General features: G+C 40.4%; 2 protein-coding genes across 2 annotated transcripts in view; both read left to right on the top strand.

The window, feature by feature from the left end:
• The first annotated feature begins 3853 nt into the window (after positions 1–3853).
• LOC124116259 lies at positions 3854–28513 on the top strand. Its single transcript, XM_048399106.1, has 10 exons — positions 3854–3871; positions 6425–6519; positions 14329–14823; positions 17273–17578; positions 19935–20149; positions 20187–20289; positions 20331–21072; positions 21126–21148; positions 21234–27893; positions 28375–28513. Coding segments are annotated over exons 1-10 (8658 nt in total). The 3' UTR covers positions 28376–28513.
• A 33998-nt stretch (positions 28514–62511) lies between these two features.
• The window catches only part of LOC125381677 (metacaspase-2-like), a 13943-nt gene continuing 12706 nt past the window's right edge, over positions 62512–63748 (top strand). The window contains exons 1-2 of the mRNA XM_048399105.1: positions 62512–62519; positions 63015–63748. The exon at positions 63015–63748 is cut by the window's right edge and continues 566 nt beyond it. Coding sequence (XP_048255062.1) covers positions 62512–62519; positions 63015–63748 — 742 coding nt within the window. The remainder of the gene's footprint in view (positions 62520–63014) is intronic.

Below are 63748 nucleotides of genomic sequence, written 5' to 3'. Positions count from 1 at the left end.
TATTTAATAAGTATCTCAATTTGTAGATAAAAACTATATGGAGTCTCCAAACAAAACCCAGGACAAATCTATTTCCTATTCATAAGCGCATACGTAACTTGCAACATATCAAAATTTATAACGATACATGCAGAAATGATCGAGTTGTGGCCCAAAATGACATTTTCAGTGTGGTTGCCATATATTCAAATTGATTGGAATTGATTGAGCACTTGTAGAGACACCAAAGCTGCTATCAACACCCCAAAGCATCAGCTGAATAATGTCTATTTCCATTCCTTGTCAATTGACAATGAACTATCGGTTTTGTTGACAATCTACATTAATTTCAAGGTTCACCAGTGGCTTAGGGTGCAACACATATTGCATCAACAAACCTTCTTAAACAATATATAAAACTAAAATTGAATTATTAAAGACATAGGTCCATTTGGAGCAGTATGGCTTCATGTTGATTTTGGTTTGAATTTTGTATAGCCATGTGCCGATCTTACTGGCGTCCCATTGGGCTTGTCATTTTGGGTCGAAGGAGACTTTTGAATTTGCGTTTAAACTCCAGTTTGTTGAAGGGAATAGGTTGTATCCCCGCAATGTCTAAAGCTAAGTTCGCCAGTGTGTCTGCTTTCGCTTCTCCTGCTTCCCTTGATTCGATAGATTTGTATATCCGTATAGAATATTATTGACTGTTTACTCTAGAGTTTCTGTCGCTGATGACTTGTAGTGGACTTTGTCTCCGGTAGTTCCGGTAAGAGTTTCAATTGAGGTGAATTGTCTCGATGTCAGCAGTGAATACGGACTGACCGTCCGGCAGGCGGACCGAATGTGCTTGGCGTTTGAAGATATTGATAAGGATCCCGTAACCAGCAGTGTTGTTGATAGGGTTCTTGGATCCATCAGTGTATACATGGGCCAAGCGGCCCCAGGTATTTTCAATTTTAGTAATAGTTACTGATCGTAGTACAGTTGGGTTTTCTTTCAGTGACTTCTGATGTTAAAGCATTGTCAACTGTGGGATGGTGTAACCCTTTGTAGTGACTTTCTGGTGGCTGAAAGTCATCATGATTGTGACTTCCGGTGAGTTCACGTGCTAATATCCCCGATGGCTTTAGTGAGGGATTTTTCCGAGCTGGGCCTTCATCTAGGGTGTTTTCGTCTTGCCATATTCTTTTCATCAAAGGGTTTGCTGTTCGTTCCCAGTTTGGACATCATCATTTGAGATTTAATGGTGTGTTTCAATTTCGTGGAAGGGAGCAGGCGGGTGAGATAATGATAAAAATATGAAAAGATAATATATTTGTAAACACATTTCCCATAAAATGTAAACAACGATTAACTCAATTAATACATAAAAATTAAGAAAGGGGAAAAAATAAAATATATTTTGAAATGTAAGTACCATCTAAAAAAAAATATGACCCGTGAAGATCTGGGGTAGAATAGGTTTTCAGCATCCCATGCTTGCCGTAAAAGGCGACTATGCTTGCCGTAAGAGGCGACTAACGGGATCGGGCGGCCATGCTCGCTGACTTGGTTAATACATGTCATCGTATCCCAATTGCATGGAATCGATGCTATTGACGTCAATCACTGGATTGTCTCGTCCAGACTTGATTATTTACAGACCGCCGTCATAGAGCAGGAATATGTCTGAGTGCGGCGTTAAACAACAAATATACAAACAAACAAACAAACAACAAGAAAGAAATAAGAAATATCTAATAGTGATGGGTAATATCTATCAGTTATTTTGTTCGGGCTTAGGAATAAAGAACAGGGGAGTAAACTTATAATTAAGTTCAGGGGCGAGGTGAAACGTCTGCATGGTGGCAGTTTTTGTTATAGATAACGGATATATATACGGGTGTCGTTGGCCTTGACATATATTTGGCTGGCTGGATAACTGAACGACATGTTATGGTTTGGGCTGCTTTGTGTAGTTGAAGAAGAAGGTCCGCGCCGTGAATTTCGATCCCTGTCCGAAATGAGAAAAAGTTCATTATAGGTGATGATTTGGAAAAATATATTTGTTTGGGATGGTCTAAATTTTGCTTAACAGTAAGGCATTTTTAATATAATTGGTGATAGCTGTAAAAACTGCCAGAGGGCTGATTGAAATTGATTATGAGAAAGAATGTTCTGACAGCGAGAGTATAAAGGACTGGAGTTAAACATGTGATGAAGGTCCTCAAAACTGTTGCATAAATCAGTTACCATTCGAGCGACTGTTTAGTTTGAACATATATGCGTTTATATTTGTGGCGCCACTATGGTTTCTGGTAATGGTATCTAATTGGATCGAGGTTGAAAAGTGAAGTTTGTTTAGTGGTTGTTGTCCTTTTTTTTAAGACTGTTTGAAGTGTATGTACGTTTAATGTTTGGTCAAATGTTAGGTGTACATGTGCTGGATTGGGGGTGTATTTGAGGTGATTTTTTATAATGTTTGGAAATACTTTTAGGTGATTGGTGGAGCTGCTAGTTTTGGAAAAAAAATGGGCAGCAATAGCATTAGCGTTTTCTTTGTTTGTGAATAGATTCAAATTGTTGGGTGAAATACATGATTTTGAATTTCCATTTTGTATGGCTTTAATATTTTTCCACAAAGTCTTAGTATTGTGTTTGCCAATGTTTAGAGTGCTACAAAAAGATTGCCAGTGTTTCTTTTTTGCTGCCTTATGATTTCTTTAGTTTTATTTCTTATTTTTTTATTACTTAGCCCATTGTAATTTGGAACGGTCGCTCTTTGATTGATTCAGAGCCTTTGGTCTTTGTTTTCGAACATTAATAATTTCTATGCTCCGCCAAGGTACTGGGTTTTGTGGACGGTATGTTTTAGATTGTGGGATGCACTTCGAAGCTTATTTCGTGTATGAAATTAGTGGAATTTGTGTTACAATTGTCTGTATCTATATTCCGCATGCTTGTTGTGTCTATGTTGTTACAGAGTTTTGTAAACAACTACAAATCTTCTTGTTCAAAGTTGTATTTCATTTGCTGGGAATATAGTATTAATTAAGGTTCCGAAGAAGATGGGGGATCTTGTGCTATGTTGAAAGGACATTTGATGGGACAATGGTCGCTTGCCCAGGTGTCGCTATGGACATCCAAGCATATTTTGTCATATATATAGGTAGTTATTATGGAAAGATCAACTGCTGTTTGTTTTTTCTATTTGTATTTGTACATAACTATTATTAGGGCGGAGCCACATTTACTGGCTTGTATATATTATCAATGTAGCACTTGGCATTATATTTTAATGACTATTTTATGCACTTGGTGTCTTATAGGCCCGTACTCCGGGTGTTGTACACCTTCTATGATATTAAATGTACAACACGTGACACTTTTTATAAAATATTGTTCGTCTTCTTCTTCTTTCTTCTTCTTCTTCTTCTTCATTGTTTTACATACATTTCCGTGTCCCACACAACAAGTGATGTGGATTAAGGTGTCCCTTAAGAAGGATGTTTAGAGTTGAATATTTTGAGAGAATATCCAAGTCAGCTATTGTGAATGGTTTAGTTTTAGCATGATATACATTTGCTATTGTTAATTTTGTTTTGTTGCTTGTATTTATAGCCAGGGATTCTAGATTTGGGGTGGGTATATCGACTATATTGTAAGTTGGGGACTTTTTACAAATATACCCATCTCTCCATGAGGCGCCCCCGGGGTATTTGGGGGCGTTGTCTTCCTGCCGAATGAAATCGAAGTTTGGTATTTTGAAGGCACTATTAGGTGATATTCTAGTTTCTTTAACAGCAATAATAAGTGCTTGAAGTTTGAGAGGGCAATGAGTAGCTTAAAATCATGTCCGTTTGAAAAAGACTATTGCTATCACTGTTAAATCACCATGGGTAGAAGCAGGATGGTAGGAGAGTTAATGTCATGGTGAAGGGGCTGAATTTGGACTGAGTTTCAGATGATATTGATTTAGGTTAGTTGGTTGAGGTTAATTTTGAAGTTGTCAGTAGGCTTGGAAACGAGAGCAAGAATATGGATGTTTCTTATTTAGCAGTGGGGTTTTATTAGGATGACAGCTGATAGAAATTCTATGATATGGTTTGGGTTATGGTTTATAATTAGTTCTATTAACGAAGGTGCTGTTTTGAATGTTTGACTTTATTGTGCAGGGAAACGTTTCCTTGATGTTGATGTTGTGTGGGTTGCATAGCGTGGTTTTCTTGTGTTTTGTTTGGACGGTATTTGGGATACCTGATTTGAAAGGCAATGGGGCCTGGTTTTTATTTGGTGGGGGAGAGGGGTTGGTGCCGGAAGTAGGCCTTTTTGTGTGTTTTTTTATTTTGCTTTCGTTTGTTAATTGGGGGTGGCGAGCTGAGTTTGTAGTCGGAGCTGGTGTTGTTTGTGAAATGGATGGTGTATAACTGTATTACTGACCACATGTTTGTGTGTAGGTAGGTAGGGGGTGGAGAAGAGCTGTTTGCATTTGGGCTGGGGTTGGCGCCTGGGGGAGGAGTAGGGTGTTCATTTATGGTGCTTGTTGTTGAGTTGAATGTTTGGCTTGTGTATGAGTCCTCAGGTTTTTCATTGAATGGGGCGATTGTAGCTAGTTTTGGTAAGTCAGCTTTCAGTGATGTGTTTGTTCAGTCTAAAGATTTGTTTTTTGTTTGAAGGGACATGCATTTTGTATAACTGTGTTACCTTCGCAGTTATCGCAGAATATCCATTACCTCACTTAACACAGATATGAACCTACTGTCACATAAGGTAGATACTCAAACTTAGAAGCTAGAAGAACAATTTTCTCCTCTTGGAAGTACAAACACAGAATTAGAGCAACTAGTACATTCTCAATGTGAACGAATCCAGAACTTTGAATCAGCTTTTGACAAGTCCGAGCCTCACTCACTGTGAAATAACCTTGAAGTTCTCTCTTTTTGGCATCCCTGGAGACTCTAGAGACACCATCGCAAAGAGCGCATAATTAGGTGAGGTGGGGGGAAATGGGGTTTAACGTCGCGTCCAAGATTATTGCACTTATATAGCGACGTGCATGCACGTGTATGTGTTTGTGTGGCTGCTTGTACTAGTCCGGACTGATGCCGATTTATAGTGCTAGCACTCTGAGATACCATGCCGCAGTTCAACATGAATACCTCACTCAGACACAGTATACTGACTCCGAGCCGACTAGTCCTTGTTTTAGCCCCTTAATGCCGAGCACCAGACAGGGTAACAACAAGTACCATCTTTTAACGTCTTTTGGTATGACGCGGCCGGGGATCGAACCCCGGACCTTCCGCTCTCTGGGCGGACGCTCCACCACTAGACCACGGAGGCGGTAAAGAGCGCATTGGAACATTCAAGAAGGATACATGAATATGAGCAATACAAACGCTATCCAGTTTGATACGGTTCGCAGATTGAAATCAAGACACACCCCAGCTCCAATAAAAGTAAACTTTATATGTAAGGACGACAAGAACGATAAATATGAAACGGCTCGTATTGTACTGAAGGATACTGATACAAGCTTCAGGGTTTCAAAGACTATACAATCTATCAGTAACACGATACATAAACGTGGCCGATGTAGCGGTGGGGTGGCTGTACAAATAAAAAGAGAAGTATCCCATTTATTTAAACGCTCTGTCTGCTTAATCTCAAAGGTTTGTTTGGTTCCTAGGAAAACAGTGATGTTACTTTTTATATATATATCTTCGGAAACCAAGGTGATATGGAAGATCTGGAGTCAATGCTTTTTGAAACATAAAATGGCTATCCAGGCTGTATCATCTTGCTGAGTGGCGATATGAACGCCTGAACTGGTTCAGAAGCAGATTTAATTGAGGATGACTAAATTGATCATATCCCACTGGATGAAGTTATGTGTGAGGTCAGTGACACTCCTCTACCCAGTCGAGTAGATAAGGATCATAGTGTGAACACTTACGGTAAACAGTTGCATTAGGCCTGCTAGACATTTAACTTCAATATCGTTAATGGAAGATTGTCTGATGGATCGGGTGATTTTACTTTCAGCGGATCAAATGGTTTTAGTACTCCGGATTCTATGTGTGCTTCACCGACCTTGTATACACTATAGCAAGAACTTCAAGATTGAATCACGTACAGCGTTAGACCATCTTCCTCCTGTTATTGCACTACCACTGAACAACGGAATCCCAGATAATCGAAATGCTGAGTATGTTGATAGTTCTGTGTATATGGACCGAGAGAAATACATATGGCAAGACAGACATATATATAACTAAAATGAAATTGTCATATTAGATTTTATCATCAGACAGCTTGATAACTTGACAGATGTAGTCAAAGTCGATGTTGATACTGCTGTTCAGAATATAATTGACAAATGTAATTACGGTGGAAACGCAGAAACAAACATAATAGGTTTCGTTTACATCAGAACTAGATTGATGATAAATTATTTTACACAAAGAGAGAAAAATATAATCTCTTAACTTCTCTCAGAAACCTGCCAACAAAGAACATTTTAAAAACTATAAAAATTGTAGAAACAAATTTAACAACTGTGTTCTAAAAAATAAAGAAAATGAAAGGAAGATATCGGACATAACACAGCAAAGGCATCAAGGAATAATGATTATGGAGGTTTAAATTTATTTAAACAACATTACAGTAAAAGATCGGTGACAAATAATAATACTCCTATTGTGTGGCAGGAGTACAATTTAAACATCTCCTTAATCCTACAAGAAATGATGAAGATGATGACACATTTTCAATGCATATTGACGGAGTTTCTACATGATCATAGCCAAGATTCGAGTGATTCGTATTCGAACCCTCATGACAATTATCAAATGGGGGATGAAATTAAAGAAGCTATTAAGAATTTTAAAATTAATCAATCTCCTGAATATACCTTCAGAATGTTTCAAAACTAAAAAAAACTTCAAACACCATACTTGAATATATTGTTCAATGCAACTCAATGAAACGATGTTCAATGCAAATAGGTTACTATCCAAAAGCATGGCCATCAGCCTCAAGCCAAAGGCCAATTTACAAGAAAGGTGATACAGAGGATCCCAATAATTACAGCGGGTCTCGTTTCTTAATAAAATGATTATGATTGTTGATACATCCTTAAAAACAAGGCACCTTTGTGCGAAACCCAAATATTATTGGGAAATGTCAAGGTTGTTTTCAGAAAGGACCACTTAACAATTGATAGTACTTTTTGTTTAACAAGCTCTGGTACAAAAACAAGAAGCTAGAAGACAAGGGAGATTTTTCTGTTGATTTAAAAAAGGCATTCGATATAATTGACAGAAGAAAGATGTTTTGTGCTCTTCTTATAAATGGTATGCTGGTTAAATTCTTTACAGTAATACAAAGTATATGTAAGCAGGTTACGTTTGTTTGTTTGTTGTTTTACGCCGCCGCACTCAGCAATATTCCAGCTATTGTTGTACTTCAAAATGGATTTACATTGTCTGAATATTTCTTTAGCAAAGCTGGTGTACGCCAAGGTTGTACTTTAGCCCAATTCTGGTGACACATTTTACTCGAATGTTTGTTGATGGTATATATGTATCCGATGAAGTGTATGACATTATTGATGATCTATTTGCAGATGAACCGATTCTTACTGCAGATTCTACAATAACATTACAGAAGAGATAAGACTGTTTAGCACCAATACTGTATTAAGTGGGGAAAGAAAACAAATGAAGATAAAACACAGGTAATGGTAGTTAGGAACGGGAATATTTATCAAAATATGAGAAGAGATCATATAACGGAAGGGAAATGGAAGTTGTTAACGCATATTAATATCTGGGATCAATGATAACACCAATAATGGTTTAGACTAATTATAAGGAATGTAGTACTCTTTCATCAGAAAGCTCTCATTCCAATCAAAAATTAATACGTAAACACAATGTAACTGCCAATAATTCTTTCGAAGTATTTGATCAGAAAATTCAATTGTACCGATTTTGACTTACGGGTGTGAGATATAAAAAGGCATTCCTTAAATGTCGAAGTGGTTATAATGCATTTGGCATTCAGAAACGTAGACATGTTTATGTACTGTACATGATAAGGATATGCTCTGTTTTAGAAGTTTGGAACATGTGCCATTAAACTGTCCCCAAACTAATTATATACGTTCTTCGTGTTTTTCCTCTAATACTATTTACTGTCATGTCATAAGATCCACTTGTGTATCAAATAACAAGAAAACAATATTTATGTTTGCTAAATTAGTGTATATTATGTCCGAGATCCATGGCAATTTTAAAACATTAAGTTATAACCAGCGCATATGTGTACATTATATTATATAAGTAAATGCATGTGCTGTTTGGGTAAGTTGGCCTAAAGAACAATAAAAGATTGCCATTGTCATTTGCAATGGCATTGCACAGAAGTCTAAATTGAAGTGCGATGGGGTCGCCTAGTAAGTTAAAACGTTCGCTATTCCCGCCGGGGTTTAATGCGTACAATGTGTGAACCCATTTCTGGTGTCCCCCGCCTGATACTGCTAAAATACTGCTTAAAGCGGCGTAAACCAATACTCACTCACAGTTCACACATGGTACGAATTGCCATGTCAATGCCTAAACTGGAAAGTGTCCCATGTTGCTGCACAAAGCCCTTTTTCATCATTGCGTTTTTTTCCTGACCTGTACCTAATCAGTACACCCATATTGATCTTGTCAAATTTTACCTTTATGAACATATCATCACCTGAACAGTATTCATGTTGTGATAGTCGTTCTATTCCGTAGGTACAAGCAGCTGGCTGAAGTTCCCTTGGCCAGGAACATCCTGAAAAAACAAGGACTTCTGCAAAAACAAAGGAGTGTTTTTACAAAGGTGGGCATAAGCAAAAGGCAACACATATGATTAGTGGTCAGGTGGGTATTTTCTGGCTTACCAAGGTATATAACCCTTGCTTGATAATAGGTTGTGTAAGAGGACATCTTATCCGCCATCATGAAGCCAACATTGCTCTTTCTGCTGATTGCTTTGAGTCTGTGTGTTTACACACATGGTTTCTCTTTGGGTTGTGGTACGTACAATATGGTAACCTATGGCGGACATGGTACTGTGCTTTGTATTTGGTGAATGAAAGAATAATTTTCTGTTATATTTTGTAACTGAGTGGGTCTACTTTCAATTCCTTCGCGTTTTGGAATAATTATGATGGACAAAATTATGTGTCGTTGTATTTGGAAATTATCTTCATACAAATCAGGCATCGATATAATCACATCTTGACAAAATAGTTTGGAGAAAACGTTCAACAATAAGTATTCATGACCAAATGACCCCCGTTGTAGTTCAGGGACGTGGCTCAAAACCCATTCAAAGACGTCTTCGCGAAGTTTTGAATTCATATGGTCATAGGCAAAATGACGTCATTGTGTAATTGGCAGTTAGAATGTTGGAGATTACACTGACATAAGTTTTAATGTGAAGTTTACACGATATACGGCTTTTGATTTGACGAGAGGTCGGTCACATGAGCGAGACATTGAAGGAAACAGTTTGACGAACGAAACAATTTGACGTTTATACGTTTTTCACGAGTCTGTATTCTTGAAATGACGAAAACACTGACGGACTACTTCCACATTCCTGGAGAAAACCTTGGGAATTCCTTACCATGAACACATACAGAAGTTTCTGATAATGTAGACCCTGAAACATGAACTCAGAGTTTTAGAATACATTGAAAAACACCTGAGACTTAATGATCGTTCACGAATATCCTCGCTACAACTCATCCTTGAGAACAAAACAAATAAATGCACATCCAAACTGTAGTAGTATCGACTCGATCCGTGTTTAAACTGACAGTGACAGTCAATAGCGACTTATGAATTTACCTTAGTATCTATTTGACACACTTTTGTAATCACCTTTCAATGATCGGCCAATTGATCAATGATGTAACACATGTAACCACAACAGGTTCATGAAAAACTTCGGAAATCTTTCCCGTCACGTACATTGTGTCGGCCATTTTGACGTCTTGTACTTGATGTAAATGTATTTCGACGCGCTGTCATTGTGACTGACTTACTGAGGTAGTTCCTCACAGACCTTTTATTAGGAACAAACTACAACAGATGTTTATATTAAGCAAGTTCAACAAACATACGCTCACGTTATCTCTCTTTTTGAGGAATTATTTTATTCCGCGATACAACGTATGGTCGCATGGCTATCAATGTAAACATGAACTAGATGACTAGAACCCTAGAATGGTTTCAGAGAATGCATCTATTTATTAGGCTGCAAAGATTTAAATGCACACACGTGCAATATGTCTTCATTTAATTATCCTTCTTGTATTTGTACGAATCTCATAAATATCATCTTCATTTGTTCTTACTATGTCTAAACTTTTTTTGCACCAAAAGCTATCATATTAACTGCTAAATTTATTGTCCATCGTGATGTTCGTCGTTGATGTCATAAATATAATTCCTTTGTGGAGAGCATTTACATATGTTAGGGCTGGCATGTTTGACGATGCACTTCCACAAATGTTAACTTATATTATGCTTATGTAAATTTACTTACGCATGTGTTCCATTGACGCACTTTTGTTTAAACCATGTATTTATTACTTGCATAGCTGCATCCTACTTCATTCCAAGTTTGAACGTGTACTGCGAAAATCAGCCGTCCAGCAATGACGGACTCACCAGAGAGAAGAGAGCAGATCTTCCATGCAAATCCACAGCGGACCATCAGTCTTGCTGCAGTTATTGTGAGTATCCTCTTCCGTGTACATACAGGGAAACCTCTTTAGACCGGACCCTTTTGGAGGAGCACTAAATAGTATGTTCTATCATAAAGAATACCAACAAACACAACTGGACACCCATTGAACTCGGCTCTTTAATAAGAGTCAGTTGTCAAGCATGGATTCAGTTGTCAAGCATGGATAACAATAACTACTTCACATGGCGAGGGGTTTAATGACGCCTTATGCATTGATGATAATCGAAGGTTGCGTATGCCCTAAGGAATACCGCGTCAATGCTGTTTGCTTACCCTTTCTATGAACACCTGGTATCATCATTGATTTTCAGTGATCCATTCACATTGTTTTCACTTCTCTCTTGTTTCGGCAGATAATCGAGGCTGATTACTCCTTGGCGTTGACGTATATATATATATATATATATATATGTATATATATATATATATATATATATATATATATATATGCATATATATATATGCAAATATATATATATATGCATATATATAAATATCCATATATATATATGCATACATATATATGCATATTATATATATGCATATATATATATATATATATATATATATATATGTATGTGTGTATGTATGTGACAATAATGTTATCTAAGACGAAAGACATCAACTGCATGTTGTCTTAAAGTTATGTTGCATACTCGAACAAAGTAAACTACATGAATACTCATTATGAAAAACTCTGTACTACCTGGGTCTAAATGTTAATTTTGAGACATAGGAGAAAGGGAAAACGAAGCTTAGAACTGAAGTAACGACGCACCTTCTTTAAACCCGTTTCTCGACAACTGCATTGTAACCTTTAACTGTCACAATTGAAAACACAGGATGATCCTGTTTTCAGATGACACGTGTGTTGTGAATGGTGTTTCCAGTACGTTATGCACCGACTGTGAGGCGTCCACATACAGCTCCGTTGACTGCTCTTGCACTGCGTCGGCAACGACCACGACTCCAACTCCTGTTGACTGCCCATCGTGCTGCGTGTGGGATCAAAGTGAGTGCAAAGATGAATGATAACAGACTGCGATAGTGTCTGTTTTACTGCATCGTACTTGGAGGAAATATTTGAGATCAGTTGTGAGGTATTTACAGCATCTTATCATAGTTTCTAAAGGTAAATGAATGATGATTCTAGCGTACAGAAAATACATGGTGAATGACCTTATTCTATGACATTGAAATCAAATTCCAAGAAATGGAAATATCCGTCATTAATGATGCTTACATTTTGCTAAATATTTTCATGATTGGGATTATTTAAGATGCATGATTAAAGACGAACACTATAAATCGGGGGTTGCCAATTTTGTTATGCAAAGTATCATACAACCGATGCAGGACAAAATTTGGTGGTTAGCACGATTGTTATACAAGCACAGAAATGAGTGCGTGTCCTTCCAGGCATGCCAGAAACCTATCGAGGGTTAGAATACCAGAGTTACTACGATTGAGTCTCTAGGTTTGCGAGGACCGTACCCACGATCGTGGGTTTAACCAAGTGGTTCACTGCAAACGCCTGCATCACTTCGGGCTCCCCTTCCACATCAAGCTGACACGCCGTAAATAAATTGCATTCTGTTCAAATAGGCGTTAAACCAAACTCACTAACTCACTGGAAACGAAAGTAAGAATAACTGTACGTATTGTCGGTATGTATGCAAGAAAGATTCACAACAATTTATCCTATTCAGGTGGCGCCTTGTTTCTATTTTCTGTATCTGGTGATCCTCGTTATACCGCGTGTCAGGATCTGCTTACGTCGTCATGCAACTGTAGCGATCCCGATGCACCCGTTACCTCTCAGACGACTTCGGCGACAACAACGACAACTACCACGACACTCCCAAAGATATGCAAAGTTGATGAGGAAGCTGATATATGCTGCAGAAGAGGTAACATGACTCTTGTACCAGACTAAAACAGTAATTGTCGCCCTTGAAAAAATATCGTTCACGCTGTATTGAATGCAAACGGATCCACTGGTCGGGAACAAATAAAACCCCATTTGATCAGATGCTGATATCTGGATACCTTCGGTATATGTAACAACATGGCACATATGCGGACCTCGCTTACGAAATGTAGTATGGGTAAACCTAAATTGATGGGCATAAAGATCTTCTCATTGAGTCTGACTTTCTCAAAGAAAACAAAGACGAATGTCATTGTCAACATAAATGTATCAATCAGGTAATCATCTGATAGTGTCATACTAAGCAACTGAATCGATCCGACACAGTGAGTCACGTAAAATGTGTCCTGAACAGACACTGGGTCATACAAAGTTCTTTTTCACCCTGACATGGAAAAAGACGTTTGTTGTAAAACATAAATTGTTCCTGTTAACGTTGTTTCCGGATGACTCATAACGTGTGTGTTCACCACCTGCTGGAATGTACGCTACTTCACGTCGTCATACTGATGCTAGCCGCAACCTGAAGATGTCATACAGAACGCTTCGGCATTCTTCTAGAAGAGCATGTTCTAGTTGATTTCTCTTGACTGTTGTCCGTATCCCATCAGGCTGTTCAAGGGATCCCACAGTTGTTCAATTGGATTAATATCCGGTGAACGTGCAGGCCCTGGCAGAGCCCGCACATTGTCGTTGTTTAATTCTCCTGGACAACTCGTGCTGTATGGGACTTTGCGTTACCGGGTTGCATAATTTTCCGTGACTGTTCCCTGGTGCCATACACGTAAATATGCCAGTGCAACTAACTGACTGGAGAGCTTCATCTCTATATCCTAGAGCGCCCAGGTTGCCCTTTATGATAGATAACCAGGCACAGATTCTGGTCATCGCAAACGACACCCCATACCGTCACACTGTCTTCACCATATTGGTGGATCTATCAGTGAGAAGTTCCTTTTCCCCGCAAGTTTAGCTGTGGTTGTATTTGAAATGAAAAGTAGGGTCATCGGGGGTCATTTAAACTTAAATCAATGTGCGGTTACTGCTTCAGCTTGACAATCAAACATGATTTGTAGTGATTGCAACATTCCAGCAATATTACGGGGTGAGACACCAGAATAGGCATATCACGTGTTACCCATATGGGGAGTCGAACCCGGCTTGCATTTATGAACTTGGCACTGCATTTACATTTGGCCCCGGAGTGTATAAACACATGCAATGCATCTTCTAGCGAAAGTAAACAATATTCCTTCAGTTATTTGATTCGATTAATGTTCTGTATTGTCCTATTTCTTTGTTTAGCATCGTATTGTGAGGCAAACCAAAACGACGCATCGTGCACAGACTGCCTGACCAACGTGTTACCAAGCACAAACTGTTCTTGCACGTATTATATACCACCTCAGATGCCTCCCATATGTCTTATCTACCCTCGTGAGTTAACGTCTTTGTCATATTCAGCCATAACCTAATGAAATGAGATTAAAAAGGTAGCTGTTTAATTAATATTAACAATATAAACGTTAACTGATGTATAATCTATAAACACAAAGTTTACATCATTACGTAAATGTCATAATGATTTTTTTATAAACAACAACGGGGTTGAAATAATGTCGGTGCTCGTTATTTTCTTGCAGAGTACAGGTGTGTCATACCGATGTGTTCGCCGTGGTGTGTAACGACATCTCAAACTACTACTGCTACTACTGCTACGACATCTGCCACAACATCACTGACAACATCAGCAACGACTTCTGCTACAACGTCAATGACAACATCAGCAACGACTTCTGCTACAACGTCAATGACAACGTCGGCAACGACTTCTGCTACAACGTCACTGACAACATCAGCAACGACTTCTGCTACACCGTCAATGACAACGTCGGCAACGACTTCTGCTACAACGTCACTGACAACATCAGCAACGACTTCTGCTACAACGTCAATGACAACTTCGGCAACGACTTCTGCTACAACGTCAATGACAACATCAGCGACAACTTCTGCTACAACGTCAATGACAACATCAGCAACGACTTCTGCTACAATGTCAATGACAACATCTGCAACAACACCAATACCAAAGTTATGCAAAGACACAGAGGAAGCAGCTACTTGTTGTCAAAGAGGTATGGCTCTTTACAGTACGCATAGTAGCTGAAAAGATATTTAAAGTCAAATCATAAATGGGCTTTACACGTGTAATCTATTGGGGAGTCGAGCCCGGATAACATCCAATAACATTAAAATCAGATCCTAGTTTTTGCTACCGATAACAAAGATCTGAGGACATCCCTTTACGGGTCACGTCAAAATGACCTTTCGCGAACTTTGACCGACCAATGAAATGACTGACAAGAAATCGACATTAGCCAATCAGAAGGCAGCTTTCTCGAGCTTTACGACACTAGTTTCAAACTGGCGACTACCTTCGAAACATATTTTGACGTATTCTCGATTATTATTTTTTTTAAACTGATCAAAAGATGATTCTGGAATGGCTTATAGTTGGTCTAGATTGTATGGATACAATCATAAAACCCGTAACTGTCGTTCGGAATACCCTCTGTTAAATATTTCGAGGTTGCATAATTAGAAAACACATTCCGACTGTCACTTTCTTGATCTGGTAAGCGACGCTCTGATTGGTTCGATGAAAGATCGTTCTGACGTGACCAGAAATGGAATGTCCTCAAATGTTTGTTTAGCGGTAGCGAGAACTAAGATCTGATTTTAATGAGATTGGGTTAACATCATGACATGCTTGAACCTTTAGAATACCAGACTACCATTTCTTTCCTTTCATCCACCGCCATATTTTGTATGGTACTTGTACTTGTCCGGATTAATGTCGGTTTTATAGTGCTGAGCCACTGAGATACCATGCCGCATTTTAACATGAATATCACACTCAGACACAGTATACTAAGACCGAGCCAGCGGTCCCTGTTTCACCCCCTTAATGCCGGGCGCCAGACAGGGTAACAACAAGTACCATCTCTTAATGTCCTTTGGTATGACGCGGCCGGGGGATCGAAACCCAGACCTTCAGCTCTCCGAGCAAACGCTTTGTCAACTGGACGAAGGGGGCTGTCTCAACTTTTGTTTGTTTGTTGTTGTTTTACGCCGCACTCAGCATTATTCCATCTATATGACGGCCATCTGTCATCTGTAGATAATCGAGTCTGGACCAGACAATCCACTGATTGATACCATGAGCATCGATCGATCCACGCAATTGGGATCGATGACATGCTTTAATCAAGTCAGCGAGCCTGACCACCCGATCCCGTTAGTCGCCTTTTACGACAAGCCTAGTCGCCTTATTACGGCAAGCATGGTTTGCTGAAGACCTATTCTACCCCGGATCTTCTCGGGTCGTCTCACCTTTAGTACTCATTTTGGACAAAAGCTCTTCTCCATGCAAACATGGCGTATTTCACCAGGTGAGCTCCAGTCCTGTTGAAGTGAGTCATTGAACTGGGTTCAACATCGCGTTTAGCAGTATTATCTATACAAAATGGCCACATGTAATCGTAACACTGCCTTTGTGAAGTGAAGATTCCGGGGTAGAATAGGTCTTCAGCAACCCATGCTTGCCGTAAAAGGCGACTATGCTTGTCGTAAGAGGCGACTAACGGGATCGGGTAGTCAGGCTTGCTGACTTGGTTGATGCATGTCATTGATCCCAATTGCGTGGATCGATGCTAATGATCATGATATCAATCACTGGATTGTCTGGTCCAGATCGATTATTTACAGACCGCCGTCATATAGCGGGAATATTGCTGAGTGCGGCGTTAAACAACAAACCAACCAACCAACCTCGATTTTTCTTTCGGTTTCGGACAGAACACAAAATGCAACATTTTTTTCCAGCGAATGGTAAACAACATTCCTTTCAGTTATTTGATTCGATTAATGTTTTGTATTTGTTTTATTTCTTTATTTAGCATCGTATTGTGAGGCAAACCAAAACGACGCATCGTGCACAGACTGCCTGACCAACGTGTTACCAAGCACAAACTGTTCTTGCACGTATTATATACCACCTCAGATGCCTCCCATATGTCTTATCTACCCTCGTGAGTTAACGTATTTATCGTTTTCAACCTCAAATAAAATAAATGAATTTTCTTAAACGTAGCTGTGTAGTTAACCCTGACATTGTTTTACGAATATTCTTTAAACGCAAAGGTCGCATTTTAAGTGATCGGTCATTTATATAATCGTAATATTATGCTGGATAGAGAGTTAGTATGGTTTTACGCCACTTTTAGAAATATTCCAGCGATATCACGGCGATGGACACCAGAAATGGGCTCCACACATTGTACCCATGTCGGGAATCGAACCCGGGTCTTCGGCGTGACGATAAATATCTGAATACACGGTACATTGGCATCTGTTGATGATAAATTAATCATAAATTCATGACAGTAAAATAAATGTGCTGTCGACAGAGTATCCGTACTAGTGTCCGGTTTGACAAATTCCACAGAACATATTTCTTATAAACCTCAGTACATGTTATAACATGAACCCAGTTATTGATGCTTGTCCGTCCTTTTATCGCAGAGTACAGATGTGCCATACCGATGTGTTCGCCGTGGTGTGTAACGACATCTCAAACTACTACTACATCAACATCTGTCACAACGTCATTGACAACATCAGCAACTACTTCTGCTACAACATCAATGACAACATCAGCAACGACTTCTCCTACAACGTCAATGACAACATCAGCAACGACTTCTCCTACAACGTCAATGACAACATCAGCAACGACTTCTGCTACAACGTCAATGACTACATCAGCAACAACACCAATACCAAAGATATGCAAAGACACAGAGGAAGCGGATATTTGTTGTCAAAGAGGTATGGCTGATTCAAGTATGAGCAGTTGCTGAAAACAGATGATCACATGATGACGTCACCCCGGGAAAGTAGTCCTTTCACCAACCTCTTAAAGATGGGGGGTACGGGTCGACCAGTCGTCAAAGGCGCCGCAACTCACTGTGCAGAGTTGCGTCCCTTAGGCATGCCAGAAACCTGGGTTTGAATCCCGGTTTGTTCCGATTATGTTCCTAGGGTTGTCAGCATCATACCCCTGCTCGGGGGTTTCATCCAAGTGGTAAGCGTCTGAGACCTGCATCACTTCGGACTGACACAACGTGATGTAACTTTGATATAGTTTAAAGCGGCTTTAACCCAACTCACCTACTCACGCATATAGGTGAGTTGAAGGAAAGTGGATTAGGTTAAAACAGGCTTAATTCTACGAGAGACGATGTCAGCGTCCTTCACATTGCCATGACGTCATCCTTCTTATAAAGGTTCCTTTATGTCCTCACTATGGTGTCGAGTTGAAAAAAAGCCGAGTATATTAAATGATTTTTTCTTTCAGAACCATACTGCGTGGCAAACTACCCTGCTGATTCTTCATGTGGTCCATGTATGGAAGACATCCTACCCAGCACAAATTGCTCTTGTACATCCTACACACCTCCTACGAACACAGTGCCGCCGATTTGCAAGCTTCCTGGTACGTTCTATGAAAGACAGTGATGAAACATTCCATGCATAGAATCAGGAAGTAATGTGGTGGTCGAGATATACAGTTATGGAATATGTTAATGAAGTCATCGTGATAAAGGATTGTTATTTCAGGTACACGACTACTTACATATGCCTTTTGTCAGAATTTTGGCACGACCGTTAAATCCGCATTTTCCGCGTTAAATCCAAAAACGTATCGCGGTAATTCCACTTAAGCGGTTGGTCTCCGGAAATGTATCCCAAAAAGAGGTATCATCTTGTGAGCAGTAGTGTATTGACACGGTTCTTGATTATCAGTGACATAGAATGATCCGTCCACTATCCCTGTTTGAATTTTCCCAATTGTCAACTTTCCCGTTGTATCGAGCAATAATCCAGAAACTCCAGCCCTGATGTCTACAGGTCACAGTTTTTAAGCATTCTCTTTCTTCTTCATAAAAGAAAACCTGATCAGCATTCGGCACCCAAGGCCATAATAAAGCTTTCAAAAAGCACTATCATAGACAAAAGGAGGACATTTTCAAATGTGACTCACCATTGGCCATAATAATATCCGATGCAATTTCCCCATTTCGACTTGTACCATTATGTTGCCTTTGCATGTGTTTGTAACGGGCGCCATCGGAGAGACAGCATTATGCTTAATTTTTCGCGAACACCTGGCATCATCACTATTTGATAGTGATTCATAACAAAAACATGCTTCAAAATTGAATCAGAGGTTTCTGATGATTATGGAAAGGATATTGTAACTTTATTTCTTGAGTATTAAACAACGGATATTAAAAGGCGGACAATGTAATATGAACCACGGAAATGAAGAACACATTTCAACACAGTCCCTTGGCGTTTGGCATGACCCTGTTTTTCTGTGCAATGGTTTCGAAATAATGTTAACAATTGAGAGATGAAATCGTAATGTCTTCTGATTATGGAAAGGGGTTGTCTCTTTTATTTTGATAGTTCGTGCTTTCTATTTGAACAGGTTTGTGTTCTCTCCCGTTTTGTGTACCATTCTGTGAGGCAACAACACAAGCGCCGAGTGAGTAATAGCACAGGTTGTTTCCTAAACTGTAACAGCAGTGTAAGTACAAGTATTTATTTTCCGAAATAACATAAGACCGCATCAAGGAAAACACAAATGCTTGCAATTTACCAATGAGAGTGATTTTGAGCAGAGACTTCAGAACTCTTTCCTGTACTGGTGATCAACTGAAGATGGAGCCATGGAATTTGTATAAGATATTTATTGGAAGTTTAGGTAAATTCCAATTCTGCACAACATTTTGTGTTCTTAATTTACGAGGGCGGTGGGGTAGTCTTGTGGTTAAAGCGACGATGTGGTACATTGGTACATTGATACAATGTGTGAAGCCTATTTCTGATGTCCCCCGCCGTGATATTGCTGGAATATTGCTGAAGGCGGCGTAAAACGCTATCCACTTACTTTATATACGCTGCATGGTGAGACGTACTGTTGTTTGAAAGGAACGTGAATGTGTTGCTTCCTTTATACAATTCAAGTCGCAACACACGCATCACGCACCCCTAGCGCGTCTAGGTCGGTGGTATCTTCGGTGTTAACAGTTTATATATTGGTAAGTGTGACCAGCCATTAAGTCCAATCCGTCTTAAACACTATTTATTTTATATCAATGTATATCAACTACATCAGCTACAACGTCAGCTACTACATCAGCAACTACATCTGCTACAACTTCGGCCACAACGTCAGCTACTACGTCTGCAACAACATCGGCTACAACTTCAGCCACTACATCAGCTACAACGTCAGCTACTATATCAGCAACTACATCTCCTACTTCAACGGCCACTACCTCACCTACAACTTCGGCTACCACATCAGCGACAACATCTGCCACAACGTCTGTCACAACTTCATTCACAACATCAGCAACTTCTTCAGCCATGACATCTGATAGTACATCAGCTACAACGTCAGCAACAACGTCAGTTACTACATCAGCAACTACATCTGCTACTACATCGGCCACGACATTAGCTAGAACGTCTGCTACGACGTCTGCCACAACATCTGCGACAACATCAGCAACGACATCAGCTACAACTTCGGCTACCACATCAGTGACAACATCTGCTACAACGACTGTCACAACTTCAGCCACAACATCTGCGACAACATCCGCTACTACATCAGCAACAACATCCGCTACTACATCAGCAACAACGTCTGCTACTACATCGGCTACTACCTCAGCTACAACGTCTGCAACGACGTCTGCCACAACATCTGCGACAACTTCAGCCACGACATCTCCTACTACATCAGCAACAACGTCAGCTACTACATCAGCAACTACATCTGCCTCTACATCGGCCACGACATCATCTACAACGTCTGCTACGACGTCTGCAACAACATCCGCGACAACATCAGCAACGACATCAGCTACAACGTCTGCATCGACGTCCGCCACAACATCTGCGACAACTTCAGCCACAACATCTCCTACTACATCGGCTACAACGTCCGCTACTACATCAGCGACAACATCAGCAACTACTTCTGCTACTACTTCGGCCACTACCTCAGCTACAACATCAGCAACTACGTCTGCAACAACATCTGCGACAACTTCGGCGACAACATCCGCTACTACATCAGCTACAACGTCTGCAACAACAACCACAACAACAACGTCAGCAACTACATCTGCTACTACATCAGCAACTACATCTGCTACCACATCGGCCACGACCTCAGCTACAACATCTGCGACAACTTCAGCCACGACATCTCCTACTACATCAGCTACAACGTCAGCTACAACGTCAGCTACTACATCAGCAACTACATCTGCCTCTACATCGGCCACGACATCAGCTAAAACGTCTGCCACGACGTCTGCAACAACATCCGCGACAACATCAGCAACGACATCAGCTACAACGTCTGCATCGACGTCCGCCACAACATCTGCGACAACTTCAGCCACAACATCTCCTACTACATCAGCTACAACGTCAGCTACAACGTCAGCTACTACATCAGCAACTACATCTGCTACTACATCGGCCACGACATCAGCTACAACGTCTGCTACGACGTCTGCAACAACATCTGCGACAACTTCCGCAACAACATCAGCCACAACATCTGCCACAACTTCAGCCACGACATCTGCTACAACATCAGCAACTACTTCAGCTACTACATCAGCAACTACATCAGCAACTACATCAGCAACTACGTCTGCCACAACATCTGCGACAACTTCGGCCACAACATCTGCTACTACATCAGCAACAACGTCTGCTACTACATCGGCTACTACCTCAGCTACAACGTCTGCAACGACGTCTGCCACAACATCTGCGACAACTTCAGCCACGACATCTGCTACTACATCAGCAACAACATCAGCTACTACATCAGCTACTACATCAGCAACTACATCAGCAACTACATCTGCTACTACATCGGCCACTACCTCAGCTACAACATCGGCAACAACATCAGCAACTACGTCTGCAACAACGTCTGCGACAACTTCGGCTACAACGTCCGCTACTACATCAGCGACTACGTCTGCTACTACATCGGCCACTACATCAGCTACAACATCGGCTACAACGTCCGCTACTACATCTGCTACAACTTCGGCCACTACCTCAGCTACAACGTCTGCTACGACGTCTGCAACAACATCTGCGACAACTTCGGCCACAACATCCGCCACTACATCAGCAACAACGTCTGCAACAACATCAGCCACAACGTCAGCTACTACATCAGCAACTACATCTGCTACTACATCGGCCACGACATCAGCTACAACGTCTGCTACGACGTCTGCAACAACATCTGCGACAACATCAGCAACGACATCTGCTACAACGTCTGCAACAACATCTGCGACAACTTCGGCCACAACATCCGCTACTACATCAGCAACAACGTCTGCAACAACATCAGCCACAACGTCAGCTACTACATCAGCAACTACATCTGCTACTACATCGGCCACTACCTCAGCTACAACATCAGCAACAACATCAGCAACTACGTCTGCAACAACGTCTGCGACAACTTCGGCTACAACGTCCGCTACTACATCAGCGACAACATCAGCAACTACATCTGCTACAACTTCGGCTACCACATCAGTGACAACATCTGCTACAACGTCTGCAACAACATCTGCGACAACTTCGGCCACAACATCCGCTACTACATCAGCAACAACGTCTGCAACAACATCAGCCACAACGTCAGCTACTACATCAGCAACTACATCTGCTACTACATCGGCCACTACCTCAGCTACAACATCAGCAACAACATCAGCAACTACGTCTGCAACAACGTCTGCGACAACTTCGGCTACAACGTCCGCTACTACATCAGCGACAACATCAGCAACTACATCTGCTACAACTTCGGCCACTACCTCAGCTACAACGTCTGCTACGACGTCTGCAACAACATCTGCGACAACTTCGGCCACAACATCCGCTACTACATCAGCAACTACATCTGCTACTACATCGGCCACTACCTCAGCTACAACATCAGCAACAACATCAGCAACTACGTCTGCCACAACATCTGCGACAACTTCGGCGACAACATCTGCTACTACATCAGTAACTACAACTGCTACTACATCGGCCACTATCTCAGCTACAACGTCTGCAACGACGTCTGCCACAACATCTGCGACAACTTCAGCCACGACATCTCCTACTACATCAGCTACAACGTCAGCTACTACATCAGCAACTACATCTGCTACTACATCGGCCACGACATCAGCTACAACGTCTGCTACGACGTCTGCAACAACATCTGCGACAACTTCCGCAACAACATCAGCCACAACATCTGCCACAACTTCAGCCACGACATCTGCTACAACATCAGCAACTACTTCAGCTACTACATCAGCTACTACATCAGCAACTACATCAGCAACTACGTCTGCCACAACATCTGCGACAACTTCGGCCACAACATCCGCTACTACATCAGCAACAACGTCTGCTACTACATCGGCTACTACCTCAGCTACAACGTCTGCAACGACGTCTGCCACAACATCTGCGACAACTTCAGCCACGACATCTGCTACTACATCAGCTACAACGTCAGCTACTACATCAGCAACTACATCTGCTACTACATCGGCCACGACATCAGCTACAACGTCTGCTACGACGTCTGCAACAACATCTGCGACAACTTCCGAAACAACATCAGCCACAACATCTGCCACAACTTCAGCCACGACATCTGCTACAACATCAGCAACTACTTCAGCTACTACATCAGCAACTACGTCTGCCACAACATCTGCGACAACTTCGGCCACAACATCCGCTACTACATCAGCAACAACGTCTGCTACTACATCGGCTACTACCTCAGCTACAACGTCTGCATCGACGTCTGCCACAACATCTGCGACAACTTCAGCCACGACATCTGCTACTACATCAGCTACAACGTCAGCTACTACTTCAGCTACTACATCAGCAACTACATCAGCAACTACATCAGCAACTACGTCTGCCACAACATCTGCGACAACTTCGGCCACAACATCCGCTACTACTTCAGCAACAACGTCTGCTACTACTTCGGCTACTACCTCAGCTACAACGTCTGCAACGACGTCTGCCACAACATCTGCGACAACTTCAGCCACGACATCTGCTACTACATCAGCTACGACATCAGCTACTACATCAGCAACTACATCTGCTACTACATCGGCCACGACATCAGCTACAACGTCTGCTACGACGTCTGCAACAACATCTGCGACAACTTCAGCCACGACATCTGCTACAACATCACCAACTACTTCAGCTACTACATCAGCTACTACATCAGCAACTACATCAGCAACTACGTCTGCGACAACATCTGCGACAACTTCGGCGACAACATCCGCCACTACATCAGCAACAACATCTGCAACAACAACCACAACAACAACGTCAGCAACTACATCTGCTACTACATCAGCAACTACATCTGCTACCACATCGCCCACTACCTCAGCTACAACATCTGCGACAACTTCAGCCACGACATCTGCTACTTCATCAGCTACAACGTCAGCTACAACGTCAGCCACAACATCAGCTACTACATCAGCAACTACATCTGCTACTACATCGGCCACGACATCAGCTACAACGTCTGCTACGACGTCTGCAACAACATCTGCGACAACATCAGCAACGACATCAGCTACAACTTCGGCTACCACATCAGTGACAACATCTGCTACAACGTCTGCAACAACATCTGCGACAACTTCGGCCACAACATCCGCTACTACATCAGCAACAACGTCTGCAACAACATCAGCCACAACGTCAGCTACTACATCAGCAACTACATCTGCTACTACATCGGCCACTACCTCAGCTACAACATCAGCAACAACATCAGCAACTACGTCTGCAACAACGTCTGCGACAACTTCGGCTACAACGTCCGCTACTACATCAGCGACAACATCAGCAACTACATCTGCTACAACTTCGGCCACTACCTCAGCTACAACGTCTGCTACGACGTCTGCAACAACATCTGCGACAACTTCGGCCACAACATCCGCTACTACATCAGCAACAACGTCAGCTACTACATCAGCAACTACATCTGCTACTACATCGGCCACTACCTCAGCTACAACATCAGCAACAACATCAGCAACTACGTCTGCAACGACGTCTGCGACAACATCTGCTACTACATCAGCAACTACATCTGCTACTACATCGGCCACTACCTCAGCTACAACGTCTGCAACGACGTCTGCCACAACATCTGCGACAACTTCAGCCACGACATCTGCTACAACATCAGCAACTACTTCAGCTTCTACATCAGCTACTACATCAGCAACTACATCAGCAACTACGTCTGCCACAACATCTGCGACAACTTCGGCCACAACATCCGCTACTACATCAGCAACAACGTCTGCAACAACGTCAGCTACTACATCAGCAACTACGTCTGCTACTACATCGGCCACTACATCAGCTACAACATCGGCTACAACGTCCGCTACTACATCAGCGACTACTTCGGCCACTACCTCAGCTACAACGTCTGCTACGACGTCTGCAACAACATCTGCGACAACATCAGCCACAACGTCTGCTACTACATCGGCCACTACCTCAGCTACAACATCAGCAACAACATCAGCAACTACGTCTGCAACAACATCTGCGACAACTTCGGCGACAACATCTGCTACTACATCAGCAACTACATCTGCTACTACATCGGCCACTACCTCAGCTACAACGTCTGCAACGACGTCTGCCACAACATCTGCGACAACTTCAGCCACGACATCTCCTACTACATCAGCTACAACGTCAGCTACTACATCAGCAACTACATCTGCTACTACATCGGCCACGACATCAGCTACAACGTCTGCTACGACGTCTGCAACAACATCTGCGACAACTTCCGCAACAACATCAGCCACAACATCTGCCACAACTTCAGCCACGACATCTGCTACAACATCAGCAACTACTTCAGCTACTACATCAGCTACTACATCAGCAACTACATCAGCAACTACGTCTGCCACAACATCTGCGACAACTTCGGCCACAACATCCGCTACTACATCAGCAACAACGTCTGCTACTACATCGGCTACTACCTCAGCTACAACGTCTGCAACGACGTCTGCCACAACATCTGCGACAACTTCAGCCACGACATCTGCTACTACATCAGCTACAACGTCAGCTACTACATCAGCAACTACATCTGCTACTACATCGGCCACGACATCAGCTACAACGTCTGCTACGACGTCTGCAACAACATCTGCGACAACTTCAGCCACGACATCTGCTACAACATCACAAACTACTTCAGCTACTACATCAACAACTACATCAGCAACTACATCAGCAACTACGTCTGCAACAACATCTGCGACAACTTCGGCCACAACATCCGCTACTACTTCAGCAACAACGTCTGCTACTACATCGGCTACTACCTCAGCTACAACGTCTGCTACGACGTCTGCAACAACATCTGCGACAACTTCAGCCACGACATCTGCTACCATATCACCAACTACTTCAGCTACTACATCAGCAACTACATCAGCAACTACATCAGCAACTACGTCTGCCACAACATCTGCGACAACTTCGGCCACAACATCCGCTACTACTTCAGCAACAACGTCTGCTACTACATCGGCTACTACCTCAGCTACAACGTCTGCGACAACTTCAGCCACGACATCTGCTACTACATCAGCTACAACGTCAGCTACAACGTCAGCCACAACATCAGCTACTACATCAGCAACTACATCTGCTACTACATCGGCCACGACATCAGCTACAACGTCTGCTACGACGTCTGCAACAACATCTGCGACAACATCAGCAACGACATCAGCTACAACTTCGGCTACCACATCAGTGACAACATCTGCTACAACGTCTGCAACAACATCTGCGACAACTTCGGCAACAACATCCGCTACTACATCAGCAACAACGTCTGCAACAACATCAGCCACAACGTCAGCTACTACATCAGCAACTACATCTGCTACTACATCGGCCACTTCCTCAGCTACAACATCAGCAACAACATCAGCAACTACGTCTGCAACAACGTCTGCGACAACTTCGGCTACAACGTCCGCTACTACATCAGCGACAACATCAGCAACAACATCTGCGACAACTTCGGCCACAACATCCGCTACTACATCAGCAACAACGTCAGCTACTACATCAGCAACTACATCTGCTACTACATCGGCCACTACCTCAGCTACAACATCAGCAACAACATCAGCAACTACGTCTGCAACGACGTCTGCGACAACATCGGCTACTACATCAGCAACTACATCTGCTACTACATCGGCCACTACCTCAGCTACAACGTCTGCAACGACGTCTGCCACAACATCTGCGACAACTTCAGCCACGACATCTCCTACTACATCAGCTACAACGTCAGATACTACATCAGCAACTACATCTGCTACTACATCGGCTACGACGTCTGCTACGACGTCTGCAACAACATCTGCGACAACTTCCGCAACAACATCAGCCACAACATCTGCCACAACTTCAGCCACGACATCTGCTACAACATCAGCAACTCCTTCAGCTACTACATCAGCTACTACATCAGCAACTACATCAGCAACTACGTCTGCCACAATATCTGCGACAACTTCGGCCACAACATCCGCTACTACATCAGCAACAACGTCTGCAACAACGTCAGCTACTACATCAGCAACTACGTCTGCTACTACATCGGCCACTACATCAGCTACAACATCGGCTACAACGTCCGCTACAACATCAGCGACTACTTCGGTCACTACCTCAGCTACAACGTCTGCTACGACGTCTGCAACAACATCTGCGACAACTTCGGCAACAACATCAGTTACAACTTCGGCTACTTCATCAGCTACTACTTCAGCTACAACATCTGCCACAACTTCAGCCACGACATCTGCTACAACATCAGCAACTACCTCTGCAACAACTTCAGCCACCACATCTTCCTTAAAATCTGTTACGACATCCGCCACGACTCCAAACGATCCTAGTGAGTAATTTTGTACTGACAAATTATTTGGATTTTTTTTCTTGGTAACCTATTAATAAGCGGTTATTCTCTTGCGTTGACGTTTCATACAGTAAACCACATTTATAACGAGCACGCTTATAACGAACTGACGGATAAAACGAAGTTTTTGCTGTATATATGTTGTACATATGCTTATGAAGAACTACTGTTATAACGAATTAAACTTAGTGGTCCCTTTGCGTTCGTTATAACCGTAGTTTACTGTAAGTGCAAATGTTCAATTCACATATAGGACGTAAGGATAAATCATAAGGGTGAATAACTTCTTTATTACAATTAGGAGCGACGTGTCGATGTAGGTTCTAACACCGTTATTAAGCAAGGGATGTACAGAGTAGAGATGACAAGCATTTGTACAGGAACTTAACACATTATTGAATTTAAAGATGAGGTGTGTTGGAACAATATGACGATTTTATTATTTGTGTGATATCCGCAGAATGCCTCTACACGTTGCTTAATTCAATGGGGAGAAAGCGCTTGGTTGGCGGAACCAACACAGGCCTTTGTCAGTATCCCGGACTTGTGTTGTTCAGCGGGGTTGCGTTCCCCTCAACATTCTGCTCTGGCATCCTCCTCAATGAGTACACAATAGCGACATCAAAAGATTGCGCTGACAATTATCTTAATCCGTAAGTATAAGTCAGAGGTTATCTTCACTGGAAGAAATGTTTACCTGAAATGTTTACCTGAATTTGCATTTGAATGTTGGTAAATATCGCCTTCACAAGCATAAACAACTGTAATAAATATGACATATTTACAAGCATAAACAATCGTTCTCAATATGACATAAATATTCATAAACCACCGTTCTAAATATGACATGTTTGAATGCTTGATCAATCATTATTAATTTGACAGTTTTACATGCATAAATGATCGTTATAAATATGACATATTTGCATGCATAAACAATCGTTCTAAATATGACATAAACATGCATAAACAAATGTTCTAAGTATGACATGTTGGCATGCAAAAACAATATTGTAAATATGACCTTATGAGCTAAGCAATGGAAGTTAATGTGACTATATATGATAGCCATGTCCAGTGAAGCAAAAAGCTGACTAAGCTGTGTGTTTTGCTTTAGTAAAGGTACGACTTCTGAATTAAGGTCGGATGATTATCTGTTGTGCGAGATCAGACTGTAGAAGACTAACCTTTTGAATAAATACACACAATGCATTAGAAAGTTAAATTGAGCATGTAATTAGGGTTAATAGCCCTTGCTTACAATGAACGCATGTAGTCGTTTGAAGGATAAAAAGAAACGTTCTGCACCAATGTAATGCAATGACAACTCTGAAGGCAGGAACAGAGAAGGTTTGCAATGAAAAATGTTAAAGAAACACTTTTAGAAATATACATGTACATATACATATACGTGTCAATATACATGTAGATAGTGCGATCTCGTTACTGCAGGGCAGTAGATTCTGCTGGTGAGACATCCTAAGGTTGTTTTTAAATACTGTGGTGAAAGATACTAATAAGGACATTTTTATTCCTATTCCATTATAATTACACACGTTTGGCTAACAGGTGATGTAATCAAATTTACAAAATATGCATTTACAAAAAGCTGACACGCCGTGACATAACTGGAATACTGTTCAAAGCGGCGTTAAACCTAACTCACTCACTCACTCACTCACTCATACATGTTGGGGAAATACTAAGAGATCATGAGACAATTAGCGAGCTATCTTTGTATCAGTAACTCAGTTCACTTGTATGTAAATCTGTACAGCTCTGTCAATGTTACATACCTTTAAGTAAATGTATGTCTAAAAGTAAAGTTTGTAATGTTGATGTTTCTATCAATGTTACATACCTTTAAATAAATGTATGTCTAAAAGTAAAGTTTGTAATGTTGATGTTTCTATCAATGTTACATACCTTTAAATAAATGTATGTCTAAAAGTAAAGTTTGTAATGTTGATGTTTCTATCAATATTACATACCTTTAAATAAATGTATGTCTAAAAGTAAAGTTTGTAATGTTGATGTTTCTATCAATGTTACATACCTTTAAATAAATGTATGTCTAAAAGTAAAGTTTGTAATGTTGATGTTTCTATCAATGTTACATACCTTTAAATAAATGTATGTCTAAAAGTAAAGTTTGTAATGTTGATGTTTTCTCCCAGTGCTGGCCATGTTTTTAGTCGTAAAGAGGAATTGTAGGAGTAGAATCTATATAGGACAAAGTACGGCTCTGGGGTTATGCTCTGGATTGTAGAACCAGGGGATGGAAGGCGACGGAAAGTTTCACGCAAAGACTTTTTCCTCTCAAGAGTAATTAATGAAATGCGGGATCGAATCCCAGACGTGGATTTCATTTATGTTTAATTACACGTGTCAACGTTTGAGAAGAGAAGCCCAGGTCCGAGTTGGTTACAAATTTTGGCGAATCACTTGAGGATGGTGCTGGCAAACAACGAATAAAACGATTCTTGGAGTTATACTTCCTGGCACACCTGAGGCACTCTTCAAAGCGAATCCAGTTGTCTAAGGCACCTCAATTCGCTGTGCAGAGTTGCATTCCTTGGGCATACAAGAAACGTTAAATACCAGTCAATTGTCTAGGTCTGTCAGCACAATACCCGGGCTCGTGCGTTTCCCCAAAGTGGTGAACGGCTTCACTTCGGGCTTTCCTCCCACATTAAGCTGACACGCCCTGATACAACTGGAATACTGTTCAAACTCAATCACTAGCTCACCCAGGTGCCTTTTTTTACCCTCTTTATTCACAAGTTCCCTCTATGCACAGCAGAACGCACAACACAACATAGAAAAAAGCATAGAAAATACCAAAGCAAGGTGCTTATTGTTAATCTCTGAATTCTGGTTTACCATATTCTGAAGCTAATCGCTTCTACTGACAAAATACTGATACTGATCCAGTGACGAACACTTAATTGTTTGATTTTGCTCTTTTTCTAGAATCATGTTGTATGATAGCGTTAAGGCGGTTGTTGGAGAACACGACACCACTGTGGACAACGAGGCAGACCAACAGGATTTCATAATTCCCCAGTATCGTCAGTTCTTGCCTGTAGGAAATGGAGGTAAGTCACATGTAGATAGTTGATCAGAAGCGTATGTCTCTTGTGGTATTTAATCATAATAAGCATAATAAATAATATAGGTGTTAAGCTTCCTTCATCCAATTTAAAGGGGGCACGAGTGGCCCTGTCGTCTAAGGCGCCGCGATTCGCTGTGCAGAGTTGCGTCCCCAGGGCACGCCAGAAACCTATGATTGTGGGCTCGAATCCCGGTTCGCCCCGATTATGTTTCTATAAACGTCTAAGACCTGCTTCACTTCGGGCTTTCCTCCCACATTAAGCTGACACGCCGTGATATAACTGGAATATTGTTAAAAGCGGCGTTAAACCCAACTCACTCACTCATCCAATTTAAAAAAGAGAATCTGAATTATCTCCATTGTCATTGCCTGAATTAGTATAATGGTCTTCTTTCACAAAGTGGTTCAGCATTAAGGAAGCACTCGGAACGTGTTTATGGGTCTTCTTGGCCCTTGGTTTGTAGCACACAACTTACCTTGATTGTTTGTCCAGATGTATATACGTTGACCTTGACGGATCCGGTCACTCAAGGCCCAGTATGTCGTCTACCTGCCTGCGTTCCCAATAACAAGATGACCATCGATGAATCGTCTTGTAAACTGGTCGGTTTCGGTGTTGATGAAACAGGAAGTAAGAACATCTCATTTCATCTTCTCAAGAACAAATTATCAAAGCACAATGATCACATGTACATACATGTAAACGCAAAAGTAACTGCTCATGAATGTTCCTGTTTATCATATTGAGGTTGATAGAAGCACATAAATGAAAACACCTCACTTATATAAAGCCACAGCCATTAAAATTCAAATTCTGCCAAGCACTTCGTGCGTTTTGTGCACAAGTAATGTGAAGAACTTAGTTATACCTACCTTTGAGCTATTGACAGGAAACAGTGATGTACCTGTGCATGATGACATACGTCTTACCAAAATAATTTAGACCAACACAAATGGACAAAGTGTAATCAAGTCAATCTTTTGTGTGCAAGGTGCAAGTCAAGTTGCAAAAGAAGGGCCGATAACCCTGGACCCTACATGCAGTGGTGAGACACTGTGCTCCACAGGAACAGCTGCTGAGGCGGTCAGTTGCCAGGTGAGGCTTAGTCATTCCTCCAATATCATGCAACATGTTTCGACAAAACATACCTGTATCTTAAAAGATCCTTGAATACATGACACTTTGTATGGATAGCTACTTCTTTTATTCTTCGTCACGACATTTCAGAGCTACTACTTGCTCCTTCATCAGGTGAATGTTGAGTAAGATATGATATATCTGCACAACACAAGGCGGGATGAATGTACAAAGATAACAATATATGTATATCCTCATTATATCAGCATTCACCTAATGAAGGAGCTAGAGGTGCTCTGACAAAGAATAAAAGAAGTTGCTATCCATAACAAGTGTCATGTATTCATGTTCTTCAAACTTCTAAATGCTAGCCAAAGACTTCATTAAAGGTACTTGCTCTTCATGTCACCTGTTGAACTTTGTTCTTTATGCCATCAATTGACCCTTGTTCTGCAAGCCACCAACTAACCCCTTGTTCTGGTAGTCACCAACTGACTGTCATTCGGTAAACAACCAACTGACCCTTGTTCTTAATGCCATCAACTGACCCTTCATCTTTATGTAACGAACAGACATCCAACGTTTATGTCACCAATTAACATACTGACTTTCATGCCACCAACTGATTCCTTGTTCTTCATATCACCGGTTGACCCGTATACTTCAAGCGACCAACTGACTTCTTCTGTTCTCCGTGATACCAATTAACGTCTTGACTTTCATGCTATCAACCGACGTTTTGTTGTTGGCACAGTTGATGCTTTGTTCGTCATGCAACCAACTGAAGCCTTGTTGTTAACAAAACAACTGGCGCCTTGTTTTTAATGCCAACAAGTGACCCGTTGTTTCCCATGCCGCAGTTGACATCTTTTCTTTCATGCCACCAACTGACAACTTATTCTTTACATTACCTATTTATGTCTCTTTATGCCACAATTGACGTATTGTCATGCGTTGGTAGATATATATACTTTGGAACAGTATGTAGGTATGTATGCTAGTTATGAAATAACGCATTCAAACGACATGCTTACGTAAGCGTTACTTGTGGATAAAAATATAATGCAATATTCTTAATGTATGCTTTTTTCAGACGGACTCGGGTGGTGCTCTGGTCTGCCTGGAAGCCTACACAGGCGAGTATGTTACCGTTGGACTGGTCAACTCGGTCACAGACTGTTCCACTCAGACGTCAGGGGTTACAAGTTTCGTGAGCTTCATGACCGATTCCACTTATAATTCAATCGTCGTGGCAGAATCTCCTGGAGTCTAAGCAAAACCATATCTCGCATTGAAATATGTAACATGTATTAATCGCTTGAAATCAGGATACAATGTGAAATAAACAGATAACTACATGCAGAGGGTGTTGGTTCCAATCTGTCACAAGAAGATGTTATGTTATGTTATTTCCAGCCATAAAATCAAAATCACAATATGCATTGTAAATACAGATCCGTTCAGTCAAAATGTACATCAGATGAAACAAAGATCACCAGTACACGATAGTAGTCAAATGCGATACAAGTGTCAAATGTTACAATTGAAGGTCATTTTATATATAACAAAACTCTAATTACAAAATAAATATCAATAAAATATATATCAATGACTAACCCTGATGTGACACAATCGGGTAGCAATTAAGGAAAGACGCCACATGAAATACGAAGGACAATGTGTATTAAAGAACGACAGTACACAAAAGGCTTAAGGATGACTTTCATGCAACTCCAGCCCTTGGTGTCTACAGTTCACAACTTTTGAGGTACAATCAAGCAAACTCTTTCTACCAAGATTTCAAAGAGCGTCATGGTCAGACGTTGTAGGCCTCAGTAAAGCTTTCAAACAGTTTCATGGTAGACACGTGTTCCCATGGGTTTTTTTTCAGGTGAACAATTGAATTGCCTTTGCATGTGTTTGTGACAGGTGCCACCGGTGGGGCAAGATACGCTCACCTTTACGCGAACACCTGGTATTAACACTTATTGATAGTGATTCATAAACACATGCTAATGATATAGTCGGAATCGTACAAGCGACTCTGTGTTTGGCTGAGATTTCTTATGAATATGGAAAGGGTTTTGTCTCACAATAAAGAAACCCAGGTGGCGCTAAAAAAATTCCATCATTCCGATGTGTATCGGATTATTCCGCTGGGTATATGATACATACATGCAAACGGTAAAAGTATTTTATCGTCTACGATGACGAAAGTCGCGCTGAAAGTCGCAACATGGGTATGACGTCACCCAGTGGAGATTCTGGGTAGGATACTTCTGTCGTATTAACCGTGGGACCGTGTGTTTACAAAGACCTGGCTGACTGTGTGTCATCGAACACGTATAATGTGCGTCGTCACTGATGCTATCGACCACTGGTTTGGATGGTACAGTGCACGTTCGATCGTGATAATACTTGTCACAGCCATATGGTCTATAAGATAAAAATACTATTAATTTTCAGGTATTATCAAATTTATATTTTAGGGAAGTAACTTTTCTCCACTTGTAAAACTGAAAAACGCATTTCAGATTATCTCCCCTTCATCGTAGAATTGAGTGTTAATGGTGTGGACAATTGATTTATCCAAAGAGTACTATCCTGAAGTATTCCCATCCCAAGCAGCTGGATGTAGCACAACAACACCTGTTTTATACATGGAGGATGTTTCTTGGCAAAATAAAGTAGGCTATGGATATCGATATCATAGTGAATGCAGGTGGTGTCACTCACAATGTGATTTTCAAGAATATTGCCTACCTCAGCATGTTTACTTCGACGTTTATTTTCATGCTCGGAAGTTAACCAAACATCTGGCGATGATACTTATCGAACACAATTTTCTGATGGGAAAATAAAATATTTTGCTAAAAGTAAACGAATAACAGACTTTATACATACGATTTACAGCACCGTTTTTGAAGTCAAAGATATCGTCATTTGAACACAGAATAAATATATTCAGATGAATGTACAGCAGATAGTACATTTCGTATGACTGCATAGAGAATTATTTTGCATTCGCAACTATTGCCCACTGCATGCAATGAGCAGATAATTGTTTGCACATTGCGTGTATTGGGCAAGCTATATTGCCCATTGCACGCGTTGGGCTGTTGCACAGATTGGGTGTAACACAATTATGTACCACACAGAGGTTCAGAAGCTCACCTTTACTGGGTGATGTAAAACTTGATTCAGGTTGTGCCATGCTAGCTTCAGATTTGTCTTTTGATAGATTATAGTGAGCTATTACTTTCACATTTGATGGTCCTTCGTTTAATTTTAGTGAATGACGTCACTAAAACTTGTTGACAAGGTCCTTTTCTACTAAACCTTAAAATATTGTAAATGTACCGAGGAGAGTTGGTTGTCGTGTCATATTATCTAAAATGGTTTACATTTTAATATATAGTAACTAAAACTTTACAAAAATCAAAACAAAATGCTTTGTTGATAAAAATGTGAAATCATGTTATTGACATGAAATTATGTTTCTTGTCTTTGTCAAAACAAAAATCAAAACTGGAAAATCACATTTACATAATATCCTCCAAACATGATGGAATCTTATTTATTACCCATATTGGCTAAAATGTGCAGTTTAATATCTTTTTAGTATTTGGACAGTGTGCAATCAGTGATTCTCGTAGCTGATTGGTCAGTTAAACAGAGATAAATGTTCAGTGTATAACGGGACAATTTTCCCCCGTTGCATTCTTTCACAAATCAACGGCTTTCATTCACATGTTTCACGTGCTACAATCTCCCTGCCTCGAGATTTTTAAGACAAGAAACATAATTTCATGTCAATAACATGATTTCACATTTTAATCAACAAAGCATTTACTTCACATGACTTTCATTTTACAATAAACACCGAAACGACGTCTGCGTTGTTTGTAAACAAACATGACTGATCATTGGAACCTGTCTAAGTGAATGACCTCGTTAAAGTGGACGGAGATCTGACTGACAGGAAGTGTTATTCGTATAATTCAACCTCTGAACACATTTAATGTCTTTGTTGTTAAAACTGCATGTGGCCAGATTGAAGTTCCAAGATTCAGATTGCGAGTGTTGCCAGAAACACCACTAAGTCTGTGCTAGAGGAGTGTCCGCATCCAAAAACCGGACTTAGTACAGACAGGTTTGCCTTCGATAAGATCGATAAGATCTAACTGCCAATAAAAATGAAAACACAATGAAAAAGACTAGCCTAAACATGACATGGATTTAGTTCACAAATTTATACAGGAAAGCTTAATGACACAAAAAAGTGGAACTAAACATTGTACTTTGCAAATGTTTCATTTCGCCACGCAGATCAGATGGTTCAGAATTCGGACCGTCTACTTTGAAGGGGATCACGGGTAGCATATAGAACGTTACCTTAACGACATGATTACCAACACCTGCTTGCGAAATCTGTGCACTTGGCACCTTAGGAGGTTTTAAAATCAAAACAAAAATCATTAATTAACTTACCCTAGCGACCTGATCCTGTGTCCGATATTGAATTAGCTAGGCCCTAAATAAACTCCTTGAATGCGGACAGCGTGGCACCAAGTCTCCAGATGCTGTGTGAGTCTTTCAACAGCTAGTCGACCATTAATGAATCACATCAAAATATCAACAAACTCCTGTCATGTACTAGGCTATGTCCACTCCACAGGTGTGTTTGACAAGTCCTTCTAAAATCCCAGATGCACATGTTTCCCATCAGTCTCACTTGTCTAAAATCACTAACAATATTCATACAACTTGTTGTCCGGATTAAACTGTGACATCATATTTACATACCATCCTCCACACATGATGGAATCATATTTACATAATAGCCTCAATAGAGGGCGCCACCTGGTTGCAAGATGAAAACACAAATAGACTAACAGCTCCATCTTAAATCTTTAAATCAAAACAAAGTAAATATCTACCTGTCAGTCCTACCAGTCCATAACTTGGACTACGGCAAGAGACAGCATTATGGGTTGTGACCAAACAACATATAGAAGCAACACTGGGTGCTTTAAAAGGACTTTTGTCGCATTCATGTATGGAATTATGTAGCGAGCCATGCTGCACGTGCCTAGTGGGACACGTGGATTCACGAGAGCGTCCGTGTTGCGCTTTTGGTACAGTTGTGTAATGATATTAAGAGTAACCCAGGCCCCGGACCAAACAACAGAGGGAAACAAGGTACACGAGACTGAATCGTATAAAGATGCCCTCGATGCCGTAACTAAGGTGATAACCAAAACTATGAACATTAAATATAAAGAGTTTGCAGTGCTTAATGTATGACTACCGTCCAAGGCATCCGGTCCCAAACCAGTGCTCGTCACATTTGCCCAACCTATCCACAAGTCGAGAGTAATGATGGGGTCAAAACATTTGAAGAGCCAAACGATCAATGTGTCACGTGATTTTTATCGATGAAGCCATTCCAGATAGTCCAAAATTGACTCTAGTTAGACGATTCAAACTACGACCACCCTCCAGTGAAAATGTGCATCACCCGTGGTGTACGAGGGGCGTTGATTAAGTTTGGCAACTTGGGCATTTGTGTTTACACAAACAATGTCAACTTGTGGCAGGTGTGACACAAGTCATAACATCAGGTTGACACGTGTCATAACAAGTTCCAGACACAACAATAAGTTAGACGTTCCTTACCAAGGACGGATGCAAAGCAAAAGAAATCCATGTTCGTGGTATTAAAAGCTAAAAGCATGAAGGACAAATGGAATGAGTGTATTGAGGTGATTAAAGGCCAAGGCCCACGTGATGAATATCCGGGGATTAGTGGTGTCTGTTGGAACATTATAGGATTAAATTTGTATACCTCCGTTTTGTGACTTTATCTACAAAAATAATATTACAGGTATAGTAGAGACCTGGGCTGATAAAAAATGACGTATTCTATTTGCCTGGATATACAGTTTCGGAACACTCGAAGCCAAAGTGAAAACGTCATCAGAAATTCCGGAGGACTACTTTTATTAGTAAAAGACCCTTTTCTGATTTATGTACTGTCATAAATATAGAATCTGAGAATATACTGTAGCTTAAGGTCCTAAGTCCTGAAAGCATTAGTGATGAAATATGTAACCTGGTCTTATACAGTTTTACTGTTCTCCACCAAACTCAAGTGCCTTCTCAGTGGAACCTTTTTTGACATTCTAGAAAATGATATTGTAATATTTAGGTCAGATTACCAATATTGTCATGTTGGTTGTCATGGGTGACCTCAAAGCTAGAACTGGTTCTCACCCTGATTATATTGTAAATGATGATTCCACACATCTGCCCATCGATGATGATGTTAGTTATGTGGAAGATAGTAACCTCTTGCCTTGGTCTTCACAGGATAGCGTTATTAACAAAATAGGCCATGCCCTAATAGACTTCTTCAAAATAATGGATGAACTGGTAAAGATGCAGGGATTGGTGCTTTTACCTGCTATGCGAACAACGGCCAAAATGTGGTGGAATATATTCTAGCAGTTTTTTTCATCATTCTCAGTTGTGAACCAAGTAGAATCAAGACATGTACCTGTAATATTATCATTAAATTTTACAATAATAAATGAGAAACGTGAAGAAAATGCTCTAAAACCAAATCCTCAACCACATTGGAAAGAAGAACAGAAAGCAAATATTAATCATATCTGGAATATTTTAGCAGTTTGTAAAATTAGTGAATTCTTAGATAATCTTGCAAATTGTACTACAAGAGGTGGAACCTCATTTTTAAATGGTATGACAACCTGTGCTGAAGGCTGTAGAGCTTCTGAGTTCAGCTTATGTAGAAGCGATGTTAGAAGGGGCGGTAACTCGTGTTGAATGTGTTGAAGCACGATCTGATGCACGTAGAATTTGCAAAAAATGTTTGTAACAGACTAACATTGGTATGCTCTTGAACATGTTATAGCTAATAAGCAAGCAGATTCTAGAAAGGCTTTCCACACTTCCGACAAAATCTTTATTGCTAATACTTTATTAGATAAATATCTGTCTCAAAAACGTGGCAGGATGTATGGTGCCTTTAGAGATTTGGTGCGTTCGACTCTGTGTATAGGAATGGCTTACTCTTTAAATTGTGGAAAGGAGGTGTTAATGGTCGATTGTTTAGATTAATCCGTAATATATATAGATCTGTAAAGTCCTGTATTTCTCTAGAAGGTGGATATACAAAGTTCTTCAGGTGCTACTCGGGTGTTAGACAGGGATGCCAACTGTCGCCTTTTAGTGCTTATGTTTTATCTATGAAATTGTGGAATGTTTGAATTGTGAGGGAGCTCTAAGTCCTTTCGATTTTTTTTTTATTGTTTGCAGATGACATAATTGTGTTAGATGCAACAGCTATTGGCCTACAAGAAAACGTCTTGACCAATTTTCTTTATATTGTGGTAAATGGAAATTGACTTAATATTCAAGAAAGCAAATTCATTGTATTCAGGAATGGAGGCAAACTTAGATATTGTGAAGACTTTAGGATTGGAGATTCTGTCAATGACATACTCCCTGGTTATAAATACCTAGGTGTGCATTTATCATCCTCGGCTCTTGGTATCCTGCTCAAAAGACTTTGGAACAAAAGGCATGGAAAGAAGTTCGAAAATTCTTCTCTACAATCCCAGCTAGTATCTGGGTTTTTTTCACATATTTTTTATAAACGTATTGCCAATTGTAAATGACGGAGCAGAAGTTTGGGGATTTCATCCTTCCCTCGATATTGAAAATGTACACGATCATTTCTGTAAACTTGTTCTGAGCCTGAAGAGGAATAATAATTTAACTCTGTCAAGGAAAATCTTAATTATGACCATCTAACCAACTGTATGGTGTAGCCTTCTATGAAACAAGTTGAAACAACACTTGTTGGGTTAAGCTGTTCTAGTCATAATTTAGAAACTGAATTCGACTTTTGTCTCGAGTGCCCATTTGATGGAACATGTACTTCCAAAATATTATTACACATGTCCAACTCTTAATATACTAAACAATTATATAGCTGCAACTTCTAAGTTCTGAGAAGATTTGCAAAGTACATGTATGTGTTTCTTGCTCTCAAGAAAAGGAACAATTTTCTTAAAGATGTGCCAGTTCTGTAGTAATATGCCAGTGTGAGACTGATTGTTGCCAGAATGTGTAACATGTGTTGGGACCTACAGGGCGTTCGTAGGTTATGATCGGCCTTAGTAACCTTTTGTGGATCTGTTTTAGGATGTTGATCACTGCCTGTGGGCGCCTTATGGATTGGTCCCCTGATGTTATAGTCAGCGCTCTGTACAGGTGAACTGATAAAACCACTGTACCTTGGATAAACGGAATAAACTCATTTCATTCATTCATTCATAATGTCATCCACACATGATGAAATCACATGTACATAATACACTCCACACATGATGAAATCACATGTACATTATACACTCCACACATGATGAAATCATACTTACAAAAATATCCCCACACATAATAAAAACAATTACATAATACTATCCATATATGATGAAAGAACATTTACATAACACCATCCACGCAAGATGAAATCACATCTACGTAATAGCCTCCATAAATGATGAAATTACATTTACAAAATATACTTCACACGTGATAAAATCAGATTCACATGATATCTTCCACACACATGATGAAATAGTTGTTATAATATACTTGTTTACCATATGGAACACGTTAAATACTTTATTGACAGAAAGAATAAGAAACGTGACAATGTTAAACTAGCTTTTGTGATCCTTCAGTGAATTTCGATAGAGATACAGATACACATATTTGACTGTCGGAGTGTTGCATGGGTTGGTTTCGAGAAGGCGATGTGGTGGCCGACCAGGTTAACGTTGTCTCATATTACAATTCCACTCCCACAACCCGGTGGGGATTCTGTGTTAGAAGAATTCTCCAATACTCCAGACCGTATTTAAGAACCGACTAGTATTTAGATCGGGTGATTACATGTGACCTGGCTCATTTGGTGTAATGGTACAGACCTTTGTTGTCGCTGATGCTATCGGCCACTGGTTTGTCTGGTAAAGCTATTTATTGATGGTGATCATACTTCTCAATACCATGTTGTCAATATCATCAAATTTGCTATTATTTTGAGTTATTACAATATTTATGTTGATGACAATTACGGTTCCCCTCTGGTGCAGCTGAAACACTGAAAGACAAGCCTGGAATTTAACATGGAACGTTGTGGGTGAGTCTTTGGCGCCTCTTTAAACAATACTCCAGCTACATCACACCGACCCTAGCCCTCTAAGTGACGGGGGAATGCCTTAACCACCAGGCTACCCCACCATCTCAATATGCATCGTATTGTCGACATGGATTGTCCCCCCTCCACCGTAGGACTGAGTGTTAATGGTGTGAAAAATTGATTTATCCAAACACTTTTTAATTATACCACCTTGACGTCTTTCCAATACCAAACACCTGGACGAAGCATAACAACCCTATAAGAAGTTGAGATATGTTTGGACACATCGCGGTTGTTTCTTGGCATAATACAATAACCATTGGACATCAATATCATAGTGAATACATGTGTGTTCGCTCACATTGTGGTTGTCAAGAATATTGCATAACTCAACATGTTTTCATCGACGTTTATGTTCATCTCATTCGTTATTATAAATAACGTATTCCGGTAAATGTAAAGCAGACAGTGCATTTTGTATGACTACATGTATGTGCAGAAAATTATGACAGAGGTAAAGAAGCTCACCTCTATTGGACGAAGTATAGTGATTGAGAGAGTGAGTGAGCGAGTGAGTGAGTGAGTGAGTGAGTTTGGTTTTACGCCGCTTTTAGCAATATTCCAGCAATATCACGGCGGGTGACACCAGAAATGGGCTTCATGCATTGTACCCTTGTCGGGAATCGAACCCGGGTCTTCGGTGTGACGAGCAAACGCTTTAACCACTGGGCTACCCGTCCGCCCAGAACGAAATATAACTTGATTCAAATGCTAAATGCTAGATTTGTATTTGATTTTTCAAATAATATATTGAACATTTACTTCACATTTGGTGAACTGTCATATATTTTAATGAATGACTTCAGCAAAACTCGTTTTTAGGGGGTTTCCCCACCTGAATTTAAGAACGAACATACTGTGTTGATACTGATATAATTTTATAAATCGTTCAGCAGACACGATAAATATTGCTTCAGTAAATCAAGCAAATCTGTCTTAGTATAAACTGTCTGAAATGTATAACCCAATTCGGAAAATCTTTTCATAATACTCTCTACACGTGCAGAAATGGCTACTATCCCAATGTCAAACATTCTTAAATCATATATCTGATGTTGTCTGTATGAACAACAAGTAATTCTTTTCGAAAAATGGTTGAACTGAAAATGATTCCTTTACAACTTCAGGCGTACAAAACAGCTGATGAATTATTCATTTTAATATTCTTGTGCCTTGCAGTTTTGGAGTTGGTGAGGTTTTTACAAGAAGTGACACATACAAACAAATCAAGTTACTTAACTACGTGCAAGTTTTTCTTGTATATCCCTGGTATATAACATTTAAATGGAAGTTATCAGACAAGAACGGTCTCAATTTACGTTAGCATGAAAAATGTATAGGTTGCCCTTTTAATGCTGTACGCTGGTATAACTGCTCTGTAACAGGAAAAAGACAATAATATGACAATCTATTATACTCCACTTACTTCACCTCCATAATTGTACAGGCCGTTGTAAAGTCAACTGCCTACAAGTATTTTTCACAATCTGACACATTTAACAGAAATCCATTTCTTTCTATATACATGTGTTAGATAGAAAATGGAAATTATAATAAAAGTGAAGTTTAATTATCCATCTATTTAAGAATGATTACTTACATTCCTTATGAGTCAACATGGCCACAATGAGCCATCATTTAGTAACCATAGCACAGAACACAGACAGTGAGCAATCAGGTGTGTATACCTGCAAACTTAATTAATGTCATCATTGTAATAAGGTAAAAATCAAACCATTTGATTGTAGTATTATTCTGTCAATGTAAAATAAATATGTAGTTTTAGCTATTTGAGGAATAAACTCTTTTATCGTACAAACTCTAGATCATTTATGTCCTTAACTCCAGATGTGTTTCTGTAAATGCGTTCTTGGTAATTAGTTACAAAGTATTTTATGAAAAGAAGGTGCTCAATTTGTTCAGCAATTATTAGATTAAAATTCTTAAAGTCGGAAGCCTCAGTATTATCTTGACCAAAAACATTAAAATGATTGACAGTCTTTCACATTGACTCTTGTAATGGGAGAATGTCTCTTTTTTTTTCATAAATTGACCATTTTGTGGCGTGGTGACCATTTGTTGTTGTTGTTGTTGTTGTGTGTGCGAGTGTTTAAACTGTTGTAACGGGTGGATGGGCAGACAAAGGGTTGTCATTAGTCCACTGGCTAAAAGATTCGAAGTCATTGATCAGTGTTGAAATTGGCAACCGTTCTGTTGCCTTTTACAGGTGTAAATGAAAATGTTCATACAACTTAACACGTTCTAAAACTTAATCTTATGATCATACACTTGATCTCAGGAATGGGGTAAATAAGGGACAATGGGCATCACTCTCAGATTCTTTTGAGATCGTAAACAAAAGGCGACGAATCGGCCCATATCAGGATGTTAGTAGATGTTAGTGCAATGTTTATGTTTATGCCTCAGGAAAGTGCACAATTGTGCAATTCAAATATCGATCTTACTATTGTTTCGGAAAATGCATTCTTACATATGCTGCTGATTCCTTATTACAGAAAGCACGCGTTTGTGCAGTATAGTTAATATCCCTGTTGATATTTTAGAGAGATGAGTAAGGGTTGACTCGATATCGCGTGGACTCGCACTATTCCGAAACTCATTCCTACATACACAGTTGATACACAGTTCTGAGTCTTGGTATGGTAACCTACGGTTATAACGAACACGCTTATAACGAACTGACGGATATAACGAACTAATTTTTTGGCCCTGTCTATTTGCTATATATATTCCGTACATTTGCATATAACGAACTACGGTTATAACGAATTAAAATTAGTGGTCCCTTTGAGTTCGTTATAACCGTAGTTTACTGTGTACATGTTGCAGGGGTCATTGACATACGTAGAACATGGACTCGTTATAGTCTGCACAGAACGTGAAGAAATCCTGGAATTTCAACGAATAGATCAAAATGTTCGCGATTATTGGCGTCTTATCAGAAGGCCAGTCAGTCATGTACTGTCGACGAACACATTGTTTTGAGATCTACTTGTTTACGCCTTGGGTGCAAAAAGGAACTTGTGATAGTCAACAACATACACAGACATAATAATCACGTTAGCGTTTCCCTCGAGACAATGTCCAATTTTCGTGAACACATGTCCTTTAATTTCACGCTATGAACTTGCTTGAACCTAAACCCAATAACAGATCGTGGAGAATAATCATGCAAATAGAAAGCTTCTACCCGACTGAGTATATTGTCTGATGATTCTGTCTAGCCCACACAAAAGTGTCTCGTTATTCAGAAAGGCAAATTGAACAGACTTTATTTAACGAGGTAACTTTGTCAGTCAACCATTTTGCCAATGCTTTTATTTAAACAAAATGATTACTTATCACCTGATTAATTTATTTTCAACTTAACGTTACCAACCACAATAATATTCATCGTAAGAGTGACCAGCAATTGTGCATAGTTAATATATTCAGATTGTCGAACTGAACGTCTAGTTTAACAGGGCCACTTTCACGATCAGACCGAGTACAAATCACATATTCACCGTAATGTTGACAAGATTAATTATCACACGATTGTTTTCTAGAAAGTAATTAAACTTACCGTTGTAGATTTCTGGACATAGTCTGCAAAAGTTTGCACTATTTAGTATTGACCCATCACGCAGTAATTATCGACATCAACGTACACCGCGATATGCACGTCGACTTCTGTTGATTCAATGCAACATCAAAACAATACACTTTTTTAAACTTGCAAGATGTTTGTGTTTGGTAGTAATTCCATTAAAATTCAATAAACCCAGCTGCTATAATCGTGAACGTTGCTATAAAACACCTCCCTCGTTTCAAGTAATCACACTTTCGTGTGTGTGCTAAAGATGATTTCACTTCGCCTGTTCCTCGTGTTGTTCTTGGTGGTAACAAGTGGAGCACCCGCCGCTGGTTTCACTATCCTGTGTAGTAAGTAAACTAGTTAATGAGTAAACTAGTTAATGAGTGAGTGAGTGAGTTGGGTTTAACGCCGCTTTTAACATTATTCCAGTTATATGACGGCGTGTCAGCTTAATATGTGAGGAATGCAGTGATGCAGGTCTCAGACGTTTACCACTTCGGTGAAACCCACGAGCACGGGTATGGTGCTGACAAACCTAGAAACGTAATTGGGGCGAACCGGGATTCGAACCCACAACTATAGGTTTCTGACGTCTCCAAGGGACGCAACTCTGCACAGCGAATCGCGGCACTTTAGACGACTGGGACACTGGTGCCCCCACTAGTTAATGAAACAAGGTGTTTTGTCCTGGGGATTTCGGGAAAATCCCATGCTCCCATCGTAAAGAATACAGAGATGTGTTTAACAATTTTTTGAAGAAGCAAGTTCAACCTTATTTCCTAAAGCCAGTGCGTACAAGCGATCATTTTGATTGATATTATTTTGATTCATATCAACTGATCCATATGTAAATGCTTTAATATTTTGTTATCCTTCCCCTGGATTTTCAGTTCACTAAGGTTTCTTTATATTTAGACATCAGCTTAAAAGTTTCAAAAATATGAATAATGCAATGTAGACTAATATTGCAAGGTATAACAAGCATCACTGTTGGCCTATGGTCATGGATATGTTAAATTGTAAAGTTATAGGGAACTGAGATATTGTTATAACATTAAAGGATTATATTAACATGTTTGTTTGCAATTGCGGTTTTTGCCGTATGCCGTATAAAGTGGGATATCAGTGGGTGTATCACGTGAAACAAACTCAGTTCTGAAGATAACACCAGTATGAAGTACACACTGTTCCACGATCTGGTTAGTCATGCATGTCCAAAGAAACGAAATGATTAAATATTTGTCAAATACTTTCTGAAAAAAAAACAGTAAAAGATTTTGCCTTGCCTCTACAAAGATCAAAACATAAAAACAGCGTTTCAAGCAGGGCAGGTGCGTAACAAATATCAACAAAACCATCTCTCTTGAAAAGCTCGGTATTCTATCACCTAAAGTAATCAGTTACATAACAGCTTGTAAGCCGATGTCTGAGAAACGTCCGAGCTGACACAGGTTGCAGTCGTCCACCACTTTGGTGATACCCACGACCGCAGGTATGATGCTAAGAGAATACAGATCATAATCGGAGCGAATCTAGGACTCAAACCGCGATCCCGCATTCGCTAGGGGACGCAACTATGCAAAGAAAATGTCTGTGACATAGTCGGCCGGGCCACCCGTGTTCCCTAAAATACGACTGAAGTAAAATCTTCTTTATGTGTTGTTCTCATCCTTCAGAGCTCTCAGGTTTGGTGCCTCAACTCTCAACATTTTGTGCGGATACCGAGGAGCACGTCATCAGCAAGAGAAACACAAAGCCATGCATGTCTACCGAAAAGGACCGGGAATGTTGCGGGAGGAGTAAGTAGAAGTTTCGTCCCTTATAATTAGACTTTCCTGAATCACAAAGACATTACCTGCCACCATTATAGTTTTGTTTCTGACAAGTATGCATACACTCGTTTTATGTGTGCATGTGTAGGATAAAGACGCACTTGGTGAAATACATAGACAAGACGCGCAATTTTAAAAATACATTGTCATTGATTTAGCCCGAACTTGAAGTATAGATACTGATTAAAAATATATCTATATGTGAGGTGGATGTTACAACCCACGGCAGCTTGGGTTGTATACTCCCCAGGGAGTTGTGAATGATACCTGGAATGGAAAAGGATCCTCAGGTCGGGGAACAAATAAACCGCATTTGATCATGAGCAGATACTAGTACCTGGATAAGTGCGGTATATAAATGTGTGATATAATAATGATATTACCATCATCATTATCTATTTTCAATCTATGTTCTTGCACAGAATCACTTTGTTGTAGTTTCAAGTTGGCTAACGACCATGAGAATTGTCTGAGTGCCAGTTATTAAAGTTGTGTTTTCTTTAAAACAGAATTAATACTATGAAAAAGACATTAGAACTCATTTTCTCACTTTTAACAAGTTACATAAGCTAAAAATAAAATGCTTCCTTGAAATTAAACTGACTTCGCATTTGTCATCATCAGAGCATTATATATTCAATGCTTCTAAAATGTCAAATGTGACAAATAATTTCTCGAAGGTGTATTTGGGTTTTAATTTCATCCATAGGACAATATACTTATTGTGAACAGCAATATTGCAAAGTTCTTTATAATATATGTTTTGAGAATATATGTTTTATAATATAGAAAATACAACAGACAATTGTTGTGGATTTTTAAGGCGTATTTTTCTATTTCTTGGTTTACGGATCCGTCTAACCTAAAAATCAGGAATGATTAAAAGCTGTATTTTTTAGCTGTATCACCGAGCCTTATATTGCTATTTCAAGCAGCATCTGACTTTGTTACCATGTATACACTTAAAAATTTTACATTCCTGTCAAATTTCACAAACGAAAATTGCAAAATTGAGAATTGGAATTTGTTTGTCATCCGATTAATTATGTTTAATTCCATTTCGCCCACCCGATGTTTTCAGAAGCAAATCCGTAAACTGACTAATACAAGATAATGTAACTTAAACTATCTGATCAACTTCACTGAAGCATTTACTTTGTACATATTAAATCATTACATGACCCACCTATCTATAACATATAGTTCACTCAATCTTCCCTCAACAGAAGTGGGCTGCGATGATGGCACTATAGGCTTCCAGTGGTGCTTCGTCTGCACCCCAACCTTTAATGACATCGACTGTGCCTGTGATGTTGACGCAGTGGCTACCACATCTCTCACAACGTCGGCAACAACATCAGCAACAACGTCTGCTACAACGTCGGCAACAACATCAGCAACAACGTCGGCAACAACATCAGCAACGACGTCGGCAACAACATCAGCAACGACGTCGGCAACAACATCAGCAACAACGTCTGTAACAACATCTGCGACAACGTCGGCAACAACATCAGCAACAACATCAGCAACGACATCAACAACAGTGTCACCTATAACAGTGGATTTGACGTCTCTGAATATTACATGTGCTGATTGCTGTATCTGGGGACAAAGTAAGAATCAATTTAACAAAAATATACTTTGTAACAGTGAGAAAGAAATAATAATACAAGAGGTTGTGCTTTGACACAAATAAATGATGTTTCATCCAGTGAATATTGCATCTGTGACATCAGTTAATCAGATACCTCATAGAGTATTCTTGTCTTTCAGCCAGTGGGCTTGTTACTTTGGAAACCACGTCAGACCCACGTATGGCCAAATGTCAGGAGTTGAGACCAATATGCGAGGCCTCGGTAACGTCCATGACAACAAGTGCAACAACATCGGCGACATCACCGCCAAAGACATGCAACAACTCCCCTCGTGCGGTTTCGTGTTGTAGCAACGGTGAGCAGTGAGCTGTAGAACATTATGATTAACTGACCAACAACCGGTGTCTTTTCGAAAACACGATGCACCTTCTGTACAATAGCTCAGTTGATAAAACTTCGATTTCATGGAATGTTCGAATGCCATAGTGTTAACCCTGTTGGGACATCGATGGGATGATGCAAACCAAAATGAAATGACACATGCCTTCTTCAAAGACACCTGACACTCGATGGTACTCTGCCTGGCGTTCGGCATTTAGGGGATAAGATAAGGACTGGTTGGTTGGTTGGTATGTTGGTTGGTTGTTTAACGCCACACTCAGCAATATTCCAGTTATATAAGGACTGGTCGTTTCGGAGTTAGAATATTATGTCTGAGAAGGACATCCGTGTTAAACTCCGGCATAATAAATTTATATCAGTGGTCTAGCGCTATGACACCGATATAAGTCCGCCCGAGTAGAAGCAGGCACACACATGTGCAGGCACGTTCTTGTGTAAGTGAAATTGCTTGAAATGCAACGTTAGCAACCCAAAACCAGATCACCTCACCAAAACAATTCAGGTGTTGATATCCAATCTATTCAACATTTTTCTTCTTTCAGAAACCTACTGTCTAACAAGCGGAGATCCTGGGTGTGGTATATGTTTGGCAGACGTTTTTCCGACGACCGATTGTACCTGTTCCCTAGAAGTTGACCAAACTTATAGAACAAGATGTTTCTGTGAGTCACCTAACCTGCCATAAATGTAAACTCTTTTTGTATTAAGTAGATCTTTTTATTTCTAAAACTGTACAATTAACCCTCAAGAATTACACTCTTGATAAAATAGACCAGTGAAACTGCCTTGTCTGTTTCATATTTAGAAATATACATAAAGAGTGTGATAAACCTATCCATAAGATTGGATGACTTCAGCTTTGCAATAGTGAACTTTCTTTGAATCTCATCCAATCCAATATTTCCTTTGTATACGTTTGTTATTTCACTGCATTATGAATGGTATAATAATCTTCTCTCCTAACATGTGCAATTTTAGATGTTGTTGAAGATTTTATATCTGAATCATAAAACTACATAGGGCATGTGAACAAGAAAATGATGCATATCACTTGTTATTTTGATATTTATGGTTCAAGCACGTCGCTACTTTAAACAGACTGAATATATATTGGAGATACAAATATTTTCCTTGGACAAATGTTGGAACATACGTGTTAACTTCACCACGACCATGTCGGTGATGATAAAGGATATTTAATTATTTTCTTCAAAGAATCAGCAATCATTTCAAGCGAAATAAAAAGGAAGTGTATTGCAGAGTTTGTCTCACATGTACATTGTACTACAGCAAGAATGATTAAACTTTGAAAAATCGTTCCAATACTTAATATTTCAAAAAGTGTATGGCATTCTGAAATAGTGAGAGATGCCGGGTCAGTATGATGAGATGGACACTGGTTTTTTAAATATTTTTTTTACATTATTGTGAGCTTTCGGTTATTTAACCTAGTGGTTGAAGCGTTCCGTTGTACCACTTGATGACGATCATATCTCTATGAAGTACAATGTACATTATCTGGACACCATTCTTTGTGTCTACCGCTGTGATGTAGATAGCCAGAAAACCCATAATCAGTTTTATTTAGTGAATGACGAGCAAATGCTTTTAACCAGTGGGCTTCTCCATCGATATATGTTTTTAACCAATACACATTGAATACCTGAGAAAAACATGAGACGCAATGACAAGCCATAGAATCAATATCATAATTTCGTGTGTTTTTTTGCAGACGCACAATTTACAGTTTACGTAAACGAGGAATGTGACCCAATCGTGATTAATCCTGCACCACCATCATCGGCGACAACATCCCAAACAACATCAGCGACAACGTCTGCAACAACTTCGGCCACAACATCAGCAACTACATCTGCTACAACATCTGCTACAACATCAGCAACTACATCTGCCACAACATCTGCGACAACTTCCGCCACCACATCAGCAACAACATCAGCAACAACTTCAGCGACAACATCATCTACAACTCCAAGGAAAATATGCGACAATTCCCCTTTGGGTATATCTTGCTGTTCAAATGGTATGTTAACTTTTCATTGAGTAAGTGATTGGGAGTTAAACGTTTCGTGTTAACTTAACATGTCCACTTAAGTCACAATTATTATTCAGTTATCACTATGATGAAGCAAAAAATCACAGATGATTGTGATACTAAGGTTGATAAATAGATTGAACTCTCGACAGTTGTTGGACCTTGACCGCCGTGTCACCCGCGCTGCCATAAACAGATACACTTATCTGGAAATATATTCTATGTCAATCATTCAATATTATTAATATTCCGACATGTTTAATGGAATTTCCGAAGAATGTATTGGACAAGAGATATTTCGAAAAGGCAAACATTAAATTTCGTCTCTGTGACTGGACACGTGATTTGCTGATCTTAAATGTTTCATTTTGTCATTCGTAATGATGGAGTGAAGTCTATCATGTAGTGCACAGAGGAGACATTTACGTGTAATGTAGGGCCTTTTAAAACTCCAAATTAAAGGTGACACAACTTATGGAATACAGTGTCATGTTGCTGCAAAGTGACATTGTGTAAATGCATTATACATTGGCCCGATTCAAAAAGTAATATTTATTCTAAAGTTGTCTGACATGTTAGTCTATGAATTGATACATTTGTGGCTTGTAATGATATGGTGACCTTCTGGGTGCATTGTCGAAAGTCTTATTTCAGAAACCTACTGCCAGACAAGCGGAGACCCCGGGTGTGCAGTGTGTCTCACGGACATATTTCCAGATACTGACTGTTCCTGTTCCCTAACAGTCGACCCATACTGGAATACAAGATGCTTTTGTGAGTCATAAATAAGGGTTATATAGAAATTACTACCGGGGAATGGAGGATTGTGTGTCATGGGTAAACGAAGCACGGATACTGGCAAACTCTCATGAAAAAGAACTCTGAGGTAGTAACAGCTGTTGCGTTTTGCAATGTTAGTCAAAAAGCAGATGGGTATCCAAGTGAACTAAGACGTAGCAATTTGTTATATAGAAATTACTACTGAGGGATGGTGGACTGTCAAGGGTTAATGCCATATAGATTCTGGCATCGTTAAGCATCATACACAAGAAAGAACACTGAAGCAATAACACTTGTTCGTTTGGCATTGTTTGACTTAAAGCACACGGGTGGCCAAGTGAACTAACACGTGACAACGATCAAAGGATCCTTGCAATTAATTTTCTGTGAAACCATAGAATTATCCCGATGTCAGTTAATGACTGCTTAATGTAATACGTGGGTGAAACCAGGTATTTGCCAGAAAAATATCAAATTGGGTCCCATTTCAGAACATGAAACAGAACATGAAATAATTTCTTTGCTTAAAGCATTAGACCGCCTTTCGTTGGGTGTACTAGCTTTTTAAATATGAAGAAAATATTTTTGCAAATGCTTGACCAAAATTAAATTTGAAAAAGGGAAACAGCGTAAAACAAACGATGAAGAACGACAGGTGAAATCGCACCCCAAACGGCAAAATCTGCCACTGAGGGGAATGCCCTCACGAGGGTTAAAATGAGTCTTGGTGTTTAACGCTGCTGTGCAATTTCAGCGATCGAGCCTTCGCTCAGTCTGTCCTTTTCTGCCTCGGATTTTGTCATCGCCTTACGTATTTTTTTCTGTCTGTTTACCTGTTAGAATACTGTATCGACAACTTACTGTATCATGTCAACTTATCGCTTATTCGTAACATTATTGAAAATACCTTCATTTGTCTGCTCAGTGGGATTAATCCAGTGAGTAACAATCACAACGCTGTTTCACATCTGGTTGATCTGTAAGTTATGTAGATGAAAATGTTAAATGTACAGTACTCATTCAATTGTTTATTATCTGTGTTAAAGTAAACGATGATGGATGTACGTATGAATGGATATATTTGCTGAAACAAACACGATGGGGATTATCGCTTTGCAAACAGCTGAATCGGTAGGAAGTCAGCGTTTATGGTACCCAAACAGGATGTTGGTCAGAGAAAAGCGACCCGTGAAGATCCGGAGTTGAATAGGTCTTCAGGAACCCATGCTTGCCGTAAAAGGCGACTATGCTTGTCGTAAGAGGCAACTAACGGGATAGGGTGGTCACGCTCGCTGACTTGGTTGATGCATGTCATCGTATCCAAATTGCGTGGGTCGATGCTCATGATGTCAATCACTGGATTGTCTGGTCCAGACTTGATTATTTACAGACCGCCGTCATATAACTGGAATATTGCTGAGTGCGGCGTTAAACAACAAACAAACAAAATCATAGAAAAGTTCGTTACAGACAGATATTAATTGTTATTTAATTATTCACAATGTCAAGATCGGAGATCGTTTGACACGCTTGGCAATGCATGCAATGTTATTTTTGAAGAATTTATATAAATAGCAACACTTTTAAATTTCTGGCGTGTCCGTATAGCGACTAAGCATCAGCCAATGAAAACAGTTGTCACGCCCTGCTGCGCCGGGAGCTTAAGGCCACGCCTCCAAATACTTTTGTTTTGTGATCCGATTACGTAGCGTGTGATTTCAGCACTTTTAACTTTTAATAAAACTTTTGTAATTTGAGATCGTGAGATCTAGAACCACGGGAATGGATCCAGGGATTAGTGTTGGTTTACCGAAATGCGATTCCTGGAAATATAGAGGATGGCAGTATCCCGTATCAATGCGCATGTGTGGGAGGTTGCTCACAATATCAGTAACTGGATTGTCTGGTCCAGATTTGATTATGTACAAGTAGCTGTCTATAAAAACCGGATTGATGCTGAGCGTTAAACAACAAACAAACACAACGACATGTATCAGCAGTGCGCAGCATGACTTTATTACTGTTACTTTAACTGTTTGTATACAAAGGGAGCTTACTCTGTAATCATGATTCCAAAGGGATCACAACGTTTCAGATTTTCACTGATCATCATATGGTTTTCTTCAGATGCGAAATTCTACCCAGGATACGCAAATCCAGCGTGTGATCCGATAGTCTTGCTGCCACCAACTTCACGAACAACATCGGCTACGACATCTGAAACAACATCGGCTACAACATCAGCGACAACATCGGCAACGACATCAGCGACGACATCTCGGACGACGTCGGCGACAACATCCCAAACAACATCAGCGACAACATCGGCAACGACATCAGCGACGACATCTCGGACGACGTCGGCGACAACATCCCAAACAACATCAGCGACAACATCACAGACAACGTCTGCAACAACTTCAGCAACTACATCTAAAACCACATCAATGACACCGTCTGAAACAACATCCATGACAACGACCACAACTTCAGCTACAACATCAGCAACAACTTCAGCTACAACATCATCTACAACTCCAAGGAAAATATGCGACAATTCCCCTTTGGGTATATCTTGCTGTTCAAATGGTATGTTTAGTTTTCATTGAGAAAGTGATTGGGAGTCAAATGTTTCGTGTTAAATTGACATGTCAATTTAAGCCACAATTAGAATTACGTTATCCAATTCGCTGGAGCAAACGATCACAGATGTTGTAGTGATATACTAAGGTCATAAATAGAATGAGCTTTGAACGACCTTTGTATCTTGGCAGTTAAGGGACGTAACTCTGCACTTTAGTTGGACCAAGACCACTGTGCCATCTATGCTGCCATTAACAGATACCCAACTTGCCTTGATTTATATATGTTGTCAGTCGCTCCATATTTCGATATGTGTAATTTCGATAATATGGAATTTACAAAGACGATATTAGATATTCCAAAAGACAAACTTTGAATGTGGTCTTTGCGACTATGCATATAATATTATAATTGGTATGTTATCAGCAGATCTGCATTCGGGTGCCTTGCGTTGCTCGTAATGATAGAGTTCGGTGTACCACGTAGCACGCAGAGTATAAAACTCCAAGGAGGCACCACTAACAAAACAATGTGCAATGTAGATGCAAAGTGATTTTCAATACAAGGTAAACATGCATTATACAATGCAGGTATTACATCACCTGGCCTGATTCTAAAACGCAATAGTTTAACTATTTAGTCTTTGTTTGATAAATTTGTGCAGTGTCGGACGTCTTATTTCAGAAACCTACTGCCAGACAAGCGGAGACCCCGGGTGTGCAGTGTGTCTCACAGACATATTTCCAGATACTGACTGTTCCTGTTCCACAACAGTCGACCAATACTGGAGGACAAGATGCTTTTGTGAGTCATCTTCTTTTTAATGAGGAACACAAGGTTGCGGAGTATATGCTTACTCCTTCATCAGGTGAATGTATGTCATGAGGTAGAGAGCATAATATGTACATGTAAGGACAACAACATTATTGAGATAAGAAAAGGTGGAAAATAACAAAGGGTAGAAACTAACAAGGGAAGCCAACAGATGATTGGCGCTGATAGATGATTAGCAACAACACTTTACCGTTAATGAACTATATGAATACTTTAAGAATATAAACGCACAAGAGTATGATGATACAGTTCCTGAAGATATTAATAATACACATGTACCCTAGATTGCTCAGTTCTTAATGTTGCCATAACACAACAAGAAATTAGTGAATCAGTATCACAACTGAAAAGAAATAAAGCATCAGGTGAAGACTTGTAGAAAACGATAATATAATTAACTCAATAGATTTATTCCTCCCATTTTTAGGGAAACTTTTTAATGTCGTACTTGACACAGGTGAAGTTCCCGACTCATGGTTTATTGGGGTCATTAAACCTATCTTTAAAGGTGAAGGTGACTCGTGTGATCCTCGTTCGTATAGACCCATTACTATTTTGAGCTGTCTGGGAAAACTTTTTACAAGTATACTTAACTGTAGATTATCCAGATTTTTAAACATTAACTCTTTATTATCCCCTTGCCAAGCCGGTTTTCGTAGAGGTTACTCAACAGTTGATAACATGTTTGTTCTTAATTCAGTTATAGAATTCCTAAAACACAACAAACAGAAATTGTACTGTGCATTCATTGACTTTTCCAAAGCTTTTGACAACGTTTGGAGAGTTGGTCTTTGGTCAAAAATGTTAACTTATGGTATCCAAGGAAAATTCTTTACATTAGTACAAAATATCCGACAGGGAGAAAACCTTTCTCCGTTATTGTTTTCTATCTTTATAAATGATTTAGAATCCTGGCTAAAAACATTTGATTGTAATGGTGTTGATATATCCAGCAAACATTATTTGAATTTAGTTTGTCCACAACTACTAGTTCTGTTATATGCAGACGATACTGTGCTATTTGCTACTTCAGCGTCAGCCCTGCAGAGGTCCCTGGATTATTTTCATGTATATTGTCAGAAATGGAAACTAACTGTAATAAGTGATAAAACTAAAATTGTTATTTTTGGAAGTGGTAAGTGTAGAGTAAACAAGCTATCATTTAACTTTGGCAAAGAAGAAATTGAAATAGTTGATAATTATAAATATCTAGGTTTTAACTTTCACAAACATAGAAACTTGACATTTGGTATAAGTTTTCTCGCCACACAAGCTAAGAAATGTACGTTTTTGTTATTGAAAATGGCAAGAAACAATGATTTACCATTTGACTGCGTATTTAAAGCATTCGATTTAATGATTTTACCCATTATGTCATATGGCTCTGAATTTTGGGGACATGTTAAAATAGATATACTTGAAAATATACATACCAAGTTTTTAAAATTAGCCTCTGGTATATTATTTCTTATATGGTGAATTTGGAAGATTTCCTATCAGCATCCATGTTTCTAAAAGAATTATTAGTTTTTGGTATAAACTCAACACGCCCCTGTCTCACTTCAAGTTATCCTCGGTACTGTACAATTTCATGTCTTTAAATAGTGTGTTAAATAATCATTCTTATTCTTGGCTTAAGTTTGTTGAAAATACCCTTAATTCATGTGGGCTAAGTAATGTTTATATGTTCCCAGGTAATTTTAATAGAACGTGGCTGCTTAATAAAGTAGAAACTACACTAAAAGATCACTTTTACCAAGTGTGGAGGAATGCAATAGAAGTAAGTCCCAAGGAACAATATTACAAACACATTAAGACCCTACCATCACTTGATTCCTTTATCTCATTGCCCAAATATATTTACTACCCAATATTAAAATTTAGAGCATCCAATCATTGTTTACCTATTGAGACAGGGCGTTGGTATAATACTCCAAGGGAATTTAGAACTTGTAAATTGTGTGACTCTCCGACAATTGCAGACGAGTGTCATTATATATTTCGTTGTCCTGCTTTTGATGAAAATAGAAAAAGATTTTTTTCAACAAAACTAACCAAATTTTCAAATATGGCATCTTATAGACGGTTGTTTACATCATCAGATTTCACTGTTTTAAGAAACTGAGCAAAGTTTATAAATGTTATCTTCTCTGTAATATCAAAACTTAGATAATAGACATGCTTATTATATCTACCACTGTTTACCTACAATAGCCGTTTTGACTGCTTGTATATAATGAGTGACATGTAAAATGTACTCTAATACCACTATGCGTGGTTCTCTAGAGAATAAAGTGAAGTAAAGTGAAATAGTAATAATATGTTTGCCCATTTTCCATTGCCTATTACTTATCTATGATAACTTAAGTACTGGCTTCCATACTATCAGCGCTAATTACTGTAAAGTGTGTGGTAGTGTTGGAGTAGGCCTCCGTAGAGGGTCGAAGAGTAGGAGTAAGCCTCCGTAGTGGGTGGTAGTGTAGGAGTAGGCCCCCGTAGTGGATGGTAGTGTTGGAGTAGGTATCTCCGTAGTGGGTAGTATTGTAGGATTAGGTATCTCCGTAGTGGGTAGTTGTGTAGGATTAGGTATCTCCGTTGTGGGTGGTAGTGTAGGAGTAGGCCCCCGTAGTGGATGGTAGTGTTGGAGTAGGTATCTCCGTAGTGGGTATTAATGTAGGATTAGGTATCTCCGTAGTGGGTAGTTGTGTAGGATTAGGTATCTCCGTAGTGGGTAGTTGTGTAGGATTAGGTATCTCCGTTGTGGGTGGTAGTGTAGGAGTAGGCCCCCGTAGTGGATGGTAGTGTTGGAGTAGTTATCTCCGTAGTGGGTAGTTATGTAGGATTAGGTATCTCCGTAGTGGGTAGTTGTGTAGGATTAGGTATCTCCGTAGTGGGTAGTTGTGTAGGATTAGGTATCTCCGTTGTGGGTGGTAGTGTAGGAGTAGGCCCCCGTAGTGGATGGTAGTGTTGGAGTAGTTATCTCCGTAGTGGGTAGTTATGTAGGATTAGGTATCTCCGTAGTGGGTACTTGTGTAGGATTAGGTATCTCCGTAGTGGCTAGTTGTGTAGGATTAGGTATCTCCGTTGTGGGTGGTAGTGTAGGAGGAGGCCCCCGTAGTGGATGGTAGTGTTGGAGTAGGTATCTCCGTAGTGGGTAGTTGTGTAGGATTAGGTATCTCCGTAGTGGGTAGTTGTGTAGGATTAGGTATCTCCGTTGTGGGTGGTAGTGTAGGAGTAGGCCCCCGTAGTGGATGGTAGTGTTGGAGTAGGTATCTCCGTAGTGGGTAGTTATGTAGGATTAGGTATCTCCGTAGTGGGTAGTTGTGTAGGATTAGGTATCTCCGTAGTGGCTAGTTGTGTAGGATTAGGTATCTCCGTTGTGGGTGGTAGTGTAGGAGTAGGCCCCCGTAGTGGATGGTAGTATTGGAGTAGGTATCTCCGTAGTGGGTAGTAATGTAGGATTAGGTATCTCCGTAGTGGGTAGTTGTGTAGGATTAAGTATCTCCGTCGTGGGTGGTAGTGTAGGAGTAGGCCCCCGTAGTGGATGGTAGTGTTGGAGTAGGTATCTCCGTAGTGGGTAGTATTGTAGGATTAGGTATCTCCGTAGTGGGTAGTTGTGTAGGATTAGGTATCTCCGTAGTGGCTAGTTGTGTAGGATTAGGTATCTCCGTTGTGGGTGGTAGTGTAGGAGTAGGCCCCCGTAGTGGATGGTAGTATTGGAGTAGGTATCTCCGTAGTGGGTAGTAATGTAGGATTAGGTATCTCCGTAGTGGGTAGTTGTGTAGGATTAAGTATCTCCGTCGTGGGTGGTAGTGTAGGAGTAGGCCCCCGTAGTGGATGGTAGTGTTGGAGTAGGTATCTCCGTAGTGGGTAGTTGTATAGGAGTAGGTTTCTCCGTAGTAGGTGGTATTGTAGGATTAGGTATCTACGTTGTGGGTGGTAGTGTAGGATTAGGTATCTCCGTTGTGGGTGGTAGTGTAGGAGTAGGCCCCCGTAGTGGATGGTAGTGTTGGAGTAGGTATCTCCGTAGTGGGTCGTTGTATAGGAGTAGGTATCTCCGTTGTGGGTGGTAGTGTAGGAGGAGGCCTCCGTAGTGGATGGTAGTGTTGGAGTAGGTATCTCCGTAGTGGGTAGTTGTATAGGACTAGGTATCTCCGTTGTGGGTGGTAGTGTAGGAGTAGGCCCCCGTAGTGGGTAGTTGTGTAGGATTAGGTATCTCCGTAGTGGCTAGTTGTGTAGGATTAGGTATCTCCGTTGTGGGTGGTAGTGTAGGAGTAGGCCCCCGTAGTGGATGGTAGTATTGGAGTAGGTATCTCCGTAGTGGGTAGTAATGTAGGATTAGGTATCTCCGTAGTGGGTAGTTGTGTAGGATTAAGTATCTCCGTCGTGGGTGGTAGTGTAGGAGTAGGCCCCCGTAGTGGATGGTAGTGTTGGAGTAGGTATCTCCGTAGTGGGTAGTTGTATAGGAGTAGGTTTCTCCGTAGTAGGTGGTATTGTAGGATTAGGTATCTACGTTGTGGGTGGTAGTGTAGGATTAGGTATCTCCGTTGTGGGTGGTAGTGTAGGAGTAGGCCCCCGTAGTGGATGGTAGTGTTGGAGTAGGTATCTCCGTAGTGGGTCGTTGTATAGGAGTAGGTATCTCCGTTGTGGGTGGTAGTGTAGGAGGAGGCCTCCGTAGTGGATGGTAGTGTTGGAGTAGGTATCTCCGTAGTGGGTAGTTGTATAGGACTAGGTATCTCCGTTGTGGGTGGTAGTGTAGGAGTAGGCCCCCGTAGTGGATGGTAGTGTTGGAGTAGGTATCTCCGTAGTGGGTAGTTGTATAGGAGTAGGTATCTCCGTAGTAGGTAGTATTGTAGGATTAGGTATCTCCGTTGTGGGTGGTAGTGTAGGAGTAGGCCCCCGTAGTGGATGGTAGTGTTGTAGTAGGTATCTCCGTAGTGGGTAGTTGTATAGGAGTAGGTATCTCCGTAGTAGGTAGTATTGTAGGATTAGGTATCTCCGTTGTGGGTGGTAGTGTAGGAGTAGGCCCCCGTAGTGGATGGTAGTGTTGGAGTAGGTATCTCCGTAGTGGGTAGTTGTATAGGAGTAGGTATCTCCGTAGTAGGTAGTATTGTAGGATTAGGTATCTCCGTTGTGGGTGGTAGTGTAGGAGTAGGCCCCCGTAGTGGATGGTAGTGTTGTAGTAGGTATCTCCGTAGTGGGTAGTTGTATAGGAGTAGGTATCTCCGTAGTAGGTAGTATTGTAGGATTAGGTATCTCCGTTGTGGGTGGTAGTGTAGGAGTAGGCCCCCGTAGTGGATGGTAGTGTTGTAGTAGGTATCTCCGTAGTGGGTCGTTGTATAGGAGTAGGTTTCTCCGTTGTGGATGGTAGTGTAGGAGGAGGCCCCCGTAGTGTATGGTAGTGTTAGAGTAGGTATCTCCGTTGTGGGTGGTAGTGTAGGAGGAGGCCCCCGTAGTGGATGGTAGTGTTGGAGTAGGTATCTCCGTAGTGGGTAGTTGTATAGGAGTAGGTATCTCCGTTGTGGGTGGTAGTGTAGGAGGAGGCCTCCGTAGTGGATGGTAGTGTTGGAGTAGGTATCTCCGTAGTGGGTAGTTGTATAGGAGTAGGTATCTCCGTTGTGGGTGGTAGTGTTGGAGGAGGCCTCCATAGTGGGTGGTAGTATGAGAGTAAGTTTCTCCAAAATCGACACCCAGCCTCTCCTAAAAATTACATTTAAGCATAGTCCATCCATATCACATTAATTGCTGCGTTACGTAATTAGCAGCATCTCATATTTCTAAAGATTTACGTTCATTTACGGTTGTAACTACAAAATACACATCCGACTGTCCTGTGCATAGCGGAGGGACATGTGATCTCAAGAAATTTGCCAGCATGAACCTTTGACTTTTTGGCACCTGTTGGCTGAATTCCACTGACCGCTTTCATATCCTGAAACAGACTTAGCAGGAAATCTGGCTGCACTACGGGGGACAGATCCAAGAACAAGCCATGCCACCGAAACCTTGCAGAAATACGAAACCTACTGCTACCTAAAGAAAGCTTTGAGCATCACGTGCGAAAGTAAATCGACGCCATCTGCCTGTACAAGGCGGCGCAAAAGACATTGTTTTTTCCCCGTCTATTACACACTTGAAAAACTCGACGCTTTTCCGGACACTTTCAATAATTCAATTTTAATTAAACTTCCGTCGTGTTTCCTTCCATATACCCATGTAGGGAAAACAAAGACATTGTCGTGTCTGCAGTGAAATATGCAACAGGTTGCGATGAAATTAAATGTATATGTTTTGAGGGTTATTTTGTCAATTCGATCTTTTTGAAAAACTGTATTTTGTAACCTTTATTTTGAACAAGTTAAGAATAAGAGTAATTAATCTTGAATTTCAGTGACATTATGTTATAATTGTCACTACCTGTGACCCCTGTTCGTCACGTTCTATGACAGCTGATCTATTTGTCTATGTGTAAGTACGCCTTCCAAGAGAGCACCGTTTTCAATGCGCCCTTCTCGTCATGGTATAATAGAGGTTAACTAACTTTGTTTTGAAATTTGAGGTAGTCTAACTGTAGATTAGAAACCTCGTATTTTAAGTTAAATTTCAAAACTCTAGGTTTATCTCCTTACTCACTCATGATAATATTTCAAAAGCTCAAATGAATAAAATAACAGTTAAAATCTAAAACTCTGGAATTCACGATCACAGGATCCTTGCACCTATTTTTCTGTGAAACCATCCAATTATCCCGATGTTGTCAATAAATCATTGATTAATGTAACACGTAAACGTCTTCTGTTTGAGCTCTTCCCGAAAAGACACGAGCAATAACAACTGCCATGTACTGTCCGATATCAAATTGTGTCTCATCTGATTTCAAAAGAAAATGAAACCTTTCGTTTTGCTTCAAGCAGTGGGCAGGCGTTATTGAAATACTTGGTTTTGGAATATGTAGAAATGAGTTTAAATATCGACCTTTAACTGTTTTGGGGGGATGGAATTTCGGGTTATGGGTCTCCAACAACCTTTGTTCGTCTTAAGAGTAAGTGAGTATGGCTTTACGCCGCTTTTAGCAATATCCCAGCAATATCACGGCGGGGGACACCAGAAATGGGCTCCACACATTGTACCCATGTCGGGAATCGAACCCGGGTCATCGCCGTGACGGGCGAACTCTTTACCCACTAGGCTATCCGACCGCCCCTGTTCGTCTTAAGAGGCGATCTGATGTACAAGGTCGTCGACTTCATATCAATATCTGGTTGGCTGGTCTAGACTATTATTTACAGGTTGCTATCATATAGCTGGCAAATGCCAAGTGCGGCATTAAACAAAAAAAAATTAAATGACTGGTGATGGTAGCGGTCAACATAAATTAATACAAAACATACTACTAAAAATTTGCTTTCAACAAATAAATGATTACACAATGATTGGGTAACCCATACAGGACAATACATAGCATCATGAACGTGCAGAGGCATGCAGTCATGTGCACGATATGCACGGGGTGCTTGAAAACCTGTTTGGATGTTTCATGACAGAATCGTTGCACAACATTTGCTTCTGAGGATTGCAACATAACGATTGTATAACTGCTTAGAATCACAAAACAGACGCGGCAAACCTATGAGCCAATGAAATCATTTATGACGGTCGGCCGGTGCTTTACGCCACGCCCCAAATGGGTTTGTTTTAGAAGCCGATTACGGAGCATGTGATTTTAGCATTTTCACTTGGATTTATTTAAATACAAATATTATGAATTTTTCTCTCTCGGATATTGACTAAATGTATCGAGGAAAATTCATGGTCGCAACAAAATAGCAGTTATGTTTTTCAGATTACTTGCCCTTTAACAGTACACAATGTTATTTCCTTCAGATGCGAAATTCTTCCCAGGATACGCCAATCCAGCATGTGATCCAATAGTCTTGCAGCCAACAACTTCACAAACAACATCAGCAACCACTTCAGCCACTACATCTGCAACAACATCAGCTACCAATTCAGCCACTACGTCTCCAACGACATCAGCGACCACATCAGCTACTACTTCAGCCACTACTTCAGCCACAACGTCGGCTACAACGTCCATCACAACTACAACAACCTCTGCAACTACGTCACCTACTACGTCTGCAACTACATCTGCCACAACGTCACTCACCACTTCAGCAACAACATCAGCTACCACTTCAGCTACAACCTCTGCGACAATCTCTCCAACAACATCAGCTACCACTTCAGCTACAACCTCAGCCACTACTTCTGCAACTACATCTGCAACAACATCAGCCACTACTTCCGCCACTTCTTCAGCCACAACGTCGGCTACAACGTCCATCACAACTACAACAACCTCTGCAACTACGTCACCTACTACGTCTGCAACTACATCTGCGACAACGTCAGTAACCACTTCAGCTACAACATCAGCTACCACTTCAGCTACAACCTCTGCGACAACCTCTCCAACAACATCAGCAACCACTTCAGCTACCACTTCAGCCACTACTTCTGCAACTACATCAGCGACAACGTCAGCCACTACAACAACCTCTGCAACTACGTCACCTACTACGTCTGCAACAACATCAGCCACTACGTCTGCAACGACATCAGCGACCACATCAGCTACTACTTCCGCCACTACTTCAGCCACA

The sequence above is a fragment of the Haliotis rufescens genome, unplaced genomic scaffold (assembly GCF_023055435.1).
Source record: "Haliotis rufescens isolate VD_foot unplaced genomic scaffold, xgHalRufe1.0.p SCAF_19, whole genome shotgun sequence".
In the NCBI taxonomy this organism is placed as follows: Eukaryota; Metazoa; Mollusca; class Gastropoda; order Lepetellida; family Haliotidae; genus Haliotis; species Haliotis rufescens.
The sequence above is the reverse complement of the archived record's forward strand: the minus strand, read 5'-3'. Positions and strand labels throughout refer to the sequence as shown.

Bases quoted from the DNA above. Each gene is read 5' to 3' on its own strand.
- LOC124116259 (XM_048399106.1), top strand. The intron at 14,824-17,272 runs GTATGGCTCTTT...CTTTTATCGCAG, and splicing joins AGCTACTTGTTGTCAAAGAG to AGTACAGATGTGCCATACCG. The intron at 17,579-19,934 runs GTATGGCTGATT...CAACTACATCAG, and splicing joins GGATATTTGTTGTCAAAGAG to CTACAACGTCAGCTACTACA.